The sequence below is a fragment of the Amblyomma mixtum genome, chromosome 3 (genome assembly GCF_055824585.1).
Source record: "Amblyomma mixtum isolate Tamu chromosome 3, ASM5582458v1, whole genome shotgun sequence".
Lineage (NCBI taxonomy): Eukaryota > Metazoa > Arthropoda > Arachnida > Ixodida > Ixodidae > Amblyomma > Amblyomma mixtum.
In genome coordinates, this window is record NC_143014.1 from 79846663 (window position 1) to 79918303 (window position 71641).

The following is a 71641-nucleotide window of genomic DNA, read 5'->3' on the forward strand; positions in this document are numbered from 1 at the left end:
GTCACGGCTCCTGGGCAACAGGTGTCCACCATTTCACTTCCTCATCGACAGTTTTGAGGCAGGGTGTCCGACTCGTGCGCTGAAGGAACTGGGTTCGAATTGCGCGGCACCGCCGAGAACATACCGTCTCTTCTAATGAGTGCAGGAGACCAAGTGCCCCGTGGCGAAACGGCCTCGTGTTACTAATCTATTAGAGCCCCAAGTTTCGCCCCGCGGGACGGGGGCTACCTGTTGGCGTCCTCCGGCAGGGCGCGCTCTTGCAGCCGCCGGCCGATCGAAGCCCTCGAGCGCGCGCAGCGCCGTCGATTAATTGGGCCCTGGTCGCTATCGACCCGCGCGCCGCTCTCTGTGCAGCCAAGATGGCGGCCGGCAACCGTGGAGACGCGCTCGCACCTTGTGCCCGGCCGGACCTGCTGCAAGCCCGCGACGCCGAGAGGACCTAGATGTGAAAATAAATGTATCGCAGCTACCTCTGCGTCGAGGTAAGTGAGCGCGCTCGGCCCGGTCGGCCAGCGCCTCCGAGGAGGCCACTGGGACAGCGCTTGTTTACCAACAAAGTGTGCGCGTCATGGCAGCCCCGGGCGGCCCCCCTCTCCGCGACGCCAGCGCCGGGCACCGCGAAGGGGGCGACGTCTGGCTCCGGCTGCGCCCCGACGGTCGCCTGCGAACTCCAGGGGCCTTGACGCGCCGCTGTGTCATCACTCTCTACCGTTACGATAGGGACATTCATACAGGGCTAGGGCTTGTGCGAGGCGCCCTGCTTAGTGTCTGTTTAAGTAAGTGTTATCTACGACCAACGACTAAGTTTGCTGCCACGATGTGCTTGCGTAACGCTATATTCTCGTGGCACAGCATCTGGCATTACCCTCAGAAGCAAGCGACATGGTGACTGTCCTCGACCGATGACGCAGTGCTCTTTCGAAATATCGAGTCTAATCTTGGCGTTTGTATGAACTCGAGTATCGACCTGCCATGTGTCGTCGAGGGATGACCCTGTTTTGTTGGCTTTCTCCCATTTCAACTCGGTGTGTGGGGAAGGTATAGAATCAGGCTTATGTGCTGTTGAAACGCCTTTTGTTGTCGCGAAGCACTTCTAATAATTGCAATGGAATCCAAAGTTCCCTGCGTAAATTGTCATGTTCTCGTTTTATGTGGCGCAATAGATCTGGGTTAGGATGTTGCGTAATAAAGTACGCTGGGTGTTGTCTTGCATTTGCGAGCTGCAACAGAGATCAAATAGTCGTTTTAGTCGGCAAAGGTCGTCTCCGTTTTGGGTGGCAACGACCGGTCATCGCAGTCAGTGAAGTAAAGGTTTAATGTGTAGTCTTTCTACGTCAAACAACACTCGTAGGCATGCTCGGCTTTTCTTTCTTCGCGGCGCTTTTTAAGTGTACATACTGTCTACATTGCGCAAAGGGAAATTAGAGCTTGTTGTTGCTGAACACACAGACGTGAACCAAGGCAAACACCTCAGACTTGTTTCGCGACTGTGATGTTCACCGACTGAATTCTGAACGTGATATTGTTGGTTTCATTGTGTCACCCACGATGTTTCATGAAGCGGAAACGATTTTACGTGCCCAGAATAAAATCGCTTCGCTAGTTCTAATGGCATGTGCAAGCGCATTTCTTGCAGCAATTTCGCAGCGGAGCATGAAATCCGAAAGAAGGCGGTGCGAGATGTGCCAGCCGAGAACAGTTGTGCATTCGGCTAAAACTGCTGTTCATTCTCTCGGTAGTAGCCGTCAGCGTAAGGGACTGGGAACGTGACAGGAGCGGCATGAAAGCGCGGCATCCTGGGGTGCGTGAAACTGTTTCGTCGGTGGCACAGTCGATGGCATTCCGCAGGTGGTGATCCTGCTGCTGCTGTCGCACGTGGGCTGGAATGGGCCGTCGTCACCGCGCGTGCAGCCCTGCTCGCGGGCACAGTCGCACGTGGCACGCCAACTGGTTCGCCGCAAGGTGACCGCCGTGTTGCAGCGATACCGGGTCTCGCTGGGGCCCGAGTGCCCGCTGCATCCGAGCCGCGACCTGTTCTGGTGGCCGCCCAACGAGTCAAAGCACAGCTGGAGCTGCCCCATGTGCGGCCGCTCCTTCTTCTGCCACGAGAAGCTCACCAGCCACTGGGACCAGGAGCACGCGCCGCAGATGCCCCCCAAGGTAGGCGGACGACGCTATAGGCGGAACGCGGCACAGTCGGCCACGATGCGCAGGCCGACCGGGGCGTGTGCTTGGCCGACTACTGCGACATCCTGCGCTGCGATGTGCTCGGCCCGCGGTTGGCGGCCGCAGAACGCGCCTCGGCCTCCGGGAGCTCGGCTGTCGTTGAGGCTCTGCCCGACAAGCCTAAGGCGGACGAGGGCCGCTGCGGATCGCCGCCCGCCGCCGACCACCCGCGCTGCTCCTGCGACCAGAGGCACATGAGCGCCCTGCAGCAGAAGTGCCGGGTACGTCTTTTCGCATCCCCTCCCCGATGGTCCGCGCGAACTTGCCAAACATCCCGGCAGCAATTCTTTTTGCATGGTGATGACGATGATGATTTTAGTAGACTGTAATAGTGCAATAGCACCTGATTTGACACGATTTGTTTCACCAGCGTAAGGAGGTGTTTTTCTAGCAAGTTTTAATCGCAGGCATTGATTGGAACATAATTACATAATTTAAAATGATTTTGAATGTTGTCCGAGGAGCCACTCGGCATCCCCCACCCGCATGGAGTGACGTCAAGGTGCACTCACCCAATTATTTTGACATCACTAAACCCAAACCCAGCGGTTGTTCAAAGAAACAACCAGTACTTGCCGACGACGTCGACATCGTTAGGAATATGGTGGTTCAGGTTGGCCGGCCGACCGTGACGTCAAGGTGCACTTCAGCGCTGACGCCGACAGAGACCGAAACTGCCGGTACAAAATCAATTGTAGTTATTTATTAACGCTGCGCACTGACGTTTTGAGCTCATTTTCATGATTACTAGGCCCGTAGACCTCTTTCAATGCAAAAAAAAAATAAAACGGACGCCCAAAAACTTTGTGTCTGTACCCCTTTAACGCTTCGAGCGTCACACTTCGCCGGGGAACATTTATAACCATTTGCACACTGTGTGGATTTTTATAAACTTTTGCATCGCGTCCTTTGAACAGTTGGAACACATCATCCTGCTACAAGCGCGTGCGGAAGGCTTCCACTCTCATTAGGCTCGTGCTACCCGGGGGAGCGCGCAGTTCAATCTGGTGGTGCACGTGAATCGCCACTCTTGCACATATTTCTTTCGACTGTACTACGTGCGGGAGCGTGTGGTGTCGCGTAACCGCGCCAAATTTTCCGTTTGCTGAGGATGGCATTAAAATGAAGGGTAACCAACTGTCACCATTGTTGTATATCGGTATAGCGTGTTTACCTTGATTCACGAGTTTTTGACGCTATTACGTTACACGAAAACAGCGCAAACTTCACGAGGACGCAGAAAGGGGAGACGAGACACAGGCGCTTGTATCTCGTCTCCCCTTTCTGCGTCCTTCGTGAAGTTTGCGCTGTTTTCGTGTGATGGAAAACCAACTAGCTCGTGATGTGTTCTTCAAGTTATTACGTTGACCACCGAACAACAAGCAACTGTTTGAGAAGCACAGAGGTGGTCCAGATGTCCTTATTCTTAACATTCTCACTGAGAATGTTAAGAATAAGGATATCTGGACCACCTCTGTGCTTCTCATTTTTCTCAGTCTACCTGCAGCTTCCATTTCATATAGCGCTAGCAGTTGTTCCAAATTATTGAAATAAATAATTTCATTTGACCTCTCCTTCTACGCTTCGCTCGACCGAAGTCGTTCCGACCTGCGCTGACCGATCATGCCAGGTGTGATTCCAACGCCAGTCCATAACCGCACTCGCGAACAAACGCATCAACTAGTGAAAAGAAGAGAAAGAAAATGAAGCCTACGGCGAGCAATAAAAAAGCGAGACAGACCTTGAAAACTTATGTGTGGGCAGTGCTGGCGCAAATATTAATCCGAAATGTTTGTTCTCCTCGAGAGACAGCGGGTGGGGGAACTGAGATGGAAATTCATTATTGTATAGCTTGAATCTTGAAGATCGTATTACAATGGCTAAAATGTCATTTTTTGCGAAAAAAAAAGTAATAAAAATTGTACATTGTAGGGTTTAACATCCCAAAGCGTCTCGGGCTAAGATGGACGCCGTAGTTGAGGGCTCCGGATTAATTTCGACCACCTGGGGTTTTTTAATGTGCACTGACATCGCACAGCCCATGTGCGCCTTTTGCGTTTCGCCTCCAACGAAACGCGACCGCCGCAACCGGTTTTGAACCTGGATCCAACGGCTCAGTAGCCGAGCGTACTGAGTTATAGCGGCTTTTAACGCGATGGCGTTAAAGGCCCCGTTACCCAGAAAATCTGGCGTCGGCGTTATCGGCGTCGACTTTGTGAACGATAAAATCACGGGCATGGCTCTGGCAGGTGGTCCCCAGAGAGCAACCTAGGAGGCAGGTAGACCACCTGGGTCACGTGACCTTGTGGCGTCATCACAACCTGCCCACCGGATTGTGAGCAAACTGACCACCGCGGCAGGTGGCAGTTAAATTAATGGTTGGCCCCTCGGGAAGAGCAACCTAGACCACCCAATGCCCACCGCTGGGAGCACCTGCCATCCCAGGGCAGTGGAGCACCGCGTAACCGCTGCACCACTGCGCCGGGAGGGGTATGAGGACTCCAGGGATCTATGAATGTAAAGTGGACAATTATCTTCTGCATATATGAGAATAAACTCTTTACGCTATCGTGTCACACCCTTAAGGTGGAGCTTGTGTGTCTTCTCCATTTTTTTTTCTTTATTGATGAGCCACCGCGGTGGACGTATGGCAGCCTATCATTGAACAGTTAATATTTAACTGTTCACTGATGAGTTGCGCAGCTGAGAGGCTGTTTACTGTGCCATCTTACACACAGTAGCCTGAAGTACGGCAGAAAAGATAAAACAGACATACCCCCCCCCCCCCCCCCCCCCCTTATCTTAAGCATACGATTGTGAATTATTTCACTCCGTGTACAGGCATGTTCGTGCTCTGTCATTGATAACCACTGCTAAGCTTTGACCGCTCCTAACGCGTGACCGCTATGGTTGGTTGGTTGGCCTCAAATAAAATGACACATACCCACTACGGGGGAGTGGCCATATATGACACACACTTGTCTTTTTCTCTGCACATCACATTTCCGCCAAGCCAGCGGGCCGTTCTGATGCCATTGCGTCACAAGCGCTGTCAACACTAATCTGACCTGAAAGCAAAAAACATTTCTGTTCATTTATCTGCTTCGATCATGCTGACCATCGTAGCAGATAAGTCAACAGATGTATTCTTGTTTTCAGAGGTAAACAAGATCCTCACCGACACCAAACCACTTACTTGTATCCCATTTTCCCGAACAATGCCATCAGGCTTTCCTTTTCTAAAAGTCATCTGCCGCGAAGCACCTTCTGCGCTTAACACTACATTATATCTTTGAATAGAAGGTTCAGCGGACGAGGGTGGCAGTGATGAGGGGAAAATGTGACGGAAGCTGCGTTTCACAGGAGGCGGTATGGGCGCAAGCTCCATCACTGGAGCCAACGCCGCTAGCGTCGATCTTGCGCCTCAAGGGGGATCACATGACTCCTCTTGCTGCGGAAGGAAAGGGCGCTGGAAATAATTTCTGCATTTTAAAGGGCGCAGGTTGCGTTATACTGTTTATCTTTTCCGTATTAGCGAGTTCTTGCTCTGCACATTGTGATCATATGTCACCGTGGTAACAGCGGCGCGTTCTTTATGCTTTTAACTTCTGGTCAGCATTATAGGACTTAACGAGCGCTGACTTTCCATGTGACTTCAGTTTTCTGTTACTCTCCTTTCTCTTTCATTTTTTTATCCCCTCACCCCTTCCCCCCGTGTAGGGTAGCAAACCGATTATTCTTCCGGTTAACCTCCCTGCCTTTCCTCTTATTCCTCCTCCTCCTCCTCTTTATGCTTCTGTCGCGGTGGTTACAAATCCACACGTACGCGACCGAGCTCACTGCAAGCTCCAATTTTGGTTCAATAGATGGCAAATGCGAGATCCATGCTTAATTACGCTGAAAATCGTCAAAAATCGAAGTTCACACTGACGTGTATGCAGCAAGCATTTCAAGGAGCAAGATTATGTTGATGGGGTAGCCGGCAAACTGCTTTGTAAGGCACAGCCGACGCCGAAGGAGCTGCCATGGCTTAAACGCACCTCCAAAGATTGTTCTGTGTCGTTCAAGACCTGGCATCGTTCCTTGTGCCCTACATGCCTACTGTAAAATAGTTCAAGGGGGCAGTCGGACGGCGCCTTATCCGCGGGTATACGAACTGAAACCGACTGGCTCGCGCTTGATTTGTACTGCATCGATAGGACTTGGTGCTCTGCACAGCACCGCACATTTCACACTCGGAACGTATATATTTTCTTTTCAGCTGGGTTTAACGACCTGGCGACCGCACACCTCTGACTACGGGAGTAGCCACCGCTTCAGTGTTGTCCGTAACAGCGGCAACACATGCGCTGAATGACGGCTGCGGAATGTTGGTCACTGCACCGCTTTAGCGGCTGTTAAAACTCACGGTGTTTTTCTGCAACAGCTCATTCACTCGATGAGGAGTATTGTTCCCGTAAAAACCAGGTTAATGACTCATGTGGACTGTAAACAGGACCACGAAGCCATAAACGCGAAACTAAACGGTCTGAGACACATCGCAAAGCAGGTGAGCGACACTCGTGATCCCCCTTCTATCGTCACGCGATCGCTACCGAGAGATGGCGCCACGGTATGTCCTCGCGCCCATAGGCAGTAGAAAAGTGCTAGGTGTCTGTTACATTTGTTCTTCGCAGTTTTTTCTGATGTAACCCTTTCAAGTCTGCATGTTGTGTTGTTGTTGTTGTTGTTTTTGTTGTTGTTATAGCTCAGAATTTTTTCCCCTGTTTTCAGATTGTCGTACAGCAGTGCGTCATTGGACTTCTGTCCGTTCTCTCTGTCAAGGATTTTCAAGACATTGAAGGCAAGTTTTAAAAAAAAAATAAGACCAATTACACAACCCGTAAGCGGAAGATGTGCGCTAGCTGGCATGAAATGATGATAACGCAAAGAAAAATGCAGCCCGTGCGGGGTCCCTGCTTACCTCTCCCTTTCTGCCGTTCTGCCTCCCTCCCCCTGGTCATGCTCGGCTGCACGGACGTGAAATGACTACTAACACAGACATGCCTTTTCCGGGAACCTTCGCTCTGTTTGTTTTGGCAAAAGGTGGTGTGAGGCGCACGTGGTAGTTAGGCGATGCCGCCCTCGTTACGTGGCACCCCAGGCGGGTTGTTCCACTCCCCTTTCCCCCGCATGGACGCTTTTTGATGACGACGACAAATAGGGTATGCCCGGGAACCTTAGCGTTAACAACTAGCGCCATAAAGAAAAGAAAAAACGAACCATTCACCGCTTTTCTTCACTTCCGTTTAGTGTGCTGTAAACGGCTGCTATGTTCACTGACATTGTGTGCTTGCAATACACAATGCTCGAGAAAGAATGATCGTTCCTGCTGGGCAACGCCCTTGTTGATGCCACTGGTCATGTCCCGCTGCAGAGAGAGCGCGCACCTCCGTTGGCTTCGCTCTCATGTTCTCACGCACTCACACTCACGTAGAGGCAGATATTGTGCGCAGGCCGCAGAACTAAGTTTATCGCACGTTTCTTGCAGACGAGCTCAACAATGGGATCTGCTCTTACCTCACCTGCAATAAGTACTGGGATGATTCCCTGAATGAGGTCAGTGATACTCATTTGGTAGACAGACTTGAATGTTGTTGGTTTTCGTGTGGTGTCAGACAGAATTTTTGTTTTCCAAGATTAAATGAGGACTTTTCACTATCTCTTTTTCAGGAACGGCGTGTTCCAATGCTATTCAGTATGATAATAGGAATAATACTCGTCGGTGGGTTCTGCCTTTGCTACTACATCGTTTGGATCCTCTTCGAGTGAGTATGAAAAAATGGAAAAGGCTTGTGCATAGTGCTTGACCTGTTTTCAAGTACTGGGAGACTATGTACCTCAACGACTCGTAAAATGCCGCTGAATAGGGCCGTGTCCTCGAAGGCGCGGGCGCGTTAGCTTAAAGCCTTAGTGGCAGCCATCGGAAAGAGCATACTGTTTGCTATAGAGGAAGAAAGAATCTCAACTCTTTCGTTTGGCGTTTTCTGAAAATGCAACGAAAAACTTGAAGATGGCTGAGGCTGCGGGCAAGTACGGGACCAGAATGCTGGCAAGGAAGCTCTCCCGGTACTGTGCTTCGATCGAAGAACCGCGGGAACATGTCGAATGTTATCTCAAGGTGATCGGCGTGCTTTCGCGGCAAGTCGCATGTATTAGGAAGGAACAAACTCCGCACAATGCCTCTTCTCGTTTCTGCCGCGCTCCCGGTGGGAAATACGTACGACTGCCTCTGCTGTGCAGGGCGATCCCGTTGCCCAGCCTGGGCAGCCCGTGCGGCGGCGCTGCCTACGACGACGTGTACTGCAGCAGCAACAGCCAGATGCGCTACTCGAGCTTCGGCCGCGACGGACCGGCCCGCCAGTGCCACTGCCGCATCCTGGGTCGCCACGCGTACCAGAAGCATAACATGGCCGCCAATGTGCGGTGACGCCGGTAGCGGCCAGGTACGTCCGCCGCCTGGGGCTGCCCGCGCATGGCTCCGGCCGAGCAGGCAGCGTCCCCACCCGCCGACGTGCATCGCCGAGGCGCGCCGGGAGTTAACGCCTCGACGACGTAGCGCAGCGCTGTCATAGAACGTGAAGGTCTCCGACTGCTATGGCTAAGTGTTACGAATAATGATGCGGGCCGCGGCTGTCCATACACGGCTTCTCTCCACGAGTGTTAGCCGGTGCGGACGGGCATTACAGCACGCTTTCTGCTTGCGCCTGCTTAGCATGCGCCCATGCGTTTGGGCGACTAGATCCCCCGTACCGGCTTGTCAGCGTGACTGCCATTTCATGCTTTCGCTATTGCTCGATGCCCCCTGCTTGGTGCTACGCGTCTCTGAAGAAGGGACTCGCTTTTTCTCGTCGCCTGCTCGAAAAATAGGTGCCGGCTGGCGCAACACACTGTAAAAACAGGTTAGCTGCTTGCAAGGAGGATTCCTGACCCGTGATAACTGGCAGGATGCTTCTAAAGGCGTGCATTAAACCCGTCCCTGCTGCACAGAGTGCATGAAGACGCACAGCGTAAGTATCAAACGCCATACATCGCAGTGCATTTAACCGCACAGTTCACTCTACACACTCATGCTTTGTGACTGCAGCTGTAATGGACGGGACCACGCTCGACGTTCTAGGAGCGCTCCACATAGCGTAGCGGACGCACTTTTTGCGCGGCTAGCGTGCTCGTATGTAAAGCAAAGTCAACCTATTTTTATATGCAAAAGGAATTTTTACTTGCCTTCGTGGCCGTCAGCCGATCTACGAACCCAAAATTTGCTCACACGGATAAACTACGCAAGCAAAGTGGGAAAGGTCGATCAAAAAGAGAACAAAATGGCAGCCGCAACACTGCTCGGCTTTAACTTCCTCCCATAGAAGAACCGCGCGTCAAGGTTATTCCTCAGCTTGCACTGAGATAGCAATATGACCAACATAAACCGCAATACTTTCCACACGTTCCTGGGCCCTGCCGCTTGCAAATGTGCGGGTGAGGGGGTTCCGACCGTGGCACACGCAGCGACTCCGTTAAGAGAAGTGCTATGGCAACCTGTACTGCAACAGCTTTCTGGACACCAGCGGCACAGAACGCTTTGATCGCGTTTTATTTTTTGCCGTAGCTCATTCATTGCAACACATGTTGGTTGCATGACCTACAACCAACACATGATGCAATCCTGTCGCTTACCGAGTGTCAACCTTTTAACTCATGCAGAAAAGAACAATGCCTGTTGTGCATGAGCCAGCTGGTACGAGTTTGTCTGAACTGTCAGCTGAATAAACTAAACGACTGAACGGGCTCGGTCCTCGTGCGCTTCTCTCTAATCCATTTCGTTCACTCAGCTGACTGCGCAAGCAGAGAGCAGTGCGCCAAGCTTCTCTAACCTTGGACAATTAGTGGATGATTACGTGCCAGCATTAAAGCTGATAGAATTCGAGCTGTAAGAAAGAAATATTTCACTGCAATGATAATTTGCGAAGTACCTTTGTTTTGCTACGCGCATCCAGTCCGTTATTGAAGGCCCATAGTCGAATCGTGGCAGCAGATCAGTTAGTCGTGAAGCTGCGGACACACGATATAACATACTGGACAGATAATGCCTTATTACTTAAGCTGGGATATAGACGATTGATCAGCTGAAGGGTGTGTGGTCAGTGCACAATACATCTTTGGTTTAACGCATGTGGTTCCGAAACCTCACATACAAACGTGACCGGGACACTCGCTGTGCGCTGAAAGCAAGAACGCCCAAATAGCAATAACCGTGGTAAAGACTCCGCTCTCCTGCAGCCGGGTCCCCAGAGTTAGGTGGGATAAGCACTGATCGCTATCGCTGCGGTTGTCACGAGGTCACTTCAAGAAAGTACATATCTTGCGCCTATCTTTCCCCCGCTGCGGCGCGTACGGCGGGAGTCGCTTGAAAGGTTCAACTCCTAGGTCCTTCCGCCACGTTCTCCTCTTCGTCACCCAGGACACAAACCAACGGTTACGGCGGCACCCAGACGCGCAGTAATGCTTGCAGTAGACACACAGACAGTTAACATTCATCTGCACGTTACTGCACATGCTAACACACTGAAACTATTAATTATTCTGTGCGCAAACACTATCAGACTTTTCTTCAAGAATGATACAGTAGTTCTCCCTTAATCCTGCCCAGGCGTTCATCTCAAGCATTCTCATTCCTGTACGAACATTTCTGTCAATCTGGCCCCAGAGCAGCAACATCGTTCATTCTGTACAGCCGATGCATGTAAGGTGCTTGCTCCAAGGAGGTGCTTCGTCTTTGACTCGTTTGTCAAGCGAGCCCGCAATCATCCACCCAACAAAAGGCGCATGGGCGGCGTCCTCTACGCCCACTTCTATCAATATCGCCGTTTTCTCTCCCTTTCGCTCTCGTCGAAAGCTCTGGGAGTGAGCAATGATCTGTGGAGGGTCCACTCTTCAGCCATTTGCTCTTCATTGAAATTGGCTCCGCCATTATTGTCTTGATCACGCATAAATATGGTTGGGCAAATATATCAACAATTCTTTATAATCTGACGATGGAGAACAAAAATATTAGCCAGTAGCCTCCACTCCAAACAAGAAAAAAAAGGAACTGTTGCTCCGATCAAAGGACACCGGTACACAGTCCAGATGATACAGATCTCGTAAGGCTATCTATGCTATATTCATTACATTTTTTTTTCACTCTGAACACGATGTCAAGCTCGAATGCTGTTCCAGAGATCGTGTTACATAAAACAAGAATGGAGGCCGAAATTTAAAGGAACATCAGGGCGCACTAAACGTTCGCGCCACGTGCTAGCAGTGGCCCCTTGGGCCCCAGGCAAAGCTACATAACCTGGCTCTCGGCACACCCGAAGATGACAGCCACAAACTGAGCAAACAGCGCCCGGCTCTTCGCCCCGGATGTTGTTTCAGACCAGAAAAGAAGAAATTGCGTTCGCCTCTCTTCCTGTCCATCGTTTTCTCTGAGATTTCGCCAGCTTCAATGCCAAAATATAACATCCCACCACAGTCTCCTTGAGCTTACGATATGCCATTGTGTGCGATTGTAGAGAATTCGGCCCTCGGTACCACTCACGTTCTGTCTGCGGCAGGCGCCATCGCCACCGACGCGTATTTTGACATCTTACCTTGGACTCGGGGAGCTCCCTTCCGGTCCCTTTAGTGCGGTAGCATCTTCAGCTCGCACTGTCAAGGGAACAAAAAATAAGTTACTGGCATATAAAATTTCGCCATTTTTCTTGCGGCCTTGTTGCTGAGCATTTCTCGCTTCTTTTTTTTTTTTCTCATGCCGCACACTGTCGTAGGATGCGCAGCCTTGTTTCCACCGCCTGACGTCCCTCTCAGCGTCCCCACCCAGCCGAGCTCTCAGCAAGTGCCGCCGCACAGACTGAGAGGTGCTGATGAAACACTGCAGCTCATGTCTCTTCAGTCTTGCATCGCGACTTGAAGCTTGCGCTAAGAAGCAGGGCCCGTTTCCTTCTGCGTTGGAAATCGTGGAGTGACCCTACGCCCCCCTTAGCTGTCGTCGCCGGCGCGCGGCGGCGCACCGCCCGGTTCGGTCGCTTCCTCCCGGGGAAGCAGCGGCGGGCGCGAGAGGGCGCCGTCGGCAACCTCCTCGTAGTGTTCCTGTATATGCTACAGGATATATGATGCAGAAACACTACCTCCTCGTAGTGTTCCTACCTCCTCGCTCCTCTCGCAAGCGGAAAAAGACTGTGGCCGGCCACTGTGCGTCGTCAGTTCCTAGGCACGGCCACCCGGCTTCTCGGCTTGACTGCATAGCTTCAGAAAAGACCTACTTGCGAATGTCTTGACCGCGCAGGAGGAGCAGGCGACCCACTGATTGGCGCCCACTAGCCTGACTATCCGCGGCGGGCGCTGCACACCCGTTGTGCGGCTCGGGCGTGCTTGACACAAGACCTCGAGCGACTCGGAGCAAGCTGTATGCCAGAGGCACCCTATGGCCGGGGTCACGACCGGCTTGTGCAGTATAACGCGATTTTAAGGCTATCATGGTCGTACTGACTGAAACTGACCAAAATATTTTCCCTGCCGTGGCGGTCACTTAGCTCTCTCGCAACAAACATGACGATGCACGAAAGAGGAATCCTTCGGCTAGCTAAGCTCATGTCTTCTTTATAGTTTTCTTGAGAAAATGAACTGTGCTAGAGCAGTTTAATTTTAGGACCTTAAGCTTGAAGTGACCTTCAAATCGCTTCCGACTACTCCTCGCCACCGGGTGCCGCCAAAGTACCTCTTTCTTGTGTCCCGTCTTGCGATGGGGAGTGCCCACCACGAGGCACCTGCATGCAGCGGAAAACATAGACCGCGGCTGACTTTGCTCCTTTAAAACCTACTGCACGTCGTATGAGAATGTGCACGAGTACTATTATTCACACTAGGCCTTTTGTTCGTTTGTTTCGCACAGATAAGACTTGTACGCAGTCACCTATCTGAGGGCCGCTTGCAATGGCTCTTTTGCGTAAGTGTGGTTCGTAACTGACCGGCACTTCTTTTGTTGGCTGCCGTTGGCTATGGCAGTTGGCCAGTCACGCGGCTTTCCTACGTAAGAATTATTTGGAAACACATGCCATGAGTGCAGACTAATAAGCACCCAACATTTGGAGCATGCCTTAGTGAGCACGTATGTTTGCACGCACACCAGGACAGCTGCTCACTTGGCATATTTTCAAGAAGTGCAGCGAAGCTGCCTTTCTTGTAAGTGTCCCAAATACTTACTCTTCATTGCTGAATTAAGAGCGCCAGACACGTGCATGCAGCCGGTATTGCTCACCTCATTCATGCATGTTTCATTGTGAGCAAAAAAAAAAGTCTATAGCTACACGCGCCGGGTTCGCAAAGCTGTTCGTGATTGACCGGCGTCGTGCGCTGGTCATTCACGGCAGTCGAGGCGATAGCCACGGCTCTGGCAACTCGCAATGCAATCATTGGTGGGAGTTCTCTCACCTAAGTGTGTTTTGTGAATGTCCGACGGACGCCCTTCTCTCCAGGCGCCACGACTCTGCTCGAAATGTTACCATTGCAGGTGACCTGGCTTAACGTGCAGAGAAAAATGACGCCCTTTCGATTAACGCTCCTCGGTTATGAGATGCAAATGCATAACCCCTCTTGAAGGATCGGCGTAATCGTTTCTGTCTCAGTCGCGTTTTGTTGGGTAACGCGGTCTAGAAGCAAGGTGTCTTTTCTTTGTGCTGTCGATTGCAGGTTCGCAGATGACATTCTAAAGTGAAAATTACAGCTTGCTTTTTTTGCAGGACAGTGGTCGATTTGGCCCTAGAGCGGATCATCTCCAGACTTGAAGTGTAATGAAGAGTTTTATAACAGGGGGTCCCTGTCGGTCATCAGGACAGGGGAATAATAGCGGGGCGTTAGTGGGCATCCGCAGAACAATAACGCCTGTCGGGCTATTGTCCTGCGCATCCGCATTCGCGCCCCGCTATTCCCCTATCCATCCAACCCATAGGTTTCCCCAGGTTCAAAACTCCCTAATGACCACTGTACAACGAAGTGAGACCTCATCCGGCCGGAGCTACTTCCCTCAATCGTAAATTAAGGAGGCCGCTAACAAAGCCTTTCTTCGCACTCAGATAGCGCGCGACACGTGTAAAGCAGACTGTGTTGTCTGCAACCATACTCTCACTCACTTTTTACCTTCTTTTTATTTAGCGATGACCATGGCGAAATTATTTCACCTCTATAAACCCCAGAGAAACAGAGTATGTAGCACCAGGGCACACCGGGATAGCGTACGATCTCAGGATGGGGACCAAGCTCGCGCGCAGAGTGGTGTACGGACAGGTCGAGCTCACACCGCGGCGCGGCCCGCGCGTGCCTCCTGTGCTGGGCGCATGTGTGACAGCTCCGCTCTGCTTGCCCCCCTGTCCCCGTCCCGTGCACAGCAAGCTGCGCTGCTCACCCCTGGTAGAATCGCTTGGGGTCAGGAGAAGCCGCCGGAACTGGCCGCGCGACAGCCGCGGATTGTTTCCGCGTTGGGAGCGTGGAGACAGGTACAGGAGGCCCGAGGCTGTCCTCCTCTGAGGCTTCCCGGATCCTCGCACCCTTTGGTTTGTGATACACGTGTGGCTCTGTTGGACAACTTGGCGCATGCATGCCGAGTCTGCTCACGCGTGTCACTGTATGCTGCACACTGTGTTCACCCTTACCGCGATGCAATAACCTTGTCCATGTGTAATGCAACAAGTGGTGGCCTCGGAGCTCGACAAGAGGGTGCCCGCCCCTCGCCCCGGCGGCTGCTGGCTGCTGCTGCGTCGCGTACCGTGTGAGCTGCAAGAGCCAACCTAACCACGACTCGATAGACATCACCAGCGCACTCTGTTCCGAGAGCACCGCTGCCACTCTGCGGACTCTCTGTACCCGTTTTAGTGCACCTGAGAGCCCAGACAGACACGGACGAAAAAAGTAGAGACAGCACGGAGCGCGACCTCCGACTCTTTCTTTGTTGACACTTGCTCTGGACTTCATGACGTCATCAACTGAAATGCCGATCGACGTGTTGTGGCCGCCCTGAGAAGCGCGCTCTCTGTGCACCTGATCATGTTTGCTCTAATAATTTCCCTCACATTCTTTTCCTTATGTCGTGCTATAGCCGTGCTCGTTGAGAGAACTCCAACGCAGCCGCACCCGTGACAGTGGGCAGATAGGCGTCTGTCGCGGTAATTCACATTCTGTGTGGGTGCGCCTAGCCTGTCATTCAGGCACCGGCCAGCTTGGTCGGTGTATTTGTTCTCATATGAACGACGAATGTCATACACAACCCCTAGTTGACAAATAGTGAAGGGTACCAATGTCATTTTTTGCAAGACTTGAGTGCGTATCGAGAAAACAATTTATCAGTTTGCAAAGCTTGTCCGTGTACACTTCTGACATTCATGCGATTTGCGTTTTTTATGAAGCGCTGTGGGTTTTGCATGGAATACATGGAATGGAATAACTTTTACGTTTTGCTTATTTTTGCTCCTCTCGGGGGAACAGTCCTCACTCCTCGTTGAAAACTAGTTCAGACAGAACTTCAGGCAGGCTAGATGCTTCATGGTTTAGAAGTTGGTAAATACCACTGTCAAGATAAACACCGAGCCGGAAGAAAGACAAGGGACAGGAGATTAGCGTTTGTTCCTTGTCATTTCTGCGCCTCGGTGTTAATCATTGCAAGTGGCCTTTTTTCCTGTTAACATTCGCCTACTCGTTGAAGCTGACGGCCATGAAATGGTGGAAGGAATTATCCTTAGCACAGCGTATGGAGTGCGTTGAGTGTATTAATAAAAGGTTCGCCACTCGTACTTCCAACAGATACGTTGCTCAGGTCCAGAACTGTACACAGCTCTTTTCAGGCACCTCATGAATCAAGATATAAAGGTCCAAAATACTCGCCACAAAGAACAAAGGGCAATTTCACGGCAGAAAAAAAAAGGCATGCACGCTGTTACCCATGAAATCAAAGAATCATGACAGCAAAACCTTATAGACAACTGAGAACTCTGTCACGATTTTCATTCCATCCAATGAAAGTCGCATTCAAGTAAAGTGGGAGCAATTCATGTAAACCTTCAGTAGTCACACCAGCTGCATTCTTAAATGATACTTAGCCGAAGCTATCAATGCACTCTCCCATGCAACTGAATGAGACGGGCGTCTTATGGCAACGAGGAGTACACATCTTTAATATACTGGGAAATATCTATAACGGCTACAAAGCTCCCGTAGTACTCCATAAAGTCAGCAGCAAAATTACAATAAAGAATAGTGTCAGGCAGGAAGACGCGATATCGCCAATGCTAATCGCCGCCTATTTACTACAAGGGGTACTCAGAGGCTTTGGCTTGGGGACAGTTAGGAATAATAGGTAATGGAGAATACTTTAGTAATCGGTGATTCGCTGATGACATTGCCTTACTTAGTCACTCAGGGGATGAATTGCAAAGCATGATCAATGAGTTAGGCAGACAGAGCAGAACGGTGGGTCTAAAAATTAATACGCAGAAAGCCAAAAAATATTCAGCAATCTCGCAAGGGAAGTGCAGTTTACAATTGGTAGCGAGGCTCTGGAAGTGGTTAGGGATTGCATCTACTTACGGCAAGTAGTGACCGCAGATCAGGATCACGAGAGGGAAGTAACTAGAATAAGGAGTGAAGCGCATTTGGCCAGTTCTCTCAGATCATGAATGGCAATTTACCAATATCCCTCAAGAGAAAAGTATATAACAGCTGTATCTTAGCGGTTCTCACCTATGTGGCTGAAGCATGGAGGCTAACGAAAAGGGTTCATTTTAAATTGAGGACAATGCAGCGAACTATGGGAAGGAAAATGATAGGTGTAATGTTAAGAGGCAGCAAGAAAGCGGAGTGACAACCTATAGTCGAAATCAAGAGTAAACAGGCGTGGGCAGGGCATCTAATGCGAAGGCAAGATAACCGATGGTGGTTAAGGGTAATGGACTGATACCGAGAGAAGGCAAGCATAGGAGGGGGTGACAGAAAGTTAGGTGGGTAGATGAGATTAAGAAGTTTGCGGGTATAAGGTTGCCACAGCTGGCACAGGAGCGGGTTAAATGGAGAGGTATGGGAGAGGCATTTGTCATGCAGTCAACGTAGTCACGCTGATGATGATCATCATCATCAAGCTCAGGTACCTCTAATGATATTTCCTACTAGAAGTTTACAAAACTTTTGAGAATTTTTACCCACAAATGGATCGTAAATATTTGAAAGGCTTTTCCTTGCTGGAAAAAGAAAAAGCGCGAGTTACCTCTGTCACGTGGCATTCTGTGAAGCTATTATTCTCAGACGGCAATCCGTTTCGTGGGCTTTCCAGCCGAATATCATTTCCGGGAAACACGTTTTGCTATTATCCGTGCTTTGTGCCAGTTGGCTGAGGTTTGGCTTGTCGCAATTTCTTTTACTAAAACGGATGAAATAGCGTTGAAGGCTTGGTTGTTGTTTTTTTTTTTTTTTTCAAAATATAACACTTCAGGGCCACAAACCCACCTTCTTTGTGGCAAGAAGAAGAAGCAGACTGTGTACCCAGAAAGTCAAAGCCTCCTGACCAACCGGCACGCCAGAAAAGTGGTAGTAATTCTGTATGTGCACAACTCATCGCAATTTCCACGAAAGTCAGAGTTGTGCTGTCTGCCCCGGATGAATTCTGGGCAAGCTTTGCGAAATAGAAGCCCTTTTCGTTAAGCCCAGCAGACTTGCATAGCAAAACATCGGTTCCCTTATGTAGCATGCATGTCAGTGATTGTGCATGATATTCGTCTTTCGTGCAAGAACAAACACGCCGGTCAAGCTGGCCGGTGCCTGAATGAAAGGCTACGCGCGCACACGCAAAATGTGAATATTTACCGCGACGGATCTGCCCTTTGCCACAAGTACTGCCGCGTTCCAATTTTCTCAACGTGCACGGTTCGAGTAGGACATAAGTAACGAGACGAGGGGAAATCATCGAAGCAGATATTATCCGGAATGCAGGCTCGCCCATTGTTGCTATACAGCTTCCCTACTTTTGTCTGTAAAGAAAACACGTTTCTTTGGGCGGCCATGCCACGTCGGAGTACAAGTGGACGACGTCATGAAGCGCAAAGTTCCCGCGAAATGCGCCTCAGGGTCAACAAACAAAAAAGCAGTTGGAAGTCGCGATCCGTGGTGTCTCTACTGTTCTGGTCCGCATCTGTCCGCACTCTGACGCGCACTAAATGCTACAGAAGCCACCCCAGCAGTGGCACGGACCAGAAAAAAAAAAGGCGTCATCATTCCGCTTCTGTAGGAAGCTCCGGAGAAGATGCGCTTGCGCAGCGCTGTGAAAGGGTGCACACGGCGCACCTTCTGTGCTGCTTTGGCGGGGTCTTATACCGAAGAGGCTGAAAAGAACCAAGAAAAAGGCGGCACATAGACGCACACGGTTACCTGCAGCCAGCAAAATTTAATGACATTTCGAAAAATTGCATTAAGACGTTGCTGAACGCGAACAGTTCAGCGAAAAGCTGTCCCCGCGGTGGCGCTCCCTCTGCTGTTCGGCGCCCGTGGTGTATCCAGACGGCGGGCCACAGACTGGTCCGCGGACCGGTCAGGTGGGGTCGACTACGCGTGGCCCGGGAGGACAGCATCCGCACGACGGACCGAAAGAGCAGACCACAAGGCGGTTCACGTGGTACACTCCCGACGCCAAAGCTGTGACAGCTGCTTGCAAATATTTTGCCATAAGAAGTCTTGCTTTCGGCATCGGCGGTAATCGTCCCGGCTGCTGTCCCACAGCATCGGGAACTGCTGTGCTAAACCCAAAAAGTAAAACGTAGCGTCGTCCGACCACGTTTACATGTTGACAGTGGACACAAGACTACTTTTGCTGTGTCGCATCTCTGGTTAGCCTAGGCGCACAGAATGATAGCAGTGGTGATTCGACTGCCGGAAAAGACCAGCGTGGTGCAGATGCCAGTGCGCGAGTAGGCTAAGAAGTCCGTGGCCCCCCAAAAAATGTCTCGCATTTCTCACGCGATTTGGTCCGCAGGCCATGCGGGGACCTCGTTGGCCAGAAGCTAGACCTCACGTGACCGCTAATCCGCGGGCTAAAGCAAGACCATGGTCCGTCGTCTGGATACACCTGCGTTTTCCAAGAGCCGGCCGGAACCCGCTGCCTTCTTCGCACGGAAGGAACTTGATGAGGAGTGACGAATGACAGTGACCCCTAATAATCTTTAGGTTTAAACGATGATCAAGAGCCTTTATTAGACCGATAGAGAGCGGCTGCAACACTACAACCCTATCGCTAGATCTAGCACGGCGTTGACATGGTAACTGCTCTCTTTTGGTGCCCGAGTGAAGAGGCGCACTTATCGTAGTCAGTCGCTTTTGAGACTTACCCCACATCCTCCTGGGCAGCAGTTTCTAGTAACGTCCTCTTTGGAGCCGGCCGACAGCGGCGTCGGCGATTCGACCGAAGTGAGTCAGTAGCAGCCGCAGAGCAACAAGCCGTGTTTCCTCCTGCTTGCCAAGGCTACCTTTTCCTCTCGAATTCACCCTTTCGGTTGTGCTGAAACGCAGAACGGCAGGGCGAGCGCGCCTGTGACGGGACCGAACTTCCGACGCGGGTGAGCTCCCTAAAACAGCTTTTCGCTGTAAAAGTGGAGGGCTTCGGGCCGTTGCGTTATCGTCTCCAGAAGCCGCTGATCTGCTTGAACTAAGCCGAAGCAACGCGGATCCGCGTTTTAGCCGATCAAATAGAGCGAGATGGTGGGTTACCTTTCACGACGTAATTCTGGGGCCTCCTGTCCAGTCTCCTAAAGAAACAAAAAGTGCGTGTGGGGAGTTTGGGGTGGAGGGGAGGTCGGGAGGCCGCGCGTGCGACCTGCTTCTAGTTAAGTTAATAACAATAATTCTCAAGCTCGCCACCACGGAAACATTTATAAACGGATACGAGCTCAGCCGGTAGCCTCCGAAGCATATACCTATACACCACCTAATAATTTTGGGGCGTGCAGTTCACTTGATTGTGTATTGCGACAGTGTAAGCGTTTATGATCTGCATATGTCATACGGAGAGTACATCTGCTGTGCTTCATGGTTGTGTGTGCAACTGGAAGTTGTGATTTCATGTGTACATTCTTTTCTTCGACCGAAAAAAAGGTAGTTGGTTTGACTCAGCCGGCTTTTGTAAACGAAAAAAAAAAATGTTGGTGTTTAATTCTAGTCTGTCTAGTGTGATACTGACATGCAAGCATGCAAAGTTTTGCGGAATGTTGTTTGCATCGTGCTAACTTTCAATTTTATCTACTTGCTCCGTGATGGAAACTCCCCTCAGACCGGCACTTAATTTTAAGTGTACCGCAAAAAAAAAAAAAGAAAAATGAATAGGGTTTCTTTCTTTTTTTTTTTAGGGTAGTGTCTTGACAACCTGCCTTGTTACTGGAGACGTTGGAAGGCCATGGGGGAAAAAAAGTACGACATGCAACGGCGCGCTATCTATAGTTGCTATCTTTGGCAAAAAAGTGTTCATGCCGCAATCACACCTCGTAGGAACACCTAGGAAAAAATTAAAAGCGGAAAAGGCGATCGTCGAATTACCAATTGAGTGACTCGGCACACCTAGAGGGAGGCAGCCGTTGACAACACACTACTCCGCGGAGGCTTCCAACCTTCACTTTCACACTAAGAGGGAGAGATTATTTTTTTATCTTGTTCGACGAAAGCTATGCCAAGTGCCGATACCGAAAAAAAAAGCAAAGAAAAAGAAAATATGTATGCGTGTAGAACGTACGCAAATTAGGCCGCCTGTGCAGCGACGACGTAGCCCACACGCGTGGCGTTTGCCGGCGTTGGTGGGCACCCCGAACTTGACGGCTTCGGGGAACGCGCCTGGCCCGCCCTACGCGGGCGACCGACTCCATTCATGCGCGCATGCCACAGCAAAACGCGTCGATTATTTTTGTGACTATGTAGGGGCGGGAACCGCAGGCGCGCGCATCATGCGCCCGAAGGCGCCCACAGAACCAACGGAAGCGAATGAAAGACCAAAGTGCCTAGGCAACGCCCTGTGCGATCATTATACTTTGTGTACAGGACGCGGCGTTGGCGCGGCGAGCTTAGATAGAGGGGTTCGACCCCTCAAAGTAAGAGTTTAGGTGTTCTGGTCGTAAACAATGGGAACGCTGTAAGGAGTGGCAAAATTAGCAGCAGCGCTTCTGCCTCTCTATTCGTTCCGTTCAGCCCTGCTTGGTTCAGCGCATGCGTGTTCTTGTGCAGCCACTAGATTTTCGCGCGCACTTCGGCGCTCGGTTTCGTTCGGCTGCGTTCCAAGGTGAGGTCAGACGAACCGACCCACCGAGAAGGAAACGCGTACAGAGAAAAAAAAAAACAACTCTAGTCGAGCTGCGCGCGCTGGGCTAAGCTTTTAAAGGGAACCTAAAGACGTTCGTCTTGTCGTAACGGAACGCGACGATCTTTTTGTGCTATCCAACCTACGTCGGATGCGAGACGAAAGCGGACTCCCCGGTTTCAGAAAAGACAGAAAACAGCGGCGCCGCAGTTCTTCGTATTCACTGGCATTTTCCCGAGGCTACGCGCACGAAGTCGAAAGTGCGGCGCTTAGCTGTAAACATCGCGCTTTCCTCATTCCGTCACTTCTCCTTTGGGCAAAAGCAGCAATAGCAGTGACCGAGGCTACGATTTCCCCGCCACATTAGTCGGAAAAGAATGGTACCGAGCTACCCCGTCGGTGCTCCTATTGCCGTTGGTGCTATACTACGCAGACAGCTATACGGACAGATAGATACTAGATACTATTGGCACCTCCTTTTAATCGGGGTGGTGGCGGTGCCACCTTGCCTAATTAAATAAAGTGGCTCTTTTATTTATTTTGTACTTTTGTTCCCCTATTTCAGAATTTTATTTTTTTTTTCTATACGCTGCTCAGCTTATAGGGCGCCCTAAGGGCCCTCCATGCGCGGCCACACCGTCGCGCTCCAGGCCGCTGCGCCGTACTAGACACGGCGGCAAACGCCCCTTTCCATTAAGCCAGCGACAAGGCAGCGGTACGTGTTAAAGAGGGAAAAGGCAAAACGCCCGGCATACGTTGCTCGGTTAGCACCATTCGCTGAAACTGCCTGAGCTGTGTGGGAAACTTTCAAAGGAACGCTTGAGCGAGGCGGTGGCCTCGCAATGAGGAAAACGCATGCAGAGAGGAAGAATTATCCTCGTCCCATGGCGAAAAAAATTAAGTACGCGGCTGCCGCGCTTTCCTACCGTGAGAGCAGCGCGTAAAAGCGAGAGAAGTTGATCTGTACCGTTTCAGTAACAAAACTTCAAGTAACTCACTTGCGTCATTGTGCTGATTTAGGCCTTTCCTGCACTTTTTTCTCCTGCCCAGTTAAACGTGCTTCTGTAGAAGCTCCCTTACAGGCATATCAGCGAAGATATTGAACGTATACCCTGGAGGCCACGCGAACGGAACGCAGGCCGCGTTAATCAAATGCAGTGGAGGGACAGTAATAAGAGAATGGCACATCAGCAGAACGCACCATATCGCAGCAGTTCTTCCTCTCTGCCCCTCCTACCCCTCCTTTCTTTTTCACTGCTCTCAGCAACGCGGGATGTTTCGCTCGGGTGGCATCTAAGCTCATCCGCATCCCTGAACATCCGTTTTTGGAAGGATCCAGGTAGTCCGATGGACTTCGATTACTGCGAGATGGGTAACAAAAAACACACACAAAAAAAACTGCCCGGCACCGCCGCAGGTGCTCGCTCCCAAAATACCAGGTGCTAAGCTGGCCCACGCGGGCGCCATTTGCACAAATCGAGACGGCTGGCTATCACGCAGAGCAGGACGGCAAGCTGCTGCACCAGCATACCCCCATGCCGGTCACAACCCAAGTACAAACTGCACAGTACAAACGAGAACTTATTTTTTTAGCTTTCGGGTATTGTTTATTTTCTTCGGGTCACACAAGAAGCCTGCCGAGTGCGCGAACCAGCCTCCGCCGCAGACGCGCATGCGCTCTGGCGCAGTGTTCCTGTATATGAGCGTAGGCAGGAACAGTACTGGGGTGGGGGCCGCCACGCGGCGGACCACGAACGCCTGAGGCACACTCCGCGTAGCTTCAGCCAAACTGCAGAGAAGGCGGCAGCGCACATGCTAGGATAAATCGAGGGCGTTTTCTCTTGTGGTCATTCGTATGGCTGAGCAAGGAAGTCATCTCTAACGCACTGGTTAAACAGTCGACGAGTTAAGTCTTCGAGCATTTAGCGTTAAGAGAGGAGCGCAAATTCGCTTATAAATTATTACGAAGGCAAAAGTAACCCAAATTCTGAAAACGTATATGTAGCTCGGAAGGCTTTTTCGCGCGTTCTTAGCAATCCCTTCGCGAAACTACATAGGGACTGCAGACGCACTGTAAAGCCCAGCCGACAACGATTTAACAACTAGCTGCTTCCAGGGAAAAAAAGGCGTAAATAAAGAATGAAATATGAGATCGAGCACGTATATCGGAGTGAACGCGGCCAAAATTGGTTCTCGGTTGATGGCGGCGACATCACCTGCGTGAACGTCGCTATCTCTCATCCCTCAGAGAAAACTCGCGGATAGTTCGAGCTCCGCGGTGCGAAGGGCGACCGCCTCGCAATCATTTCTGTGTCCTGGCCGCTTTCGTATCTTATCCCGGTACATGCTGCTACGAAGAAACCTTTCGAGACTTTCATGCAGAGAGGAGGAGCATAACTTGCAGACGCATCATTAGGAAATGAGTTGTCGAGACACACGGTACCGGAAGCTCCTCTCCGGCAGAGGCACGGGGCAGCCGGACTAAGCCAAGGACGGAACAGCCCTGGTCAATGCAAAGGCTCTATTTCAATCCTACTCCCTTTTTATGTCGCTCGCCCTTCGCCAATGGCTGAAGCGCGACGCCACGCCCCCGACATAGCTGAAACCGTGCACTGCCTTGCACTGCCAAGAAATTGCGATTCGGTTTCGCGCATATTTTCGTCAAGCACTCGTCATATCAATGCTCCACGCTGCAGGGATCGCAAAGGGCTCACGCCGACTAACGCCTGGCGGGGCCTGTTCACTCGCGCGGGCGTTCACGCTTCTCAGATGCACCGCGCTGTGCCGGGGTAGCTACGCGCATGTGGCGGTCAAGCCCTCGCAAAAGCCTAGTACACTTCTACAATGGTCACGAACTGCAGCGTCATTCTAAAAGACCACTGGGGCGGCGAGAGCGGCGCGGCCATCAGTCACGGGGGAGTTGACGCCCTTCTGTTCGTTGCGCACAACGAGTTTACTGCAAGGCAACTGGTTTAGGAGTGCGCCAGCGGGAAGAGGGAGTGAAATGTGTAGTCTCCATTAGCCTGCTCAATGGGGACGCAGACGGGCACGCCGCAGTGCTGCAGCTAGCGTGCAAGGTTATGCGTGCGCTGGGGAAATATATCTGAAAGTATACGGCAAAGCGTCAAGACACAGAGTGCGCCTTCCTCGACAGTCGAGCAGCCACCGAACTCCCCCGAGACAGGAGCGCGCAGACACGAGGCACAAATCAGGTTGTAGGAGGAGGAACCATGCCGTAGGGGAAGAAGTAACGTGTGGTGCTAACCTGGGTTGCTCATGCGCAAACTCTGCCGATTAGTTGGCAACGTGGCGCCGACCATACCAGGACGGTGCGGAGTGTTGGAGTTAGTGAGCTCGGGGAAATCATCAGTATCCCCACATTTTTACGACCCTTGAGCACAGACTGTTGAAACCATTGATTGATCACTCTCACCGCTCGCAGTGTTAGTTCGGTGGCGCGCGGGCCGCACGTTCGTCGTCGCCCCGCTCTCAATTCCTGGAAACCAAGGCCGCACGGTGACGAGAGCAGCGAAGGAAAATGTGCTATGCTTCTGAACGCGCTCAATTCCTTCCATCCTGCGGGCATTCCATTTCGTTGCGAGGGTTAATAAACATCAGCGAATACGGCGAGAGAGCGCGGATGCGAGCACGGTGGAGCCCGCATGTAAAGAAAGATACTCGTTTTGTGAATCCAGTAGGTCAATGCAAATACCGTGGAGAGGCAAAAAAAGATCATAAAAGTCCAAGCCCGTCGAATCTGCGTATGGCGAACTTCCGCCAACAGTTCATTATACAGACAGGTGCTCCTTTACCATGAGCGCGAACGTGTCCAGTTTGCCGGAAAGAATAACGCGAAACCATGCTGTACTACGAAAGGAAGGAATGCGTGCACTCGCGAGTCGACCCTCAGATGACGGCAAACTTAGACGATGAAGTCTTCTTCGTTTATTTTACATTATGTGAGGAATTACTTGCATGAAGAATAATGAACGCAAAAATATTTCAGGGTGGTCCCTCTGGCGTAGTCCAGGAAAATAGTCCAGCCTCCAGCGACCAGGTCCCACCATTATTGCCGGGTGGTGGGCGTGTGCATGACCACGTGCCTCAGGCACTGCGATGCTAGGCGCGGTGTTGGTGCATATAGATGTACGCGCAGGTGCTGTCAACGGCTTGTCTATAAAGATGAACCGGGCTCAAGAAGCCAAGTCAACACTTCCCGAATAAACTCCGACTCCACAGAGCCCTCTGACTCGATTCGGGGGATTCCCCCTTTACCACCTATTAATGAACGCATCAACGGAGGCACTGAAATGCGTGCATTAAAGTCGTTTCAAACCATATCAAACCACTTTTTATGCATTGAGCCAAACGCGGGGTGGAACGAAAGATGCCGCGTTCTGGAAGTAACAATGTGCGCTCAATGTTCTGTCAACGCAGTGTCCGGTTCGTCACAAACAACGTGTTTTAGATTGTTGACGCTCGTACAGTGGAAGATGCTCGATACAGGGCATAATATGTTCTAACCAAAGTTGTTATAGTCAGGTTACGCTGTCGCACAATGGCGGCCAAATGTGGCGACTTTGTCCGCAGGGCGGCGGGAAACTCCGCTGTTCGCACGAGCCAAGTCGTTTGCCTTGGCGCAAGCACGCGGAATGAGGCGGTGACGGCATCTCGCTCGGACCTTATTTTTGCAAGCTCTTTTTTTTTTGTTCTCTTATCAGTGCTTATGAGAGTGGGCTTCACGGCGCCGCCACCATACGTGCTTTTTTTTTATACGTATATATTTCAGAACTGCCCCTTTCCTCGACCGCTCCACGTCTGTGCCGTATTTCATTCCTCTCGCAACAGCACTTAACTCCGTCGCATACTTTTGCAATCACTGCACGTTTACTGCACCCTGCGCACATTTGCATGCTGGCAAGAAAGCCACGCATCTCCTTGATGCTGTTACGCACTATGCTAGCTCTCACCGCACTTCGTATAAAAACGTGCGGCGTGTGGCCCGAAACCTGTCTCAAGACGCCCGACAAAATAAAAATGTGCCCGTCTACGGCTGCCAGTCAATCTATTCTTCTCTGCCAACGTATTGTCGAACATAATTCTGGTGTTGATCTGTATTGTTTCTTTCTTCGACTGTCTCTACTTTGCCTCCGGGACTGCCCATAGTACAGCGCGGTCCCTAAACGCGGTAATGCCACGTATACCCACACCAGTGCCGACTCATGCCATTGCTGTGCCCTGGACATTGTTCGCGTCACTGCACAGACTCGCTTTGTTTTCAGTGCGCTCACGTCTTGCTCTTTGTGATGTTGTACTATAGCGAAGCCTATGGCGACATTTCAGCCTGATGAGAATAAAATCTTTTCCGCTAATCAAAGAGACTCTGTCTTCCTTGAGCGCACTCGGCCACCGGCTTGTGTACTCAGCCCCGAATGAGAAGTGACAGTAAGTGTACACGCAGTAGAGGGACAACGCTCGCAGGGGGTCATCCTTTGCGCACAATGGCGGCGGCTCAGTGGTTATGCGCACGGCTGCATGAGGACGAGGACGCCGGGTCGTACCCCGTTCGCGGCGGACGTATTTGGTTTTCGGTCAAATGCAAAAAAAAAAAAAAAATGTCAATGTGCTTTACGACGTCAGTGCACGTTCACGAACCCCAGCTGGTCGAAATTGATCCGGAGACCACCGCTCCGGAAACTCTTCCCTTTCCCTCCTTCCCCCTTACTCACAAGGCATGGTTCAGGCGTCCACCTTGAGTTACAGCAATTATGTCTTTCCTTGCATTATAAACAAATATTTATGATTGGTTAATGAACAAGGGGGAGAGGGAGGTGGAGGGGGGAGTGCCCCCTAATAGACATGCGGAGGGGGCGGAAAATTTCTTTGCAATTTGTCTCCCCCCCCCCCCCCCTTCTAATGGAGAGGCCTGTGCACGCCTAATGGGGGTGTGTGTTTGGAGCGGGGAGCCCACCGTCACTGGGCCCCAAACCCGCTTTTTTCCACATCGGGAGTCCGCGTGCAACTTCAGCGAGCCGGTGTTATGAGGTTATGAGGAATGGCCCACTAACTGTCTCACTCTCGATGGACTATAGGGTGCCTCGATACCCTACGATGGACTGCTCAACCGTGCCGCTAGGGAAGTGATGAAGGAACGACTGAAAGAAGGGAAGAGAAAAAGAGGCGCAGTAGTGGACGGCTTCGGATGAATGTTGACTATCTTTTGGGCTCTTTAACGTCTACCGACATCGCACAGCACACGGGCGTCTTTTGCATTTCGCCTCCATCGAAGTGCAGTCGCCGCGGCCAGGATTTGATGTCGCGTCCTCCGACTCGGCAGCCGAACTGAGCCACCGCCGCAGGTCGACGTACGAGCCAGCTCGCTTGTCTGCTGTCCTCATTTTTCTGAACATGCGGTCTGCAGGAAGGTGAATTCTGGACGGGAGTGAAAGGCGCACAATCAAAAAGCACCCTCGTCAAACGGTGCAGACGTGTTGCGTCGGAACTGCAACAGATAACGCGAGGTACAGACGCGCGTAATCATAGCTGAGATGTTGAATGCGTCAGAAGCGCGTTCGAGCGAAGGGCTGACAGTGCTGCATGTACTGTGGGGCCGAAGTGAAGCGCGAACACGCATATGCCGCATTTTTACGCACCAGTGTAAAATTCCCGATCTGCAGAAAATACGTCGTTGTCGCGGCGTGAGCGAAAAATTCGGATTGGTCGAAAAAGGTAGCTGCGCCGCCCTTGGAGCGGCTGAACTGAAAAGTGATTAAAACATCAGAAAACTGGAGATTGCCAGGTTGCAGCAAGACTTAAACATCAATAGGACACGTAAGTATATAAAGCAAACGAACTGCGATGAAAAAAAAAAAGGGGGCGATTGGTTGGGAATCGAACCTCCAAACCTTGAGTGGAGAGCCAGGCGCTACAGCTAGGCCACGCAGGAGCTTTTTTTTTCTTTATTGCATGGAAACTTTGCCGAAAAGAAAAATTTTAGTATGCTCATGCCACAAAGCAACAGGCTGCGTAATACGAGCCCACCATACCCCAACATCTCCCCACCTTCCCGAACATCAAAAGTCTGGGAGGCACACACATGCATCCAGATAGGGGAGCCAGCTAGGCGGCTCTTCCAGGGCACCATATACTCCCTGCACCAAAGCGCACTGCTCATGGAACAAAGATTTCGATGACCGCGGTGATTCGGCGTGGCGGTCCATCATACGGCTTTTCAGAGACTAAATAGTCCCATCAGCATAAATAGATCACGTGGCACAAAACAGTTTTTCTCCACAGGCAAAAAACGGATACTTTACGGTGTGATTTCGCTGTAACGTGCCCCTGAAGGTCATATTCCAACATCACTGCACAGGATAAAACAATTGTCAATGGTCTCTGGCGTATTGCACAGGCGGTAATTCACCGTCCATAGCACAAACATCTCCTTAGCATGAAGACATGGCTTGACAGGCAGCGTCAATGTGTGCAGCTTAAAGAAGAACGTTTTTGCAACAGATGAAATGAATCTTCGCCTAACAAGCTTTCTGGAAAGACTATACATATAATCTAAGAAAAAACTCACAGTGAGGAAATCGAAGGTGTCAGCAACATGAGGAATCCCCATAAGGGCCCCTCACGAGTGTGTCCAGTCGGTGCGAATAGGAAAGGCAAATGAGCACTGAGACGCCTAATAAGCACAGCTACTAGAAAGTGCGGTTTGCCGATCAGAAAAAGAAAAAACGCGAAACTATTCCACCAGATTCCAGGGAAAGAAATAGGTTGTCATGACTCATAGTATCCCATTGGGAGCGCCATACGAAGAGAGCGAATATTCTGTGCATCACTTGCATTTTCTTCCTCGCACAATAGAGAACACATAGGCAAGTTTTACAAATAAAAAAATGTTGCATACTTGAGCCCGAACGTACACTGATGGTTCCCTACCCATTCAAGCCTGGGTTTGTCGCCTCCTTGGCATTATCTGTGAATCCCAGTAGGCTTCACTGTTGCGAATTTGGTGCAGAGGAATACCTAGGTACTGAAGGGCGCCGTAGTCCCGGCTTATCCCGCCACAATGATTTGGCCTCGCATCCCTGTGACCCAACCAAAATCCTGTGGATTTATCTAAATTAAGAGCCGCACCTGATACCTCACAAAATTGTTTAGTCAAATGTAATGCCATCATCAGAATAGGCTAAAATCTTACTTTCACACTGTGCCAGAACAACATCACGGATAGTTGCGCTGTTAATAACACTGAGGCAAAGAGGTTCAAGGTATAGATTGTGGAGACGCCTTCGTCCCCTGCGTTCGCTTTCCCGCAACGCACTAGTTCTCTGTGGTTAGGTTCCCCGCAACGCACTCCCCTTAGTTGTGGTTAACTAACAGGGGAGGGCGCTCGCGTCGCAGCGACACCAGCGCCATGGATGGCGTGTTTTGTCGCTCGCGCGCGGGGGGAGACTGGTTTTCTTCTGCTCCGCCGGTGGTGGTGAAAAACATTTATAATGCAATAAATATTTACAGAGAGCCGCAACAACAGCTCGCGGAGGGGAAGCCTCGCTGCACTGGGATAGTGTGCAAGCATCGGGCAGGGGGGATGGCAGACCCCTAGATCATGTGGCTGGGAGGAGCCGGAGGTCTAGAAGGGTCCAGGTCCGGGGGCTGCAGGTCCAGGAGGCCGCAGGCCTCGGGCTGTAGGTCCAGGCTCCTCGGGCTAGAGGAGGATGTCAAGGCCGGTCTCCTTGAGGTAGGCCAGCAGGAGCCGGCAGGCGGATTTATTTATTTATTCATTACAGATACCTGCAGCGCCCAAGGGCATTATTGCAGGGGGGGAAACACAATAACTTCTGCTCATTTGGCCGAAAGTACACATAATAACAGAAATACAATCACACAACTAATAGATGAGGAAAAACATGCACTGAAGGAAGACAACCACGCTCCACAAATAAAATAACACTAATGAAATTAAAAAGACACGCGCAAGACAACTGCGCGCCCCGTCGCACATCAGATAAAAAAGCGCGGAATTGACCTTCCGTGCAGCACTCAGTGACGCCGGCTGGTAGCCTGTTCCACTCATTGATCGTCCGTGGAAAGAACGAGGTTTTGTAAACATCTGTGCGACACTTAATCTCTCGGATCTTCCACTGATGATCAACTCGTCTAGAAAAAAAAATGAGGTTGAAGCAGATACCCGTCTTTGTCAATGCTCAGCTTTCCAAAATAGATGCGATGCATGATTTGTAATCTCAAATGTTTCCTACGGTTAGCTAAAGATCCCCACCCAAGGTGGTTTTTAAGAGACGTGACACTAGTTGAGAAGCTGTAATTATTGGACACAAATCTCGCAGCATTATTTTGAACGCGCTCGAGCACATCACATAAGTAAGCAAACTGGGGGTCCCATACAGGGCAGGCATATTCAAGAATTGGTCGGATGTAAGTGAAATACAGGAGTTGTTTGACATTAGACGGTGCTTTATTGAAATTTCTTTTTAAGATATTAAGCATTCTGCAGGCTTTGGATGTAGTGTACTCAACTTGCCTCGTCCATGTTAGGTTAGATGAAAAATAAACGCCAAGGTACTTGTGTTCAAGTACTTTTTGCAAGGGAACATTATGTAGTGAGTAATTTGTTTGTACTGGGGAACGCTTTCGAGTGAAAGAGACAAATTGGCATTTTGTGGCATTCAAAGACATTTGCCATTTTGAGCACCAGGACTGGATGGAATCCAAGTTTCGCTGTAGTTTTAACGCATCAGAGGAATTTTCCACATAGGAGGTTCCGGGCCGGGAACAGCAGCTGGTCCTCCGTGTCTGCTGGCAGGCCGAGGGCACGGTAGCCTGCAAAGAGACGGCTACGAGGCAGAGCAAAAGTAGGACATGCACCCAACAGGTGACCCAGGGTGTCTGTATCCCCGCACGATGGACAGGCAGGGGAGGAGGCCATACCAACTACGAACTTGCGTGTCGGCGTCCATGAGCATCCGATCCGAAGTCGCAGCAGGAGGGCACGTTCCCTGCGGGGGATCTTGTCTGGGAGCCGTTGGAAGGGCCTGCACGCAGAGATACGCCTGTCAGGGTGCTTTGCCCTTACCGCTCGCCTTAGTAGCTGCCGGTCAAAGTCATGCGGGGCCACTTTGGTGGTCACTGGCGACCCATCGTTGTGGGCAGCCTTGGCGAGGGAGTCGGCGTCCTCGTTGCCCTGGACGCCGGTGTGGCCAGGGACCCAGTGAAGGGACACCTGGTAGCCTGCATCCTCCAGTGCGTGCAGGTGGGCACGCAGGACACTCGCCGATGTCTGCGAGATGTGTGGCCTGCTCAGGAGCTGGAGGGCAGGCCGGGAGTCACACAGGACAGCGACAGGGCCAGGTGGTGTGGTGGACCCGATGAAGTCTGCTGCCAGGTGGAGACCCGCCAGCTCAGCTGCCGTGGAGCTGCCTGGGAAGGAGAGTCTGCAGGACCGGGTCTGCTGCAGTTGGGGCACCGCCAGAGCAGTCGCTGCTTGCCCTGTGGCTGGCAAGAAGACTGAGCCATCGGGGAAGAGGAGGGTGGTCCCTTTGCACTCTTCCAGGAAGGCAGCAGTGGTCTGGCGTAGTGCTGCAGCAGGGGAGTGACGCTTGGTCACTCTGTCAAGGCCCAGGGTGACCTGCAGAGGAGGTCGGGTTGGGAGGGGGGGGGAGAACTGGGAGGCCCTGGGGAGGGCCAAGTGTCTCCACGCAGAGAGCGTGGAGCTTCCCCATCCTGGAGTTGGCGTTGCCCTGCAGGCGAGCACGGAGGGCCCCGCCATCACGAACGTGGGCGAGCCGCGGTCCGTGTGGGTCAGGCCCATCTGCAGGAGCAAGAGGTCCAGCGGGAAGACGCCCGCCTCTGCCAGCGTGGCCGGGACCTGCGATCGCGGTAGAACCCCCAGGAAACGGCGGATCCATTTCCTGCGAGAGAGTTCCATGCGATTAAGGCGGGTGCTCCGGAGCGTGACTAGGGGGAGGGCGTAGAGGATGGCTGATGTCGCCGCTGCCTCGAAGAGTCGGATGGCCCAGGTGGGGGTTGTGGGTTTCTACGTGGACACAGGCCACCAACCACCGTGGGTTCGAGCTTCGCGCGAGCCAAGGGCCCCGATCAGCCGTCACCACACACACACTGGGACACCGATGCAGTGCACTCAACCTCCGCTGGGAGGAGAGCGATTCGCCGCAAAGAAATAGGCCTCCAAGTTCACAAAGGAGACGTTTATTCACGTCGTCCTCCAGCAGATACACACACACTCAATCGTCACCCCGTCCCGGGGCGCGCGAGGAATAAGGCTCCGCTGCGCGCACGAAGCGACTCGAGTAATGCGCGCCGCTAGCACGCCGCTGCAGGAGAACGTCCCCGCGGCAGTGCTGTGATCTCTCTCTCGTGTCGACCGTTGGGCCGGTTGCGAGAGAGAGTGGGCAAACAACGCAAGGTACGCCTGTCGGAGGTCGCTGGACCCCGCTGGACAGGCTCGAGCCGCTGCAGGTCAGAGGACACGTGCGGGCGAGCTCGAGTAAGCACTGGTCCGAACGGCAAAAGCCGGCACGGACAAAACAGTAGCGTACGCACCTTACGCTGTCTCGGAGGGATCTCTCCCTGGGCCCCGCTCGGACGGTCGCGCGGCGCGCGGCCGCCCAAAGCGGGTCCCGAATTCCCGCCAAAAGGCGCCAATGGCAAAGGCCCTTGGGGAGCCGGGGCGCAGCTGTGGCTAAATGACAGTGATTAGTCACCCAGCCGCCTCTCCACCGCCTGAGGCGGGAGCAAGGGAAAGAGGAGAAACAACGCGGGAGGCCGGCACAGCCGCGCAAAGGCCACGGCGGAAAGCCAGGATTCCCACATCCCCCTCTCCTTAAATGCCCTCCTACCCATCGGCAAAGCACACGGCCAAAATAAAGAAATCAATACACAAAAAAAATAAGCTACACTTGAAGTTTGAAGTTTGTTTGAAGTTTGTTTATTTTACATCATAGATGTGGGTAGGTCCGGGTAAAAAGTGATCACAGATCACTTGAGGGACCCCCGGACCCCCCTTTACATGGCATACAGCAACAAACATCGGAAGATGGTCAAACGCTAGAGACAAAAACTTTTTACACAGACACAGTTATACATACAACACATTTTATACATCATAAAAAAAAGAATATGCTTAACAACGTTTTGTAGCTTATTTAAAGGCAGCTTTAATTTCGCGCAAGCTGCTTTTCGAAATATCGATATTCATGGACTGTAATTTGTTTAATAAGTGTGGCATATTGTAACGTAGCATCTGATTGCCGTAGTTGGTGCGACAAAAAGGAATAAACCATTTTTCTGTATTGCGCAGGGTATAAGCCGGTAGAGTTTGAGTGAGGCAGGTCAAGTCTAGAAAGGCTCGATTATTATGTTGTAGGGATTTCTTGTATCTGGTTGCTAAGTAATATCGGTACAAGCTATGGACTGGTATAATCTGGTAGTGTGAAAATAAGTGATCAGTAGGGGCATGGTAGTCAACATTGGCAATGTAACGGACAGCTTTCTTTTGCAGCATGTAAATTTTGAAACTTCAGTTTCAAAATAAAGAAATGAATACACAAAAAAAACTAGCTACACTTCAGTTCCAAAATAAAGAAATGAATAGACAAAAAAATACTAGCTACACTTCAGTTCCAGCCAGAACAACGTAAAAATAAAAACACAAACAAAGGAAAAACTAGGCAAACAAACAAGCACTGGCATACGCTTCAAGAAATCAAAACAGCTTGCAGATTATATACATGGTACACAAGGCGATGTGAATTCAACTGTACAACTATGTGACAGGTGGATGTCAGCCTCAAAGTTCGATGGCGCGGCCCAGTGGGCCGGTCGGCGACTCACCGCTCGCAGGCTTCAAGTTGAACGGGTTGGGAGGGCCGACGACTGATGGCGGTCTTCTTTCCGTTGATGACGACGGGGCCGCGGCAGAGCACTGACCTCGCGCCCTTGGACACGACATCACGTTCGGGCACAAGACAGTTAGTGCACCCCCTTCACGCCGGCTGAAACGGGCGAGGACGTTCGGCGGCATCCTGATGTGTAACCTTGGCCACAGCGAGGGGTCCTTCTCATCCTCGCGCTCACGCAGAAGAACACAACGGCACAACTCACAGGCGTCGCCTTGGCTCATGGTTACGCGCGCACACAGCCACAGCCACAAACACGCATACACCGGCACGTGCGCGGACGCTGGTCGGCGACAACGACCCCCCCATCAGAAGCGTCCAGAGGCGCCGCGGCGAGGGTCAAAGGGTGCACTTTCCGCCCCCCATCGCCCCAAACGCCCCGCCACCTTCCCCTCCATACGGGCCGCACAAAACTCGCACCGCGACACACGGCTCCTTAACGAGCCAACCACCCACAGTCGGGGCGGAAATGAGAAAAGGCGCGCCGTACAACCGACACCCATTCCAATCTATTCCTTCTAGAAGATAAGAGCAAGCATGAGCGGGCTGAAGTTTGCCTATGTACATCTCGGTACGTTAGAACAAAAACAGACGTACAAGCAGGAAACGAAAGTGGCTAAAAAACTGACTAAAACAAAAACAAATAAATAAATAGATAAACACACAAGCCTGGAACTGAGCATGCTGCAAAAACAAAAAAAAATAACACACCGTGCTTCACCTGGGTAGGGCCTGACAAGAAAGCTCGCCAGCTAGCTGAGGCTACGTGCCTTCGGTTGCGGAAAAGTCCGCCGTCCGGCATCAATCACACCGGTGACCGTCGCCTCAGATTGTACCGGTGCTCCGTACGCTTGCGTTCCGCAGCACCAGTTGTGCCTTTGCGCTTGCCTTTGATACCAATGGGTACCGGCGCAAGCTCGTCAGACCGTGACGCGTAGGCCTTCAGGTCTACGATGTGGGCACGGCTGGTTTTCCCCGTAAGGGGATCCTCCAGCAGGTACGCGAGTGGCGACCAGACTCTGACCACTCGGTACGGACCAAGCCACTTAGGAGCGAGCGAGGCTGAGAACCCCTCGCTCGCATCGCTAAGAACGTGGTTGCGCTTCAGGACAAGATCACCCACCTGAAAAGTCAGGCGGCGGTGCTTGCGGTCATATTGAGCCTTCTGTTGGGCTCTGGCTGCCGCCAAACTCTGCCTTGCTCTGTTGAGAGCCCGACCAAGCCGGTCCCGAAGCGTCGACACATAAGCAGAGCAGTCTGCCCGCGTCTCCTCATCCCCGAGCTGGCTCTGCACGACGTTTGACATCGGATTCGCCAGCTCCCTCCCGAAATTGAGGAAGGCGGGAGAGAAACCAGTTGAGCGATTCTCAGCTGTTCGGATGGCGAACGCAAACTCGCTCAAATGGTCTGCCCAATCCTTTTGACACTCGGCAAAGGCCGCAAGCATTGGCTTGAGCGTTCGGATGATTCGCTCGGTCAAGTTGGACTGGGGGTGGTAGGGTGAAGTGGTGTAGTGCTCGATTCCGAGGGAACGGCACGTGTTACCGAACACCCGAGCGGTGAAATAGGACGCATTGTCCGTGATCAGTCTTTCCGGGAAGCCGAACCGACAGAACACTTCCTGGAGTTTATCCAGCACCGCTCGTGCTGACACTTTCCGAAGGGGGTACAACTCAACCCATTTGGAAAAGTGGTCAGCGACTACCATCAGGTAAATGAACCCCTGCTTGCTCCTGGGGAAAGGCCCCATCAAATCGCAGGTGGCCATCTGCCACGGACGCACACTGTCAATTGGTTTCATCATTCCAGGCGGCTTGCCGCCCCGTGACTTCACCGCTTGACAGACATGGCAGGAACGGCAATAGCGGAAAATGTCACGCTTCATGCCGGGCCACGTCACCGATTGACTCAGTTTTGCAAAAACTTTGGAGCCACTCAGATGACCGGCCAGTGGTTCGTCATTAGAGAATCGCAAAAGTGCGCCTCTTAGACTTTTGGGGATAACCACCTTGAACGGGTCGATGGACTCGTCATCGGTGGCTATGTACTTCAGCACGAGCCCGTCATGGTCCAGCAAATATGACTCCCCGGGGTTCGCCGCGACACACGCTGGCTTCTGCCCCCCTGCGCCCGCTACAATACCAGTAGCGTCACGGCGCTCCGTCTCCCTGAGACCGTCGCTCACTACGCGACAAAAGGGGTCATTTTGCTGGGCTTTCAGTAGCTCTTTACGGCTGAAAACGATTCCAGTCATCCCAGAGGGGAGCCTGGTCTCGTCCCCACTCAGGTTTGCAGCCAAAATTGCCTCTCGTCCGCTTTGCGGAGCGCTGCTTGCCTGGTTAGCGGAATGGGTTAACCCGTTTGCGGGCTCCCCCTCCTTGCCGTCCGGCGGCTCGTCCGCTGTTTCGCCCCCTCCGCCTACAGGCGTCAAGGCGCCGCTGGCGAGTGGGGCACGGGATAGCGCGTCAGCTACCACGTTTGTGCTCCCCTTTCGATACTGCACCGAAAAGTCGTAATGCTGTATCAGGAGAGCCCAGCGCGCCAGCCGACCCGCAGGCTCGCGGAGCCGCATCAGCCAGCTGAGCGCACTGTGGTCTGTCTGCACCACGAATTGCGTTCCATCAAGGTAGACGTCAAATTTGCGCAGTGCAAACACGATGGCGAGGCACTCCTTCTCGGTCACGGAATAATTCCTCTCCGAGGGCAGCAAGGAGCGGCTGGCAAAGGCCAGTGGTTGCAGCACGCCATCGAATTCCTGTAGGAGAACTGCTCCTAAACCCAGATCGCTCGCGTCAGTCTGGACTACGAACTGCCTGGTCAGGTCGGGTAGCCTGAGCTGCGCTGTCTCGGCAATGACACTAGACAGGATGCGAAAGGATCGCTCTTGCTCGGGCCCCAGTTGGGCGCCAGTTGTCGGTTTCTGCGTGGACACAGGCCACCAACCACCGCGGGTTCGAGCTTCGCGCGAGCCAAGGGCCCCGATCAGCCGTCACCACACACACACTGGGACACCGATGCAGTGCACTCAACCTCCGCTGGGAGGAGAGCGATTCGCCGCAAAGAAATAGGCCTCCAAGTTCACAAAGGAGACGTTTATTCACGTCGTCCTCCAGCAGATACACACACACTCAATCGTCACCCCGTCCCGGGGCGCGCGAGGAGCAAGGCTCCGCTGCGCGCACGAAGCGACTCGAGTAATGCGCGCCGCTAGCACGCCGCTGCAGGAGAACGTCCCCGCGGCAGTGCTGTGATCTCTCTCTCGTGTCGACCGTTGGGCCGGTTGCGAGAGAGAGTGGGCAAACAACGCAAGGTACGCCTGTCGGAGGTCGCTGGACCCCGCTGGACAGGCTCGAGCCTCTGCAGGTCAGAGGACACGTGCGGGCGAGCTCGAGTAAGCACTGGTCCGAACGGCAAAAGCCGGCACGGACAAAACAGTAGCGTACGCACCTTACGCTGTCTCGGAGGGATCTCTCCCTGGGCCGCGCTCGGACGGTCGCGCGGCGCGCGGCCGCCCAAAGCGGGTCCCGAATTCCCGCCAAAAGGCGCCAATGGCAAAGGCCCTTGGGGAGCCGGGGCGGAGCTGTGGCTAAATGACAGTGATTAGTCACCCAGCCGCCTCTCCACCGCCTGAGGCGGGAGCAAGGGAAAGAGGAGAAACAACGCGGGAGGCCGGCAATGGCGCGCAAAGGCGACGGCGGAAAGCCAGGATTCCCGCAGGGTGCAGCCGTTGCCTCGGGCGAGGATGGAAAGGACTGCTCGGCCGACTCGGTCCATGTGGGACAGGAGGGCCTTGTCAGCAGGAATCCAGGAGAGCCGGTGGTCGATGGTGAGACCAAGGTACTTCACCTGCGATTTCCAAGGGAGGTTAGTGCCGTCAATCTTGAGGGTAGCAATCCGAGCCGTGGCTCGTGCTCCCCTCGGATGGATAAACAAAACCTCCGATTTCGTGGCTGAAACAGCCCCTTGGTCGCCAGGAACTGCTGCACCCCGTTGAGGGCACGCTGGAGGGCCTGTCTGGCAGAGGCGATCTGCCTCCTTGGCGCTCGGACCCAGAGGGCGACATCGTCCGCGTATACAGAGCAAAGAACTCTGTGGCGGCGGTCCCGCTGGATGGAGCGAGAGAGGCCTGCCATGACCAGGTTGAAGAGGAAAGGGCTGAGGACAGAACCCTGAGGGACCCCGGTGGTGATGGGGCGAGGACTGCTCAGGGTGCGGCCAACCCGAACCTGCATATAACGGTTGGACAGGAAGGAGGTTATAAACCGTCGGAGGTTACCTGTCACCACCAGCTCGTCCAAGGCCATCTCGATGGTGCTGTGGGGCAGACCGTCGAAGGCCGGCTGGACGTCCAGGAGGACAAGGATGGCAACGTTTCCATGTTACTTCGCTTCCTCGAGGGATGACACCACGTCCACGATGGAGTCTGCGGTGCAGCGGTGCCTGCGAAAACCTGTCAAGTTCTCGGGGAGGAAGTTGGTGGCCTCATCAATCCAGGTGAGGCGTTGGAGTGCCACCGACTCCATGGTCTTGCAGGCAGCTGAGGTCAGCGAGACGGGTCTGTAGGACGACAGCTCCCTGGAGGGCTTGCGGGGTTTGAGGATAGGGACCACGATGGCCGTGGTCCAGCTCTCCGGAAGGATGCCGCTCGACCAGATGTCGTTAAACACGGTCAGCAGGCGGGCCTTTTCCGGGGCATCCAAGTTCCGCAGCATCTGCAATGTGAGCCCGTCCGCCCCAGGAGCGGTCTTCTTTTTGGACCGATGGAGGGCCCTGTGGAGCTCGTGTGGGGTGATCGGGTCAGTGCAGAGGGAGGCCACGCCGACAGCACCTGCAAGGACAGGATGATGTTGGGTTGGACACTGGGACGGAGGTCCCAGTGGGGGGCCTGGACTCGGGTGGGCAGCCTTGGTGAGGTGGTCGGCCAGCTGCTCCGCCAGTGCCTGGTACGATACCTCCCGGGCAATGGTGGCACCGAGGACTGGGTGTCGGTTTGCTGCGACCTGGAGGAGGGACCGTGCCGAGCGGATGGATTGGCAGACGCCAGCCCAACCTTCTCGAGCACGGCGGTTCGCCTGGCGACGGCAGACAGCATCAATCCGCCGGTAGGCCGTCCAGTCCTCCGGCAGCGACGTGCTCTCCGCCTTCCGCTCTGCTCGTCGTCTGGTAGCTCGGAGGCCCAGGAGGCGAAGATCGGGGACAGGGGCCTGCACTGGGGTAGAGCAGGACACAGTAGCACTTTGTGCACGCTTGCCCAGCAGGGTCAGGAAGTCCTCTGCATGGGGGATGTCCTTTGCAAGGTCCCTGAACAAGGGCCACTTAGTGATTTTATGCACTTTTTCCCTCTTATGCCTTCGGGAGGAAGGGTTTAGAAAGATGGGAAAGTGGTCCGAGCCCAGGGAGTCCGGAGCTCTATCCCAGGTGTAGTGGCAGGCATCCGACAGCAAGGCCAGGTCGATGATGGACGACCGACCCGGACGGATGAAGGTAGGGGCCCTGGGCTGCAGGACCCAGAGGCTGGCTGGCGGCGGCGCTACTTCAAGATCCCTCCCCCTGCGAGGACACGGACCGCTCCCGTCGCGGCGACGACCACCCCCCTCCCTTCTCCCCTCCCTACATCCCCCTACCCCTTCCCCTGGTCCCCAAGAGTGATGCCACCAACTGGCCAACATACGTCGGGACCAGTATCCCCTCCCAAGAATATCCCAAAGTAATCAAGTCAAGTTCTTCTGCTCGGCACCGGGATAGCTCGCGGACGTTTCGTGAGCCGCTGCGCTCTTCGCCGGCGGCGACCTCGTGTGGAAACATGTTCCCCGCAGCTCGTCCCGTCCGGCCTCGGAGATATTCCCTCTGCCCTACCGTGGGCGAACATTCGCTCGTAACCGTGCTGGTGAGTCGGACATCCTCGATTCCTCAGTGTGTTTTGTTGCTATCTGGCGTTATTGTTGTTGCAGCAATAAATGTCTTGTTTGTGTCAGCCAGTGTGTCGTTCCATTGTTCCCGTAGAGCAAGGCCCGCCATGGTCGGCGTGCGCTCGGTAGCGCTCGCGACCACGGGGTGGGGTCCGCGCGGCTTTGAACTGGGTCAGCCGCGCTTAAACGGGGAGAACGTGTTTATCTCCCCCAATTTCAACCCCACAAGATGCGCCTGTGACGTGTCTGAACTTCTGGAGTGGGTGCGCTCCATAAAACAGCTTTTCGCTGTTTTTTTTTTTCAAAGTTTACTAAGACCGCTGTGTGACACGACCTTCGTCATACCATCTCATCCCTCATGATCTTCAGTTCTTTATCATGGGAAGCAATCAATGGAGCGCTCAAGCAATTAAGACCATATCGATTAATTTCTCCTGCTTCAACTACTGTATATCTCACGTGTAACCTGGTTCCTGTGCAAATACAAAATTCTTCAATGATCAGATTCCGGTCTACACCCTTCGCAAGAACGGCAGTGCAACGCTAGGTCCTTGAGTGCCTTGGCGTACCGTCTTTAGTAAAAGTAATAACCAAGCAACGGTGTTTGTTTCTTAGCCGTGTGGTGCAGCACTTATGATACACCTTAAGCCCTGTGTGTAAGGTAAGGAGAATCCTTATCCTCGCAGTAAATTCAACGGTGGTTCTTTCTCAGGAGTATCTGGGCCGTGCGCTGGGATGCGCCTATAAATGCGAGTGCACGCGCCTTCGAGAGCGTTTTTTTTTTCTCCGGCGGCCGCAAACACCAGGCGTTAGCCACAGCGGCCTTCCAGTTACCTGGCGATCACATTCTACTATATTCGGATACAATTCAAGAACGAAGCGGCGAATCCCCCTCAAAGGATCCCCCCCTCCAACCAATGGCATTGGCCTACTGCCATGACGTTGCAATCGACCGCATCGCACCTACGAGTACCCTAACACCTAACTTTCGAGCCTCCTTCAGGCACCACCTCTGAGGAAGCCGAGGAGACCGCTATAGCCATTGCTCTGGCATACACAGACGCCCGTTACATCATTATTGACTCAAAAATTGGCTGTGGTTTAGCTTTGTTTAAACCTGGAGTCAAGGGCGTCCGCAGAATTTTTTTCAGGGGGGGGGCCCATTGGTTGTTGGCGCCGGAGGGGGGGGGGGGGGTATATTCGTAGCGAAAAGGCCCTATTTGCGGAGTAAATTTATTTATTTATATATAAATAAAAAATAAGTAAAATACACACATGAAAGAAAATTACAAGCAGCAAATTAAAGCGCGTATTGTAGAGATACATTGGAGTTTATCAACAAAGAAACAATTAAAATTAATAAAAATGCAAAAAGATACTATCAATACTCGAAGTGCTCAGTCTTACTGCATACGGGTTCTCGACTCACCCGAATTGATGACCAGCACACAGCGCAATATGTTCACAAACACGCAACTACAGTCACTCAGTCAGTCTTCCTTGAAAAGCAACTGTAGGCGCCTCGGATTTTTCTGGGCGAATTGCGTAGTTACACGGGTGATAAATTCATTTCTGTGCTTCATTACACGCTCTCAGTGCACAGTCATCATATATATTGATTGGAAAAATGGTTGAACGAGTACGTTGAAAACAAAAGATGACTATATACAACGAAAACTTATTTACAAGATAAATGCACGCTCGCAGCTTCATACACCTCGCTCCATCTTGCTCGCGCATCCGCACAGTCGAGCAACCGCACATACACTGCGCGCCGCTCGTCGTTTTCTCGTCCGCTGTCTTGGTTGTTCTCACCTTCGTTGACAACCCGCCACTAAAAACACCGAAGCACAAACACAGAGGCGCGCACATGTGCAAGGGCTTACTTGCCACAATATCCACGAATGCGCACTTTTGGGGTGTAAGGAACGCCGCGCGACTTCCGAGGGGAAGGGACACCCGCAACTAATTCGGTCGGAAAATTTGTTTTTGTGCTTTTATGGGGTTCAGAGCCCCAAAACGACTCAGGCTATAAGGGACGGAGTAGTACAGAGTTTCGGATAATGTCGACCACCTGGGTCTCTTTACCATGCACTGACACGCACAGTACATGGGCGCTGTTGTGATTTGAGGCCCAGCCAGAGGTGACAGGCGAGCCAGGCAGGCGCCATCGGGCTGCGTTGACCAAAGGCGCTGGTTTTCGGAGAAGACGCAAGGAACGCTGGTGTGGGGGCGCCTCTGGAGACTGCGTCGCCGTGAACAAAAGCAGCTAATCCCCGTTGCCGAAGGTTCTGAAAGCGGCGCTTCTACCGCACTGAGCTCTCCCGTGGATCGGAGGAGACAGCGAGCGGCGGCGGCGCCAACTCGTCGCCCGCTTGCCCCTGAGCAGCCCGACAAAGCGGGGGTGGACACGGCTGATTTGTCCTTCCCCCCTCAAGAATTCATCGGTGGCCGGCGTACGAACGTATCATGATTATAGCGAGCGACCTGTGCCCTGTGCACTGTCTGCCTCCGTGTCGCTATCTCTCTAGAGATCAAAGAAACAGACACCCATCTCAAGACGGCTCGAAACACATGCTCGCCGGTGCCGCTGCATGTCTGCAACAGGTCGTCCTTCAGCAGAGCTGGCGGTGGCGTGGTTTGAAAACGGCGGAACGACGCGCGCCCGGACGCGGCATTTCGCAGATGTGACCAAGCGTCGAAGCGGGGCTGCTTTCACCCTTTTGGCTGAGCGCACCACCGCCCCTGGCGTGCGGCCATCACTCACGGTTCGAGTGAGTGATTTTCCAGGGGGGTGCAGCCGCCCCCCCTTGCCCCCCCCCTCCGGACGCCCATGCCTGGAGTGACGCGATAGCTGCAGCTGGCCGAGGGGAACTCGCTGAGTCGAATTGTAGTCAGTCTTTCGCAGCTGTGTTTCGCTGGGCGTTCCTTCTTCATCATCGTCCCCGGTCGTGGATTCACAGTTATTGCGTAATTTATTTTCCTCAAATTCATTTTCTTCATTACGGACCCTGTTTGTGTTTCTTCTTTCACTCCTACTTCCTCCCTTCCTCTACAAACGGATGACGGGTGTCCACCGAGATATGCGAGACAGTTACTGCGTAATTTGCTTTCCTTAAATACAATTTTCGTTTTCTTCATTACGGCCCCTCTTTCTCTTTCTACTTTCACTTCCTCCCTTCTTGTTCGGTGCGGTTCGAGTGTCCACCGAGATGACAGAGAATTACTGCGTCATTAATCAGCGAGCTACAGGCCATGACTGTCTTTATATATATGTACCCCCGCCGGGCGGCTAGATGACGTCATATCAGATAGCGCATCGAACGCTATTGCCGATAGCAAGCGAAACGGTTAGGTGACGATATACCAGATGGCGCGGCGGAGCGCAGGTGCGGCGGTTTTTAGGCAACGGCTCAGGGCCGTTTCACATGCTGCGACTAGAACGAAAATAGTCGGCCTAGTCGGTGACGCCGCAGTGCGATTTTCGCACAGTGCTTTCACATGCAACGCGTACCCAGCGAATTCGGTCGGAGGGACACGCAAGGTTGCTCGATGTTCGCATAGGCAACCCACGATTAAATGCGACAGAAACGCTGCACGGAATGTGTTGATGTTATGACCAGCGTGTTTTTAGATGCAAGGCAATATTTCGTATGTTTTGATTAGAATAAACAGTTTTGCTTACGCCGCGGGAACAGCTCCCACGTGACCCCACGCCAAGACGGCGCGTGACGTCACGTCACGTGCGAGCTGTTGCCGCGGCCGGTCTCGACGCACGTGCGCTCTCGCTCGCGCGCCTGGAGCCGGTCGTGGCCGCGGCAGCTGCTCCCGCGTGACGTCACGTCACGTGCCGTCTCGGCGCTGCCCATTGGTCAGAATTCGCAGCGTCGCAGGCGAGAATCGCATGCATGTGAAACGGCCCTCATGCGGCGGCTCCGGCGCACAGCTGCAGCCACGGGCATAGGGCCGAGGTGCGACCACGCTCGACGAGGCGAAGTGGCTGTCGTAGTGAAGCTATCGCTTCAAAATAGTGTCCTTGTCACTCACAGCCACAGTATAGTTTGACAGTCCTTATCTATCGAAATCTGTCTGGCGGTCTATTCAACAAAATCCAATTTATAAAGGTTTAACCAATTTATGAAGATTTTTTTGCCCAACATCAAAGCTGGCGAGACTACCATGAGTCCATCTAAATCAAGATTGAGACTAAAATCTTGGCTTAGGGCATCACTTTTGAAATCAGTTAATCACAAAAATAACTTGTACAGAAAACTAAAGCACGCCCCTCATAATATCACTGTCGAAACCAGGTACAGGTCTTATAAGTAGTAGTAGTAAGTGGTTTTAATGACATAATAAATGAAAGGAAAAAAATTTTTGCTCGCCCCGCCATCTGCTATCGCTACTGGAAGCACCTGAGCTCCGGCAGCAGCGGAAATAAAGGATAGCAGGCAGTGTGCAGAAGTGAAATGAAAGGAGCGAGGGGATATTAGAAAGGACAGAGGGGGAGGTACACTTTAATAAGTCTATTTACTCATTAACATATTAAAAATGTAGGGGTCGCACGCGCGTGATGGTCTGGTTGAGTACAGTACACACACACGCGCACGACACAAGGCACAGAACAGCTGGAGTGGGGCGTCCAGCTGATCGTCGTCCAGGTAGCACACGCGGAGCGTTCGGTCACTGCACCTAACTACCGACGGAGAACAGGCGGGACGTCAAGCCCGTCTGTTCGAGGAATGCACAGAGGCTCACCATTGTTCGCTCAGAATACAATACCATTAGAATACAATTTATTCACCACTTTTAGATACACATAAGTCTGCTGGTCAGCCTAAGCACACAGCGCTTGTTGCCTGACCTAGCAGTTGGTGGATGCAGCATCAGTAAATTTGTTATCCAAAGCAGCGATCAGATAGCAGCATGCTGTCCTGCACGTCACGAAAAAAGAGACGAGGGAAAAGGCCCGTATTACATGATAAGCACATCTGAGAAGGCAAGACATATGAGGTATTTAAGTAGGAACTGTTCACACTGGCAAAAGCATAAAACATCTCATTCTTGCATTGTTACTAAAGGGCAACTGAAGCGGTTTTAGAATTAGATGAGTTTAAGGTTGCCGAATGTGCGAAATGTGCACGTAAAACCTGCGAAATCGTTTTTCTCTAGGATTTCAAATGGTGGCGTAATCGCTGAATAAAGTCGTCGTCGGCGTTCAGGCTTCTCTGAAGTGCACAGCGACGGGCAGAGGCCCCGATAATGACGTCACGTATGACGGCACTACGTTTCCAGCGAAGAAACGGTTATTCCATGGAAGAAAACCAACGCCATCGAAGGTGAAGCTCACGATGCATTGTTTGGCGCCATCTGACGACGAACAGCAGAATGCAGACGTAAGCAGCGGACATTGAAATTTCGGCAACAATGACGTCACTGCCGAGTTTCCTCGCACTCCTCCAACGCAGTGAGGAGAAGCCTAAACATCGTCATGGTTTTAATCGACGATTACGTCACCATTTTAAGTACTAGTGCAATAGTACTTTGCATGGTTTATCTAGAAGCTTGATAGATTCAAATTCTTGAATAACCTCGAATTCTCAAAAAACCGTTTCAGCTTCCCTTAAGCGCCACTTCCTGATGCTTTTCATCATTGTTTTCCTTTGTTCAATATTGCACAGATCGTCATTAAGTTCGTTAAATACCGCAGGGACATAATAGTTTCTAGTTTGTTTTTTTCTGTAGTTTGTAAAAACACTGGGCTTAATGTATCCTTCTGTTTTCCTGAGAGTGACTTCTTTGTGTAGAGGTACTTTGAAATCACTTGCGGAATAGTGCCTGGTAACTACCGAAAACCGAAACATGTCGCGTACCTTGAGTATGCCTAGTTTGGAGTACTTCTCTTTTGTGGAGGCCGTGTGTAAGTCTATGCCGTAACTGATACTATTTACTATTCTTTTTAATAGTGTATCAATCTTTTGCATTTTGTATTGTGGGCATGTGCCACATAAAGTGACTCCATAGCGTAAAACAGACTCCAATTCTCAATTTTCAATTCCGTACGGTCTCTCAGAGACCGTACACGTTATATATAGTAATTCTTAAATTAAGAGGACATTCCCCGCGCAGGTTGTAAATTAAAGCCGCCGTATTTCGTAACTTTTTTCGCAAGTGCTCGCCATGTTAAGTGTTGGTCCAAAAAAAAGGCCTAAATATTTGACCACTGACTCAGGTCTTAGTGGCACACATTTACAACATTTACAAGTGCCACAAGTAGAAGTGTGCAAGTATAAAGGTCGACTGAGGGTAACCGGCTTATGTGGATTTCTGAAACATAAAAATTTTGTTTTCTGAGGATTGACAAAAATACAATTTTTACCAAACCAGGCCATGATTTTATGTATGTCTTCTTGCAAACGAACACATCCTTTCTCGAAATCCATTGTATCAAGAATTATCGCGGTATCATCTGCATATTGATAAATTTTTGAAGTCAGTGGTAAACTGCACAGGTCAGTAACATATATGCTAAGAAGTATTGGTCCTAAGGTGCTCCCTTGAGGTACATCGTATTTTATTATTTTATTGCTACTATACTCATTGTCAATTCTAACACACTGTAATCGATTGGAAAAGTAATTGCCAAAAAACCTGTTGAATTGACCTCGAAAGCCTAAGATATTTAACTTGCTTGGTTTAGTTTGGTTTATTGGGATTTAACGTCCCAAAGCGACTCAGGCTATGAGGGACGCCGTAGTGAAGGGCTGCGGATAATTTTGGCCACCTGCGGGGTTCTCTAACGTGCACTGGCATCGCACGGTACACGGGCCTCTAGAATTTCGCCTCCATCGAAATGCGACCGCCGCGGCCGGGATCGAACCCGCGTCTTTCGGGTCAGCAGCCGAGCACCATAACCACTGAGCCACCGCGGCGGACCTTGTGTATTCAATTGATAGCATATTCCCCGTTGAATCACAAAATTATTTCTCTTATATATTTATGTAAAAGAGATTCGGACTGTTACCGAGTAACAGTTGAGTTATCTTGCATGTTTTCATCGTTTGTTAAACTGCGTGGCTTGTGTAACAATATAATTATATCGCAGTGCCTCATTTTCTTTTTGAGAACATCGTAAGCATAGCCAGGCAGTAGCGTATCTCTAAGGCTGACCATAGTGCCTTTAGACTGCATAAAAACTGATTTTATTTTTTTGCGGCCACTTTTTTCGACACGATGTTAGCCTTGCGTTCTGCTAGCAAGATGAATCGAAAATGGCAATAACGAGGCTGTGGAAAGCCAGAACCTAGTGTAACTCGCAAGCAGTTTTCGATTTTCAGAAACTGGCGGCGGCAAAGAATAGATGGAGATGCTACGTATACTCCAGCGATTGCAAAATATTGAGTGGGAACAAATGCAATAGAGTGCACAGGGCAATGCCTCAAATAGTGCGCGTGACAGTAAGTATATATGAACGTTTCCCCACTGTTAACCTCTGCAGAATTATTTTCCTTGATAGCGTGGAGCAAGGTTTGCTTACCTGTTGACATGCCAAAAAATAAAGATTTAGGTTCCGAGTTCACGTACTAGTGCTGAGTAATCAGTTCTAAAAGCCTGTCATGTTTAATGTTCCTCCAAGGCCGTTACTTTTAGCCAGAGTTTATCGCCTGCTTTAAGCTTGGTTGGTTTGGTTTTGTGGGGTTTAACGTCCCAAAGCGACTAAGGCTATGAGAGACGCCGTAGTGAAGGGCTCCGGAAATTTCGACCACCTGGGGTTCTTTAACGTGCACTGACATCGCACAGTACACGGGCCTCTAGAATTTCTCCTCCAAAGAAATTCCAGCCGCCGCGGCCGGGATCGAACCCACGTCTTTTGGGTCAGCAGCCGAGCACCATAGCCACTGAGCCACCGCGGCGGCCCTGCTTTAAGCTCTTCAGCAAGAAACAGCAAAGGACGATGCTGCTAGGATGCCGCGTGGCACACCCATATGATCTCGTAGCGGCAGAAATAACCATAGGGGCCCCGAGTGATCCTCATGTTTGACATATCTCATAGGCGAGAATAAACCACGTTATCGTCATATCCCTGCTCGCAAATGATTTATATATAAAAAAAAACACAACTTAAAGACTGCACAAACCATGTGCAAGACTGCGGACTCTGGTATACCAGCCTTCATATTTTCAAGGTAATCTGCAGTGCGTCAAAAACGCGATCGCACAGCAAAAGCGCCTTGGCGCTGCCCACGCGAGCGGCAGATTCACCCACGAAGGAGTGGTTGGAGGGGTCTGAGCCGATCGGCTCTGACAGGGGCTAGGGTGCCTTCGATGGCCAGCGTCGCTTTCAGGGTGAGGACACCGCTATCGACGGGGGCATGTTGGGTATCACTATTCCGTTCGGCTGCAATGGGAGCAATGCGGCAGCGGGCCATTTCGAAGAGAAAACTGCAGCTGCTGCGTGGAATTGCGCAAATCTGGTATTCTGCCACGACATACGGGTAGTACCAGATATTGTTTAAACAGTGAATCGGAATTAGCTATGCTGAAGTATATCATCGTTCGCAGCTAATCTGCCAAGAAAGTAGCTTCTTGTGAGCAGTCGGTGCATTCTTACAACGTGCGTAGCATATATTCCAGTGCAGTCTCTTGACCCGGATACTCTACATTTCGATTTCTTTTCCAACAACGAGGATTACTTATCTCTAACTGTAGTTGCATATTCGCCAAAGACTCCCCCAAGCAACCACCGATATCCTTCGGACGGCCGACAGAGGTCTATTTCGGATGTTCTGTACGTCCGCTGAACATCCGCACACAGCCGGTAGACGTCCGTCGGCCGTCCGAAAGGTGGCCAAAGGTATACGGTTCGCCCGCCGACGGACGTCCAGTTGAGTACGTCCATTGGCGGATCTTTCTCGAATATTCGCATATATGGTGCATGCGTGCTTTTTTCACTCCGCGCAATGCAATAAAACCAAAAACAATTTGATGCATAGCACACATATTTTATTGTGGTTGATGATACATCAGCAGAGCAATGGGTTACATTCGGAAAATTTCTTAAATGTGACTCTTCAAATGTTGCAAGCTTGGGACACACATCCGTAATCTTCCCACCCACAGGATTTCTGAAAAAAAAAAAAGAACGCGGCAAACATCAGTCATGTGAAACAAATGGCACAATGCAGTAGCCCAAGTAAAAACATTGGAACCAATTAATAGAAGTGTTTAATGCTGCAAGTATAACAGACAATGTACTTTAACAAACACCTCAATAAATATAAGGCAATAACAGCTCTCACTTTTCCACACCACATTTGACAATGTATCTGTTCTTTATTTATTTTCATAGGCCTTAGGGCACTAACCTGCGCAGCACTGTACGCGACTGTGCACAGAAAGCCGCAAAGCTTCCGTTGAGAACCACTGCGAGCTCACGTGCTTCCTATGGTCTGCCTTTCGCGCGTTGTCACTCTTTATATAGGCACAGTGAACATAGCGATGCCTTAAAAATTAACAAGATGAGAAAACACTCCGTCCCGCAACATTGAAGATTAGTCGCGCGAGTTGAGGGCTCCCGCAGTTGTGATGTAGGCTCCCGAAAGTGTGAGAACAGCACACACTTGGGGAAGCCATCTCCTCGCGCTTACTGCTCCCACTGTCCTGTGAACGAATGTTATATGAGCATGCTGCATTGTCCTAGAAGCAAAGTTCCAAGAAGTGTACTGGATACATACCTTCGTAGGCAATCACATGTGCACTAAGCCTTCTTTACACCAAGGTCGACGCAGTACGGGATTCCGGTGTTCTAGAAGAGCTTCAGGCGCTTCACGTATCTTTCGAATTGCTTAAGCTACATACAGCTTTCGTCCACAGACCGAACAAAGCCACATTTTATAATAACAGAGCTATAAAGATCTGCGCGACAACACTACGCGACATATCAACAACAGCGCTACGGAGCCGTACTGATGGATTGGATTGGTTTGACCGCGAACTGACATCTATGATGATGGTGATAGCAGAATGCACGGGAGTTTTGATGCTTACGAATGGTTTCAATGGCAAGTTTAGGTAGCAAAACAGTGGACATGTCGCGCAACTCCTCTAATTTGGAGAAGTTTTACAAATATAAAACTAGTCATTGAGTTCTTGCAAAATTCTGCAACACGTGCTTCTCCTCTTAGATATATTTACCTCGTTGGCGGCTCTATCACTGCATGTCGGAGTGGAATCGTACCAATTTACAAACGTCTTCGCGTCAAACCCTCCAACTAACGCAAATAAAACAGTATACATACACGAAAGACTCGAATTTTCTGTGAAATAAAAAACGTCCATACTCATGGCCTGGGAAAATACTCGACCTTACATCCTTCGGACGTCCACCTCGTCTCTCATGTGGATATACAAAAGTGGACACTGTCCGTACGTCCGGCGGATGTACGAATACGGATATCCGAAATCGGATTGTGTTCGTACGTCCGATGGACGTCCGATCTCGGCAAAGGACGTTCGGATCTAGCTCGTACGTCCGACGGATATCTGTGGTTGCTTGGGCCCATTCAAACAGCGTCTCGTTCGTCATGAAATCCAGTGCGAGAAGTCGCCTTTATGGCTGGTAATTTCAGTAATTATGAGGATGCAAAGTTAAAGTCGTGATTAAACCTCTGTCCCCAGCAAAAATTGTTCTGGAATGCAAGCGTTTCGCATGGCTTACCTCGCATACCTTCATTAAAAAAAAGGAGTAAAAAGGGAGTAAAGCTGTCCTCTGGCGCACTCCTTTTCATAAAAGGGAGTGCGCTAGAGGACAGCTTTACTCCTTCTTTACTCCCACACACGCGTATTTGAGTTTAGAGCCGCCGCGGTGGCTCAGTGGCTATGGTGCTCGGCTGCTGTCCGGAAAGACGCGGGTTCCATCCCGGCCGCGGCGGCTAGAATTTCGATGGAGGCGAAATTCTAGAGGCCCGTGCACTGTCCGATGTCAGTGAACCCCAGGTGGTCGAAATTTCCGGAGCCCTTCACTACGGCGTCCCTCATAGCCTGGGTCACTTTGGGACGTTAAAACCCCCACAAACCAATTTGTGTTTAGAGTGTTGGAGTAGGAGTAAGTTTCCACCCGTCTCGCTTGACCTCGATGCCCATTTTTTTCTGCGCGTGCTGTCCAGAGCAAAGCGAAATAGCCGTAGTCCTTTAAAAGTGTCGGCAGAACACCCGGGAACATAACAGCCACTCACAGCTTGATCTCTGACTGCTGCATCGCACACACAACACGAGCTCACTTCAAGCAAAAGGGCGTAGCCCGATGGGCGAAACTGCCTGTTTTCGCTTTACACGTTTCGAGCGTTCCCCGCCGCCTTTCTTCTCCCTATTATGCAGAGGCGCCTCGTTGTCGTGACGCGTAGCAGACTTCTCTCGATCACAGCCGTCTCGGTAGACATCGCACCTTCTGCACCGGGCTATCAGAAGTCGCATGTTTTGTCCACCAGATCAGAAGCACTTGCACCGATGACGTAGGCCGGGAAAGCTGAAAGGTGAGTGTTAAAACCTGCCAGGTCACATCAAAATTTGCCGAGCGCTTTCTTCAGAACCTGACGACAAAGACGTTTCCCAGTAAGGCAGCCGTATTATTTAGGCGCTCTAGGTGGTAACCGAGTATGTGAAGCTCTCGGCGCTGCGTTTTGTTCAGTTTATTTATTTTATCTTAATGCCACGAATGCATTCTAACCCTTACCCTTCCTGCTTCTTTGCGCCAGCTCACTACGAATATCCTGGCGCCGTACCTACCTGCTGTTTCGTCAATAAGCAAAGAATTAAGTCGCGGCAGCGCGGCGCCAACGAAAGCAGCCTTTTCCTCCAGTAGTGGTTTATTTTCCTTCCTTTTCGTAATGTTTTTAAACAAACCACAACGGAGGAAAAAGGCTCCTTTTGTTGGCATCACGCAGCCACACCAGTAAAATTCGTCAGGCATGTTTCTGAGCAACCATGTCCTATAGATTTTTTTTTTTTTTGCCTCTTCTGATGACAACAGCTGGGACGATAGCTTGTCTGTCGTGTTCACTAGTCCGCGTCTTCTTGCGCACTTTACCTCGATAGTGGTTTTCCGACTAGCCCAGACCCGCATACCTTTAATGAGAGATCTATTGCCTTGCCCGGCGACGATCAAGTGAGGCGGCAAGCCAGCGTCTCTTGGCGACTGGAGCAGACGGTTCCGCTTAAAGCCCCTCAATAACGTTTTCTGCCGACCAGCGACAATAGAGGGGCTTTAGTTCCGCTGAAGAGAGGTGAGTGAGTGAAGAAACTTTATTTCCGCCAGAAGAAGACCCGTGCCCTTCCGGGTCCGCACGCAGGCGTCCGGGGAGGGGCAGCGTCGCAGCTGGAAGACTAGCAACGGTATAGTCGCGCAGCTTCTGCTGCCAGGCGGGTAGCGTATCGTTGTATGCTAAGGTCGGCACTTCTGAGTATGGTCTCCCATTCCTCTGCATTATTGATTCTGCCATATCCTGGGGCACTGGGGCATCTCCATAGTATGTGTTCGAGTGTAGCGGTATGCCCGCAGAACTCGCACACCTCCGCATCCTCCCTCGTGTCACCTCCTGTCCAGCTCCTCCAGAGCGGGGATGCGAAGTTTCTAGCCTGGAGTCTTCTCCAGTCATAGGCCTCAGCCGAGCTAAGCGATCTATCCGGAGGAGGATAGATCCTTTTGTTCTTTTTCTGAATGTCTGTGATGCTATTAAAGGTATTGGTTTCCTCTTTACTGCTGAATTCGTATGAGGTGTCCACGGCTCCCCGGGGTAAAGAGGAGCGGGCGGGCCTGTGGGCAGCCTCGTTTCCAACCAGACCCGAGTGGGCTGGGGTCCAGATAATTAGAATATTGTGGGCTGGGATAAAGTCTTTTAGATATTTAGCCGCCATTTCGTGGATGCGTCCCTTGCTGTAATTTCTAATTGCGGCTTTGCAGTCGCTTACTACGTATTTGGTACCTGGCTGAGTTAGAGCGATCGCTATTGCAACCTCCTCCGCCACAAGGGGTTTTAAGTCAAGGTGTCTTACAACGCGTAACGTTCTGCCTGAGTCCCCGACGGCTACGGAGACGGTGTCTCCTAGCGTGCCTACCGCGGCATCAGTGTAGGCCACGGTTCCCTGTGGCATCTTGCCTAGCTTAGCAGTCAGCTGTGCGACCCTGCTTTTCCTTCTGCCTTTGTCGTGGATGGGATGCATGTTTCTAGGTATGGGAGCGATAATAAGATGCAGGTCTTTGTTGCTCCGACTCCCCTTTGGTAGTTTAGGCTTGTGGGGCCAATGGGATTCAAACGAAGTAGTTATCAGGGACCGAGTTTGTGACGGCTCTTTTTTTTTAATCAATCGCTTTTAATTGTTTTTCTTCATTTTTTAAAAGAAAAATTAATGTTTTTGTTAAATGTTTCCTCGAATAAAGCTAATTAGCCGATACGAATAAGCACGACGTCGTTGCAGCGCATCATCAATCTACGTGTAGTCCGCCATTCAGAGCATAGAGTTTCTTTCAGAGCATAGAGTAAGAAACTCTATGATTCAGAGGGAAACGCAACCATATGCAGGGTGTTCCATATTTAGCTGTCCGGGTTATAAAAACTTCCCCTGCGCAAACCACTGGTCTGTTTTTGCTCAAGCAAAGATCACTGGGTATCTCATGACAGTCTGCGTTTTTCGATAAATAATTTAAAATCGGAACTTGCCTGGACTGCCCAGAATCGGCGAAAAACTCGAGTCGTCTGCGCGCAGAATCTTCATCGAGGCCAGTGGGATAGCCGATTTGAGAGGATTTGCTGCGAAGCAACCAATATATCCCTCAGAGCTGGGGTAGGTCTCGCAATACCCCAGATGGCATCTGCCTGTCAAATCTGCTGCTACGTTCGTCTGGACGAAAACTCCCCGCGCAGACGACTGCAGTTTTTCGCAGATTCCAGACAATTCAGGCAAGCTGTAATGTTTAAATAATTTATTGAAAATTGCAGACTATCATAAGCTATACCTATGGTCTGTGCTTGAGCCCAAACAGGCTAGTTTGCGCAGGAGAATTTTTACAACCCAGACAGATAAATACGGCTGTATATCATTTTGTTGCGGAACAAGCCAGTAAGGGAAGCAGTTCAGAAAATATGACCATTCGGTTTCAGACGTACGTGTCCTCGGTTGTTGTTCACTCAAGAGCAGTGAGGCGACAGATCGTTTGAGAGAAATTTACCATTACGTGGAATTTTCCACATATGGTGCAGTGATAAGCCAAAGGCACCCAAGAAAATGTCGTAAAAGTGGGTGTTAACTACGCAAAATTATATCTGGCAGGTCATCCGCTGCGCTGCTGGAATACACGAGAAACTTGGGGCCTAGTGGACAGTCCTTACGTTCTAACAAAAAACGCAGCATAATTCTAAATTCGGCGACCCTGATGCTCTAAATTACGCCCAGGACGAGAGACTGGCAGTTTAGCGCGTGGGGTGTTGTGCTGAAATAAAGAAAAAAAAATGAAGTGATGGAAAAAAGAAAAAGCGGTGAAAGCGCAGTGCTCTAATTAAGTGGCCCGCGCCGACGTGGGTTCAAACCCACTTCGGGAGAAATTTTATTTCCAAAATTTTATTTTTCTTTTTTCCCTGATGTAGGCACTGCCGATGGCGTAATGAAGTCACGACGGTTTTCGTACCGTCTGGTGTGAACGCCGCACTTTCTGCATCATGAGCTTTCGCATTAATAACCGCTCTCCTTACAGCCAGTGACTGGGAAACACAGCGGCCCGTTATTTCTTCTCGATTGCCGTGTAGTCGGAGCGACTTTATCATGCATAAAACGCACTGAAAACTGCCAGAACATTACTGCCACGAGTATGAGCCGGAGGGGGCCAGCTGCTCCCATCTTGAGCGCAGTCTGCTTTGTTATCCGACTTCAGGGATATTGTATTGCCACTATCGGGAGGAGGAGGGTTGCTTCCAAACTGCACCTTCTCATGTGGCTCCTGTCACATGAGAAGCGCTTTCCCGCAGAGCTTGGGACATAATGGTGGACCTTCGCGCAACTTGGGTAGTGTGACAGCGCCACGATCATGCAGCGTCGGCAGACAGGAAACACCCCCTGTGCGCAGGCCGTACAAAGCACGTGCTGCCGCCGCTCTAGTTTGGCCGTGGTTAAATACATACAAAAGATTTCTTCAGTTTTGTTGATGCACCAGAATAAAATACGACTGTCGTGCGTGCTTTGGGTTCGGCGTAATACTGCTAGCAATTTGCTCCTGATAAGCGTGCACTAATTTCTGTTGAAAAAGCATTGTTATTTTTGCTGTGCATCACAGTGCGTCTCAGTACCCTTGCACGAATGCAGGTACACTCAGTGAGGCAGGAATGTATGGGAAAAAAAGATAACAATGCAGACCGCTTGCAATTGGGTCAATGATTCCATTTGGAATTGCAGGTGGTGAAGTGAAAAGATGCCTGAACTTGCTGCATCACCGATTTTCGGTCGCCATTGTTGTTTTGCATAACCGACGTATACTCGCGAAAGTAATATTGGTGAAAACGAGAAGCCGCGCTTAGCGAGAGAGAAGGAAGTGGTAGCATTATGGACTGCTCTCCTGGTATTTTACTTGTCAGTTTTCTAGTTCGCTTTCTCCATTCTGTGTTGACGTTAACATTCCTCATGTACACGTAACTGAAAATTTTCCTAGCTCACTGCTTTTACGATTATGCTGAGCTGGGCCAGTTGGAGGGGATGCATCTTTGAAAATTCAGCACAACAAAGGAACAAGTACAAAGGAAGAAGACTCGTCTGAGTATTCTTCCTTTGTACTCGTCCCTTTGTGTCACTGAATTTTCCAAAATGCATCCTCGCTGCTTTTCCCCCATTTTTCTCAATCACTCCAAAATTCTATGTTACTGATGGCTTCTCTGCTCTCGAATGATGCCCATCCCATGTCACCTTGTACCCCTTGATTTGGCGTATTGCCGTGTGCTCTCAAAGCCAGCCTACCTAACCCGCGGAGCATGATTTCTAACCTTGCTTGAACCTCTTGTTTCATGAACAGGACCGCATCGCCAAAAGTCAGACTAGGAACTATCATCCCTTTCCATATTTCTCTTACCACTTCGTACCTATAGTAATTCCACAATGCCTTATTTTTCGCGACAGCTGCATCCCTGCTACCTTTAGTCGTTACATTATTTACATGCTCCGTTAGATACTCAGCACCATTATTTATCCACACACCAACACACTCGCACTTATCCACTACCTCTAGTGTGACCCCCTGTATCCAAAGCTCGCCACCCTCATCATTAAAAGTCATGAGTGCCGATTTTTCCTTACTAAACTTGAGATCTAATCAACCTCCCTCTGTACTGCAGATGTCCATCAACCTTTGCAAATCTTTCTTGTTGTCAGCAATTAGCATATCATTAGCGTAAATCAGTCCTGGTAATGACTGTTCAATCCATTCTCCTTGCTTGAAAAAAGAAAAGTAGAAGCCAAGTACACTCCTCTCTAGTTTCGTCTCCAATCCTTGTAGGTACAACATGAACAACAAAGGTGGCAGAGCACACCCTTGCCTAAGCCCCCGCTGTATCTTTATAGGCTCTGATACATTTTTTTCCCATTTTATAAGCATTTTGTCACTTTTATAGATATCTTTTAAAAGATTAGTTACTCCATCTGATATCCAGAAATGCTAGCCATAGGGGCCTGTATTCCTTTTCAGCAAACTCGATATACTGTATCAATGAAAACAGATTATCCTCTAACCCTTGTTTACAAAACCCATTTTGTAGCTCCCCTAGCAGCCCCTCGTTCTCCACCCATGCATGCAGCCTTTCCTTTATGATGTCCATCACCACCCTGTAAGCCACTGACATCACTGACAGTAGTTGCTTATGTCAGCTTTGTCCCCATTTCCCTTTATCATGTTCACCCAGCTTAGTCACCATGCATCGGATGCTTTCCCATCCATTATCATTTTGCTCACTACCTCTCAATGTTTGCTTATATTTTGGTCCCAATTTCTTTATTAACATGATTGGAATACCATCCGGTCCCGTAGACATGCTGCTAGGAACCTTCTTCACTGCCCTTTCCCACTCTCCTAGTCCCAGTGAAACCACTGCAGTAACCAGTCTATCCCCCTTCGATAAATTATGCACATTTCTTTGTTTTTTAAATTTTTCTGTCATCATTGCTCTTATATGCTCCGTTGCCCCATCCCCTTCTAGTCGAATACCTTGATCTGCGACTATAAACCTCTGTTCCAGCCTAGACTTATTACTCATAAAGTTCAAATGTTTCCAAAATTTCTTAGCTGTTTTTCTATTTCTGTCCTTTTTATTTACTTCTGACAATCATTGGGTCCCCTTTATTCTAATTTTCTCATTGATCAAATAGGATGCTTTCCTTCTACAGTTTATGAAGGTATCCATTTCCTATCTACTTCAGCTTCTGGTTCCCCACTTTGTTTAGAATGTCTGTGATCCCTGGAGGCTTCCCGACGTTTCTCTACGGCCTTCTTGACCTCCTCATGTCATCAGCTCTTGGGTTTGCATCTTCTTTTCCCTTTTGGCCTGACTCACACCTTAGCAAGTTCTAAATCAAACTACAGAGTTAAATTTGTATAAGTACATTCTTTTTTATTATTAGAATTTACTTCAATTTGTTTGGCCGCTGCTTCCAATTGCTTTTCCGAGTAAAAGATCCCATCTGGTTGTTCATCTTGCCTTGTTCCTACATTGGTTTTTCTTCTGAAACTCTGCTTGATACATTTATGGTCATTACCTAGACTTCTGAAGCCTAGTTCATCTATGTTCATTGCCCCTAGTCTATCATACATTCTTTGTGACATAATTGTGCATAATCTAGCATCAAGTGCAGACTCCCTTCCTCCCATGTTATGGTTTCATTTGGTTTTTGGGGTTTAACGTCGCAAAGAAACTCAGGCTATGAGATAAGCCGTAGTAAAGGGCTCCGGAAATTTCGACCACCTGGGGTTCTTTAACGTGCACTGACATTGCACAGTATACGGGCCTCTAGAATTTCGATGGAGGCGAAATTCAACTTCCGCGGCCAGAATCGAACCCGCGTCTTTCGGGTCAATAGCCAAGCACCATAACCACTGAGCCACCGCGGCGGCTCTGCCTCCCATGTTATGAGCCTTCCCACTTCTCAGTACTATTCAGTGGCAGTCCTAAGGGAAAGGTGAGGGGGGGGAAGGGGGGGGGGGGGGAGCAAAGGGGGCAGTCGCTCCCCTCCAAAAGTCTTTGCACATCTTCCTGAACGTCCGTTTCAGGGCTCTCATAAGGCGAGATGTAATTTTTGACGTAAGACTGGAAAGCTTTTTCGTAGGTGATGCGTCAAGTAGTTCCTTATTTTGTACATTCACCGTGTTAGGAGCTGTGTTATTTCACACAATTCTACATCCTGCAGGTTGATAGTTATACGAGTACAATTCGCAGCGACTGCCAAGGTATCGTGGTCCTGCCATGCCCGCACTGTTGTCTTGCCTTGGTGCCGGCATGGCAACGACGGCAGCGGCGGTGCCATTCGCCAGCAGTTGTGGTGACCAACAGCCTCATCGGGGCAGCAAGGAGCCACCCATTCATGTCTTTATCCCACCATGGACACAGCCACGCCAGCGAGAGGATCATCCTACTTGTTGGCTTGACAAGGAGCGCTGACCAGCCGCCTTGTCAGAGGGGACCAAGGGCGGAACAAAGCCCCTTCCCCGAACTGAGGAATGAAGGCCGTTAAACCCATCTCGTTGAATGCCCGGGCAGGTGCTTTGACCTTCCTATCTCAGGACATCTAGCCGTTGACCCGTTTTCTCCTGGTTTCGAAATGAATATTGCTCACGTAACCGTTAACATGCAAAGCATGAGTTATGCTGTAACATCTATATCGTTCGCCATTTATTTTTCAATAACAAACCGTACAAAAATTGTTGTACATATAAAGTGTAAAGAATCGTTTTTTCTATTTTTTTTTTCTTTTTGGTGTACAGAAGTCTGTCCCCCCCTCCCTAAAACCAATCTCTGGGACCGCCACTGGTACTGTAGCATACCACTAAATCATGCCTTTCACACATCTCCAGCAGCACGCTTCCTGTAGCACCTGTGTACCCATCCAGGTCTGCAACATGTGCATTCATGTTGCCTTGTATAATCAGACAATATCACTTGCGATACATTTTATCATTTTTTGTTTTCCTCTTTGGCATTAGCTCTTGTCCTCTGCTTGACGTCACCAACGCCATCTGACGTGAAGAGAAAGAAGAATAAGTGTACAGGCGCACTACGACAGTTGGCGCCTCTAGGAATTGGTTGGTAACTATGGAGCTCGCGCAAAGTGCCACCGCCACCAGCTCCGCTTGCCTCCTTGCGCTCTCTTCACTATCGCCGTCTTTCCTGCTCTGCGCTCAGTTACGATGAGGCAAGCCGCTCCACCCGGGGAATGGGCACCCAAGAGCTACACTCTAAAACACTATGTAGTACGCACCTGCATGTTGCATAATTTTTTAATGCGAAAGCATTAATAGTCCCATTATGAGAAAAGCCAGCAGCGTGTGTGTGTTTACTTGCAGATGGTACAGGAAATCCCAGTAATTTCCTGGTCTTATGACGCACACAGCAAGCCGAGCACCACCACTGCAGACAATTCTATGCATGTCGTTCATGTATATACACTCACCATTGGCCGACCTCTATGTGGCGACAGTTTTCCCGACAACATTCATACCAAAATTGTGCTGCAACTGTTTGTCGTACAGCGTTCCAGGTGGAGTAATACGATTTCTCGATGTATATACCTTACATGTGCTTGTCAAGTTGGAGGCTAGTTTGCAACAGGGATTCGAACTGATAACATATGCATCTTCAATTGTATGCCTTCCCAGACCCTCTACCCCTTCCCTTCAGACGCAGTTCAGATGTCCACTTAGATGTGAGAAAGTTAATGCGCCATTTCCTTTCCTCAAAAACCAATAGTGTATCAAAATTGTGATGCAACTGTTCGTTGTGCAGTGTTCCGGGTGGTCATACGTGCACGTGTGTGTGGGTGGGTGACAAAGCACCCAGGGACAGTAATGCTTTTGCATTCCCGCATGTTAGCAGTCTTAAGTGTCTCTGCCGAATTTTATGTGAACAGTCCACAGATTGTATGCTTGGTATCTGTAAGAAATAACAACACCCACGGCATGGTAAAACCAGGTACTTTGTAGCTTTTCAGTGCGGTGCATGAATAATATAGACTAAAAATAGCAGAAAGCATGAAGCAGCAAAAAAGAAACATGCATTGGTGTCATAAGATTCTGCAGAATTAATGACAGTGTAGAATTTCGTGGTGTCATGGTCGACATCTCACAATCGAGTTTGACTGCCATGGCACAAAATAAGAAGTAATTCGTTAGTCTGCAGGTTTCCTGGCTAAAAAACGGCTTTCTGCACCAAACAAATGAGGAGGTTAATTTGACGGGTGCAACTATATTCATCTGCCCTAAAGAAACAAAAAATGCAGTAGCATAGTTTATAGTCCCTTCAAATGTGGCTGGCTAGCTATTGCCTGAAAGCTAGCTGCATGGCCTCCTCATGGTCGTCCAGCATGCTAGGAATCATTTGAAAATGGTTCACATATTCAAAATTTCTCTTATATCAACAACACAAGTAATTCTTGCTCTTGAAATACAGACGGCTGATAGAGGTTGTTACCAAATATACTGTCTGGAATGTTGGTGGCATGCTATAACAACAGAACCAAGTTCAGAGCGGCTACGATACGTAGCAAAATTAATGGTGGCACCATGCACCCTGCTTAGCCATGCATGCACACCTCTCAAACGTACACTCCTACATCCTGTCTTTTTAGTGCCCAAGAATTTTAGTATTCTATAAGTGGGAGTGTATAGATGTACAGGGTCATCCAAAAGTTCCCAGGCCACAGGGTCTGCTTTAGAGCGCTATAGTTGGGCAGCTACGACACCCCTGGAGCCAAAAATCTCTGTAGAGGATAGTATAAGTACTATTCTCACTTCTGAGAACCTTGATGTCTTTGATGCTATCGCAAGTGGCAGTATACGCCGCTTGAAAGCAGACCCTGTGGCCTGGGAACTTTTGACGGACCCTGTACCTAAAAAGATACAAAAATTTTCATATGCAAAGCAAATATACAAATATTCTTGAATATAAAATCAAATATGACATAAAAGAATTGGAGGGGACACTTAAGCCTAGCCTTAAGGTTGTGATGTGATAGCGTAGTGGGTTCATTTCCATATATACAGATGGTCATTCTCTATTTTATGTTCATAGATCCCTGGGAGTCCTCATACCCCTCCTGGCACAGTGGTGCAGCAGTTAAGCAATGCGCCACTGCTCTGCAATGGCACGTGCTCCCAGTGGTGGGCCTTGTGCAGCCCACACTGCTCTTCCTAAGCGACCAACCATTAATTTAACTGCCAGCTGCCATGGTGGGCAGTTTGAACGACACCGCTAGGTCACATGACCTAGGTGGCTAACCTGCCTCCTAGGGTGCTCTCTGGGGTCACCTGTCAGAGCCATTCTCGTGATTTTTCGCTCACAGTGCCGACACCGGATTTTGTGGTGAACGGGGCCTTTAACACTGTCGTCTTAATACTGAATAGCCAAAAGCAGGTGCACTTGTCCAGCTTGTAACTTTTACTTTCATCTGCGATAAGCAAAATAAAAAGGAACGGCTACTGCATGACTCACATAAATGTCTTGTGTGGAGGCAAAACGTTCACAGAAAGAATAACCAACTGCTGCTAGAGTTACGTAGAAAGCCAAACCTCTTAACAGAAGCAACTTCTCCAACTACAGGAACACTGTAGTGTGCAGCTCCAACAAAACAGGGGCAAGACAGAGACAGCACAAGCACATGTATTGCCATCTGTCTCATCTCTGTTCCCGTTGGCACTGCTCAAAACTGGACAGGTAATGCCAAGTATTTGGAGGAAAGCTTCATCAGATTCAGATATCTAGGAAAAGCTATAGTTCACTGCTGCTCACAAGAACAGCACCATTTCTTAAGTAATGCCTTCTCTGCATGTGCTGAAATTTTATGAATTGAGAGAGGAAATTAATACGGTTTCTGTTCCATCCTTTGCCAAGAAGTCATATGTGCCTTTCTTTTGAGTAGATGGTGTTGTGTGTTGCAACAGAAAACTCCCACATTTACTTGCTAGCCAAGGAGAATGTTATCCTCGTAAGCCATGGTATTACCACTCTTGCAGTCTGGAGACCATGGTACAGGTCTCTCTCATCTCTCCATCCAAGAAGAAGGGGGGAAAAGGTGTGGAAGTTTTTTCCTTGTAAATCAGATAATACCAAAAACAAACAAACAAACAAAATTCTGGCCATCAACTGCACAATAGGAACAAATTTTAATTTTCCACTAACTTATTACTGGCTCTTTGCTAAGAAGCAAACCTTAATAAGTGAAGAAAGGCTTTTCTTTTCTTGTGGCCCTTGACCTTTTAAGCTGCATGAATTTTTTTTTTGCTCCAACTTGCAGCATATACTTTTGGAATATTAGCAGCTGTAGCCTGCTCAGCTTTCCGAAGTGTAGAGCAGAATTTTTACAACATATTATCTTCTGTGAACAGTATTTTTATATGTTACAGAATTTACTTAACCCTTTATAAGACACAACCTCAGTGCATGTTTCACGTGAGTACAAATGGTAAAATTGCACTCAGGATGTCTCTAGGAATTGAATGACATCACTTTCATGCTTCTTTGGTCACTAGTTTTGTAGAAAAAAAGGCACACAGTTGCACCAATGACTTTGTAAAAATAATTCAAATTTGGTACATATTTGTACCTCCATCTTTGGATGTATAAGACCACTTTAATTATAATTGAAAATTGCTTCGAGAAGTATTATGAGGCAGTCGACTGGTGAGGAAAGGCTCAAAAGTTCAACAATTTTTTTAGATGTTTTTCCCCGCCAAGATTGGTCTCGTCAAGCTGTGCACCCATGCTTGTAAAAACATATAGAACGCCCAGGAGGCCAATTGGTGAAAGTAAAAAAATGCCCTGAATGGTTTATTTGCTAGTTTAGTAGTATTCAACACATAAAAATATTGTACATAGGTGCACCATTTTCCGGCACTTGGAGTGGGACACGTGTTCCACTGTTGTATAAAGGGTTAAAGGGGCCCAGAAAATTTTTTGAACACGTTAATAAACTAACCTAGTCATACTGATGAACACCTCGGCCAAAAGTACCTGTTCAATATACAGCAAAGGCCCACACTGCTTCTCCAAAAATTGATTTCAATTTCCTTACCTTATAAGAGACATTTGAAAGTGGTTTGGTTGGTTTTCCTATGTTCACCATGTTAACAACATCACATACAAGAGACACGGTTACAAGAGACACTTGGTTACTAAGGAAACTTTTTTAGGTCCCTAGAGTAAATTCTTCACTATTTAGAAGAGAGACAACCCAGATACGCTCACGCAATGCAGCCAACGTTGTACCGACTTGTATGCGCTGCACTTTTCATTCCCTTGCCTCGATTCTATTCTGTTCCGCAGCTGGATGTCACACATCACATGGTTACAATTACTGTCTCGCAGCACCGAAATTGCCGTCACAGACTGCGTGTCCTCATGGAGAGATCATGAACTTCCTCAGTTACTTCACGGTTACAGCCCCGACAATGTGTTCAACGCAGATGAGAGCAGTTTGTTCTACAAAATAAGGCCAGGAAAGACACTGTCATTCAAGTCCGATGCATGCCACGGCGAGAACCGGGCGAAGGAGCACATCAGCATCCTTTTCTGTTGCAATATGTCATGAACTGAGAAGCAGCGTCTCCTTGTGATAGTCGAAATGACCCCGTTGTTTCAGCCACTGGCATCACAATCCCGTCACGTACGAAGCAAACCAGAATGCATGGATGACATCCAGCATTTTCAACTCCTCGCTGCTAAAATTTGATCAGATGATGAAAGCTCCGAATCTTGCTTCTCGTGCTTCTCTTTGTGGACAATGCTTCTTGCCACACCAAAGCCCTGTGTTCACAGTCACTAAAGTTATTTTTTTCCCTCTAAACTCTACATCCCAACTTCAACCAATAGATTAAGGGATTGTGCACTTTGTCAAGTTGCAGTACTGAACAAGGTTGGTAGAACATCTGTTGTTCGATATACAGCAAGACCATGCAACAGTAATTGACATGAAGTTTGCTGTTCAGGTGATTTCAGCCATCTGGAAAATGGCCTTAGAAGTGAAGGTGTGGAAAACTGTTTCAGAAAAGCAGGCTTTAAACGTGGTGACATGATGGAAGAGGGGCCTTATATTAATCCTAAGGAAAACTTCCCTGAAAATGAAGCTTGGACGAGCATCCAAGAGACTACAGAGGTACCAGAATCTTTTAAGGAGTTCGTAACTGCAGATGTGGACCTCGTGTGCTCTGAAGAGCTTACAGACCGTGCAATCCTCGCGCAAGTAAATGGTACGTGTGCCATAGAGGATGAACCAGAAGAGAAGGAGGATGACGTCGAGGACATTACAGGGTAAAAAGTGTCAGCATTTGAGGCTGACGAGCATCTAAGAGCGCTTCAAAGGTATTGTGAGCAACAGGAAGGCCTGCAAAGCGAAGTGCTTTATCTCCAGAAGTTGGGAAGGAAGCTAATACACTCTGCACTCACAAAAAGACAAACTACTATAAAGGACTTCTTTAAGCCATCCTGAACAATTTCCTGTTAATGTGTATGAATGTGTTTAAGCACACTCATATGCTGATGTGCAATAAACTTATCTAGTCCCACTCCTCAGTGTTTTTAGAATTTTTGGTTACAAGAGACCTTGGTCATAAGAGACATCTTTCTCGGGTCCCTTGACCCGAGAAAGAAGTCTCGGGACCAATGTCTCGGGACCAATAGGAGCTGTGCTTTGCGATCGTTCCATAATAAGGCCCCTGTACCTGTTTCCTACTTCTTACACATCATGTTTACTGGCCACATGTTATAGTGGATCAATAGGAGTGGTCCCATATATGCTAAAACTTCAGAAATTTGAAAAAAATTTAAATATTTTTTTATATGTGTATTTCACTTCAGAATTCAGACTAATCCTTTTCTTGGTGCAATTATTTTTCTCAACATCTACTTTTGAGCTGTCCTAAAATTAGAATATTAGTCAAATTCACTACCTGTTACGTGTCATAAAGATTCGAACATTTGACATCGACTTAAAAATCACATTTTTCATCACATGCGGTGGTTTCCATACGACAACACGCAAAAATGATGTTTTTCTTGCAGAATTACGTTGTAGTTGATAGGGCCGAATTTCAAAAATGCCGTCCGAGAAGACTGGTGGATCTTTCTAAGCACACACAACACAACCCCTGTACGGGAAAAGTTTAGACCCTCTTGAACCCACGCTAGAGGGCACAAGCTTTTACACAATAAACTTTTAAAGTTACTGCGCAAAAAAGTGGTGTACTATATATAGGGCGCCAGGCATATATGGGTTGACTGATTCCTTCAGCACGGCAAACAACAGGTGCCAATAGGAACACAGCAGGAAAGAACACAGAGAAAATGTAGTGAGCCATGCACCTAATTCACCAGTAATTGGTTTGCATGCATGAGAAAGAGAAAAAAAAAGTAAATTATAGTGCAGTCACCTGGTTATGATGAACATCTCATAGTGCTGGCACTGACACAAAACATGTGGTGCAGCAGGAATGGCAAGAAGTATTTCTCATGCAATGTATTTTCGCAGTGATCAGATTTGGCAACTTGTTAAATCTGTTTCAGGTCCTGTTAAAAATGAGATTATGATATTTGATTTTGAGTCAGAGGCCTAGCACTTCTTTAGCATTGGTTTGCTTTACCTGCTAGCACTGACAGCTATGAAAATTCAGGATGAGTAGACTCAGTATGTCAGCTAAAGGCAGTACCAAATTTGTTTTAAAAGCAAATTATGGTACAACCTCGCCTACACTCCTCCTCTGCCCTAACAGCAGAATGTAAAGCAACACGCTATGCAATGAAGCAGTTATGAAGGCAGCTAAAAGCACAGCCCACAAAGTGAACTCATGGCAAACTTTACAGGGGTTGATATTGCGAGAGAGAGAGAGCAGTAAATTCTTTCTATAAGCTTAACTGGAAGCAGTGGTTGTGCTACTGAATTATTCATGCACTATGTGCAGCTTGCAGTGGAAATAATGATGCTTTCATCGGTGCTACTCTCAGTACAGCTTTTGGATTCAGCTCATTCTGGCATGTACCAAGGACTCCAGACTTTTTTTTAAGATTGTGGGGCAGGATTTCAAGTTTCTTTAGTTATCTGTTTATTTATTCAATTTTAACTTTTTGCATTTATATTCTTATATTTCACTGTTCAAAGGTGTATTTCTTAATGCATATAAAACTTGAAATGGACAGCTTTACAAAGATGCACACACAAGGAGTGATCGACTACACTAAAATGTTTCTGCATAGTCCGTTTCAATTCTGCTAAAAATGCTCATGAAGAGAGGCCGGTCAATCAACAACTTCTGCCAGGACATGACTGCTTTAGGTTAGTCAGATTAAATGCTTTACGACCGGCTATGCAGCCAACTGCCTCTGTCCCACTGTATATTACCTCAATAACATCCTAAAATTGAAGCGTATGTCAGAAATTTGATCTGAATGCAAGCAGTTGGAGACTAGAGAGTGCTACCCCTTCTCGAAATGGCTTGCTTTTTGTGAGGTTGAATGAACTTACATGGAATGTGAACAATTTGCTTCAACATGCACCTGCAGACATCAAGCTTGTATTAGATACGCAGACAGTTTCTTTTGTTAGGCTATCTTTGTTCAGACCTCTTGGAGCACTGTTATCCGCAGCCATGATAAAGAGCACAGAGGAAGCAAACACACCTACCAAGACAGCCATTTCAGATAAGAGTTGCCAAGGTGTAGACAACAAAGTGCAGTTTAGCTTAGTGTGCACATTAAAAAAAATACTGAAACGGCCAGTTATATATTATAGCTATGTTATGTGAAGTACCAAACACAGCAATATTGACATATTTTTTAACAAGAACGAAGCTTGTCTTGTCAAAGATGTATCAAACTGTGCAATGCGGCGGTTTTGTGAATTTTTTTTGCCATTCTCGACTGCCATCTTTAATATTCCCAAGATGCAATCTAGCTGAAGCCTCTCCTAAAGACCATAGTGTCAATCTTGTCAAAGCTAAGGACTATGAGTGAAATAGCAAGAGGCTGTCAGAATGGCTGGAATGTTGAGTTTAATGCATTTATTAACACCAATGTCGCAACAATAAAACTTTGGCCAAAATTTGCCAGTCATCTTTTTCTGGGTGCATAATGTCACCTGTCAATTTAAGCATACACGGCAGTGCTCATGTGGAAAGCAAAGTAGCTTGTGTACTTCCGTCTCTATGTTACAACTAAAGAGTGAAGCTAGTATTTTTTTGTATGGGCTATGTTCCATACTAGGTTGTAAGGAGCCTAAATACACACGTGTCTCATCTAGCAACAATTAATCTCTGGATGAAATGAGCTCTTTGCCAGCTGTGCACATAATCACACAGCCTTTGTACCACTTGAAATCAACATCTGGAAATGGTGAAATGGAAATGAAGACTTCCATAAAACAGCACCTAAACTTGCATGGATCCAGTATGAATATGAAGCACCTTTTTTAATCTGAGTCATTAATTAACACTACCTTTGAGTACTGCTCAACATACGAAACACAATAAGTACATGCTGCACGTAACTTCAGAGGCACGGTCATTGCACTCGTATGCTGCAAGCTGGAAACGCAGCACAGGAGGGAGAGCCAGCTCAGTATGCTATCAGCGTGCAGCAAGTGACATGACGCATAGTGGGCGGTAGTCGCCACAAAGATAAGACTACAAGCATTTAAGTGTCCAGCACAGTTGAGCCTTGGACATCCTGCAAGAGCTCGAGGCCAATACGCTTTCATCTACCTGGTACACGCGCACAGCACTGTTAAAAAGGTATGCATATTTTGACTTCTGGAATGAAGTTTCAGTTCACTGCAAAATCTTTGTCCTAAACCAGTAATGCAGCTTGGTGCAGGACCAAAGGTTTTCCCTAGGGAGGACAGGAGGTGCGCCAAGTGCAGAATGCATTTTCATTGCCTCATTTCTCTATTTTCGAGACTGCAGAGGGCAATTGAGGAGCACGCAGAAATATTTTAAAGTGCCCTGACCCACCTTTAGGAGATCTTTTCACAATGTTTAGATGAGTGGCGATCTGGGTCAGTTGATACATGGTCTTGAACCCAAATGCAGGGTTGGTCAAGGGACTCCTAACCCATACATGCCTAACGTTCTCCATTAACTCAGAATGTTTATTGGGCAAAAGCTTCTGCCCGCTAGCGTAGGTTTGAGAGGCTCTAAACTTTTCCTGTGAAAGTGTTGCGTTGTGTGAGCTGTGTGTGTTCTGAAAGAGCCGCCAGTCCTCTCTCAACCAAGTAGTAATTCCGCAAGAAAACCAAAGATTTGCACGTAGTCCCCAAGAAGACCACGATGAGTGATGAGAAACCTAGAAGAGTGTGGTGAGGGGTTTGTGGTTTATGGTTTATGGGGGTTTATGGTTTATAGCGACTCAGGCTATGAGGGATGCTATAGTGCAGGGCTCCGGAAATTCCAACCACCTGGGGATCTTTAACATGCACTGACACCGCATAGTACACGGCCCTCTAGAATTTTGCCTCCATTGAAATTCGACCACGGCTGGGATCGAACCCACATCTTGTGGGCCAGCAGCCGAGCGCCGTAACCATTCAGCCATCGCGGAGGCCATGTGCGGTGAAGGGCTAGTTGGTACAACATTTTAAGAACAATAAATAACTGCTCAAAAAGGACGGGACAAAAGAGAAGAAGTACACGGGACGAGCTTTTGTCCTGTCCTTTTTGCACAGTTATTTATTGTTCTTAGAGTGATGAGAAATGTGATTTTAAAGTCCATGTTAGATGTTTGATGCTTCACTGCAAGTAATCGCCATGCATTTGCCTACTATCCTACATTGTAAAATGGCTCAAAAGTCAGTGTTGAGAAAATCATTTCCATCAATAAAGGGATGATTCTAATGTGAAGTAAACATTTAATATAACAAAAATGTTAATCTTTCTTTTTTTTTACCCCCTAATGTTCCGGCATGGGTTAACATCAGCTGCCCACCACCCTTTATTCCATTCAAAGTTGCCTGTGGCTCTACCCTCACATAAGCTACAAAAGCGACATGCTGGCTGCTCCTTAAAAAAAATAATGGCTGCAACAATTCTGCATGGCCATGCGAACTTTGACCTAAGGCATTTCTGCCAAAATTATGATCATGTAGCAATCTAATGAATAGAGACAAGCACATAGTTTAAAGAACTAATTAAATCATCACTAAATAAGCCTCAAACTTCTTTAGCATGCTCTGTTCTGGATGGAAACTTTTGTCAAAATGGCTGATCCATAAAAACAGGCATAGAGCAAAATAAAGCTAGACTCACTGGCCTTTCACCACAACCTGCACCCTACTTCTAAAACTAAACAGTTGTCTTCAAAGGTTTCATATAACAGCATCAAATAAAAAGAAAAGCTACCATTTAAACTGCAGACATTGTGCACAAATGCTCATCTTCACAAAAAATTGAGTACCTATACTGCAAAACCAAATCACATTACATCAGTAATTACTGCTGGAGCTGTGCACTACAAAATGTTTTCATGGAAAGCATGACCTACAATATGCACAAATGCTTAATGCAGGCAGCCATGGGAGCTGGAAGCGGAGGCAACTGCCTGTGGTCCATATTCTGGCTCATAGTGCTGATCATTATTTCTGTTCCTGTGGCTGGGTTCTGCGCCTTCTTTTATATCATCGTGTCCATCTTCACACCATGCATCACACCACTCAAGGCTGTGGAAGACTTCCTACATAAGGGTGTGAACTTCCCACACACATGCTCCCAAAATATGGTACATGGAAGTTCACTGTGATGACACCTGCTCCAAAGCGAAGATGGGCCCTACAGTAGTGTGCAAGACTCAATGATACTCAGAATACCAAAATGCTCATTTGAAATGTGCCATGATTATTTTTTATTACATTGAGGGTGCTGCCAAGGCTGTGGCCTCTGTGAAGAATACAAAGGAATCTACACTGTTCAATGTGGCCCACAAGAACCATGCTGTATGGAGTGCTCTGCTACAGCTACCATGGAATACACCACTGCAGCCTGGAGGACTATTCCACTCATTTCCCTACAAAAAACTATGCTGTTTCAGGCGAGCATGTTGCAAAAGATTAATAGCAATTGATATGCAACATTATGAAGGCAGTTGCACAACAAAACATCTTTAGTGTTTGCTTCATACTGCAGATAACAAATCCATCAGCAACTTGGGAAAATAAAATATGCATAACCTTATGCGTGTTCACAGATTGGTGTTGCATGTCCCAACATTCTGGCAGCTGCATGTCATTCTGCCATTATGTTCACAATATTCGTGCGTCTCAGCATTGACTGGTACCAATTAAGCACTAACTCATTTACTAATGCCTCCAATGAGCGTAAAAGCATGAACATTGATCGTTTCACCTCATACACTGCGCTTTGGTGTTCAGTAAACATTGAAAGGAATGACTATGGCAAAAGGAATGGGTGTAAATTATATCACAAGTCCCGAGAATTCCTCATCCTACTTGTGAAAAGTACTGGTAACCCTCGGGTGCGTTTACTGTGTATGTGTCAGATGCAACACTCAGTGACAGCACATTGTGCACTCCTGGAAGAGGCCACTGCAGGAATGCACGTCTTTCACTCTTTGCAGCCTCCTCCAAGCAACGCTTAACACGCTCAATCAAGGAGGCAGATGGCTTCACACGGAAGTTATTGCGACTATCCTGCGCTCATAACCTCCTTGCAACACCAAGCACGACTGAGCTTGAATGCCTGAGAGCTACCCCATCTTCCCTCACTCCTCCGCTTATCATTTCATATTCCAGGGCTTCACGACCATCTTTTCTGCTCTAGCCACATCTCTATAACTGGGGGCTGTCAATAAACATCTCATAGCATATTATCCGGAATGCATAGCTGCCTTCATCAAAGTACAATATGTCTGCCACGAAACATTTTTATTGGGTAAGTGCAAATATTAGATCAT

At 49.5% G+C, this 71641-nt stretch overlaps 2 protein-coding genes across 3 annotated transcripts; one reads left to right on the plus strand and one right to left on the minus strand.

Moving 5' to 3' along the window:
• Positions 1 to 338: 338 nt before the first annotated feature.
• LOC149350741 (uncharacterized) lies at positions 339 to 26969 on the plus strand. 2 transcript variants are annotated; one of them, XM_089579860.1, is made up of 8 exons: positions 339 to 482; positions 1849 to 2160; positions 2214 to 2447; positions 7000 to 7069; positions 7757 to 7824; positions 7939 to 8033; positions 8509 to 8711; positions 14685 to 26969. In XM_089579860.1, the coding sequence occupies exons 1-7, from the start codon at positions 456 to 458 to the stop codon at positions 8693 to 8695; spliced, it is 993 nt and encodes a 330-aa protein (XP_089435986.1). In that variant the 5' UTR covers positions 339 to 455; the 3' UTR covers positions 8696 to 8711; positions 14685 to 26969. The 2 variants fall into 2 exon arrangements, with proteins under 2 accessions (XP_089435986.1, XP_089435985.1); XM_089579859.1 differs by having other exon boundaries at positions 8509 to 26969.
• Positions 26970 to 30106: 3137 nt separating this feature from the next.
• On the minus strand, positions 30107 to 32952 carry LOC149350742 (uncharacterized). Its single transcript, XM_089576926.1, has one exon. The coding sequence runs from the start codon at positions 32559 to 32561 to the stop codon at positions 31371 to 31373; it is 1191 nt and encodes a 396-aa protein (XP_089433052.1). The 5' UTR covers positions 32562 to 32952; the 3' UTR covers positions 30107 to 31370.
• Between the last annotated feature and the right edge of the window lie 38689 nt (positions 32953 to 71641).

What these genes read in the sequence shown, in the direction of transcription:
- LOC149350741 (XM_089579859.1), top strand. Translation starts at nt 456, where the DNA reads ATGTATCGCAGCTACCTCTGCGTCGAG. An exon ending in CGCCGCAGATGCCCCCCAAG is followed by an intron (nt 2,161 to 2,213) that starts GTAGGCGGACGA and finishes CACGATGCGCAG; the next exon opens with GCCGACCGGGGCGTGTGCTT. An exon ending in GGATTTTCAAGACATTGAAG is followed by an intron (nt 7,070 to 7,756) that starts GCAAGTTTTAAA and finishes CGTTTCTTGCAG; the next exon opens with ACGAGCTCAACAATGGGATC.
- LOC149350742 (XM_089576926.1), bottom strand. Translation starts at nt 32,561, where the DNA reads ATGGAACTCTCTCGCAGGAAATGGATCCGCCGTTTCCTGGGGGTTCTA.